This window comes from Triturus cristatus, chromosome 8 (assembly GCF_964204655.1).
Source record: "Triturus cristatus chromosome 8, aTriCri1.1, whole genome shotgun sequence".
NCBI classification, from domain to species: Eukaryota; Metazoa; Chordata; class Amphibia; order Caudata; family Salamandridae; genus Triturus; species Triturus cristatus.
In genome coordinates, this window is record NC_140591.1 from 957918262 (window position 1) to 957990350 (window position 72089).

The 72089-nt window shown below is 46.5% G+C and overlaps 1 non-coding gene and 1 pseudogene across 1 annotated transcript; both read left to right on the forward strand.

Moving 5' to 3' along the window:
* The first annotated feature begins 1898 nt into the window (after positions 1-1898).
* Positions 1899-2051, forward strand: LOC146805286 (5.8S ribosomal RNA). Its single transcript, XR_014968105.1, has one exon. It is a non-coding gene; the product is annotated as a 5.8S ribosomal RNA (ribosomal RNA).
* Positions 2052-18406: 16355 nt separating this feature from the next.
* LOC146805287 (28S ribosomal RNA) lies at positions 18407-19185 on the forward strand (annotated as a pseudogene; the record flags this gene model as incomplete).
* Positions 19186-72089: the final 52904 nt, after the last annotated feature.

The window sequence follows — 72089 nt, forward strand, 5'->3', positions numbered from 1 at the left end:
ATTTACTGGGGTTTCTGTAGTGCCCAAATATGGTCTGGATTCTTTTCATTCCAAAAAGTATTGTAGAGAGTACGAATTATTTGTTAGGGAATTGGCTTCTTGACTCTAGTTTTTTCCTAGTTTAGAAATGAAATTTATACCTCTTAAAAAGGTGTCTTGTTAAGCTTGAACTGGAACCTTTTTAGCCTCTGAGGTATTTCTTTATTTAGATAGAACTTGGCCTTCCTATCGTGACTACAGCATGTACTGCATGGCTTTACGCGATGAGGGAAGAAAACTCACTCGCGTATATTTCCTTTCGCGACTTGTCACGGAGAAAACTTCTCCCCGACCCAACGCGAAGGAATTTCCTGAACCCCTGTGAGAGCCTCCGAGAGCTCCCGATAATTCCCTCCAACAGACTTCGATTCGCGGCATGGAAGGAGCTTACTCAGACACCGCTCCTTCACCCTGTGCCCCAGGAAGAGAGTTTAAGTCTCAAATGGCAGACGCGATGCTTGAATGTATGCGTCAGCGTCGGCCTCAGAGACTCCGAGAATTGCCAACTCAGTTCTTTATAACACGGCGCACGAATGAACACGCTCGCGTTTGAATCTACCGGGAATACTATTTAGTTCTGGAAGATATTCCGGTAAATATTTCAGACGCGGCGTGTGAGTGAATGCGCCCGCGTCTGAACCTTCCTTAATACGGTGAAGCTGAAATGCTCCTCCTCTTCAGCTCGCTGCAAATGATAGACAATTCTGTCACAAACTTTGTTAATTCTTATTTACTGAGAGATAGGACTTTTATATTGATTCCTTGACTAACAATCTTTTTGCTCTATGGAAATTAAACATTGAAAGTCTTTAAACACATTAACCTGAATCTGAAGGGATATACTACGTACCGGCGAAACTAACCCCGCACATTCGCAAGCTACCCTAACTGACTAACTCGACGCAGGGAATTCAGATGCTCTTCTCTCAGCTTCTTCAGTGAAGTGCGCAGTAGAATGTTGGAGCACACTTCACCAGGTGTCCAGAATTCTAAAAGACTAGACTGCTAACAGCAGAGTGCTGTAGCATTATGTGCATGTTGGCAGCCATCTTGGAATTCCATCGATGCCAACATGCACCCCAGCTTAATGGATTAGATGACTTTTGATAATCTTGCGAAAGGGAAATAGTAGCCAGAAAAGCGTTACAGGGAGGAAACCTCTTGTGGGTCCTGACAAATTACTTATCACAAAACAACCTGGTTTTGCAAGGGGGTCACCTAGGTTTTTAGCCCCAGGCTCAGCGGCCATCTTGTGAAACTACCAAACCAACACATTTTTTAAAACTAGACACCGGGGGAGTCCAGCGAGGTATGACTTGCGTGGATCCCTCAACATTTTCCTACCCAGAACCCCCTGCTAACCTCAAATTTAGCTGAAAAAATGACATTTTCCACATATTTGTGCATGGAATCACCGTGCAGGCACAAATGTCCTACCCCAGAGCATTCACCTCAGTCTCCTGAGTAAAATGATACCTCACTTGTGTGGGTGTCCAATGGAGAATTGGCTAAACACAAAAAATTCTAAAAAATGTAGCACTTAATCCCTATATTTTTGGCTCTTCCTAGTCACAGGCCCTTGCCCTACGCACACAAGAGAGGTATCATTTTACTCAGGAGACTGAGGGTAACGCTGTGGGGTGGGACATTTGTGCTGTCACGGTGATTCCATATATAAATATGTGGAAAATTTCATTTTTACAGCCTAATTTGATTCTGGGTTATCTGACTCCCAGAGGGGAAGCCTTGAACGGGGCGCCCAAGCTGTCTTGCCATGCAGGCGGTGGAGGAACGGCGTCGCCTTCCTCCCGCCTCTCCTGCACCCGCAGGTGGGTGAACGTTTTTAAAAAGTTGCCTGTGACTCTTGACGGTGGATCACTCGGCGCGTGCGTCGATGAAGAATGCAGCTCGCTGCGAGAATTAGTGTGAATTGCAGGACACATTGATCATCGACACTTCGAACGCACCTTGCGGCCCCGGGTTCCTAACAGGGCTACATCTGTCAAGCGCCCTGGGGCTTTCCCGAGATGTGGCTGGGGCCATCGCAGGGTTAGCTCCGCTTCCCTTCATCCCCCCCCAAGGTCAGACCCCTCGATCGCCTGTGGCAGGGTCCCTCACTGGGTTTTGTTGCAGAGGTATGCCGGCGGCATGCCTAGCACCGCTTCCTCGCCTCGGCTGAGAGAAGGGGGGCCAGCGACTGGCCTGCCCCATGCCATGCGTGTCTGTCTGTGGTGTCCCGCCTGCTGCCTGCATGCACTTGCCTCGGGTACCCAACCCCGCGGCTGGCTTTCTTGGGAAGGCGAACCCCCTCCAGATCCAATCTGGGGAAAGAGAGCACGCGCTGCCGGGACTCTAGACCCAGCGTTTTCTGGTGGCTTCCCCTGACACTTCGTTGTTTTTCAAACTATGACCTCAGATCAGACGTGGTGACCCGCTGAATTTAAGCATATTACTAAGCGGAGGAAAATAAACAAACCAGGATTCCCCCAGTAATGGCGAGTGAAGACGAAAGAGCCAAGCGCCGAATCCCCACCTGGCGGCGAGGGCAGGAAATGTGGTATACCGAAGACCAACTCCCTGGTGTCGCTCAGGGGGCCCAAGTCATTCGAATCGAGGCTCACCCCACGGACGGTGTTAGGCTGGAAGCGGCCCCCGGCACACCGGGATTGGCTTTTCTCGGAGTCAGGTTGCTTGGAAATGCAGCCCAAAACGAGTGGTAAACTCCATCTAAGGCTAAATACGGGCGCGAGACAGATAGCTAACAAGTACTGTAAGGGAAAGTTGAAAAGAACTTTGAACAGAGAGTTCAAGAGGGTGTGAAACCATTGAGGGGTAAGCGGGTGGGGTCCATGCATTCCGCCCAGAGGACTCAACATGACGGGAAGGTCGGTGGCCGACGATGCCAGATCCCATTCATGGGACCGGTGCCCAGGCCCTACCCCGCCCCGCAGAGCGCATTTCCTCCCCTACAGTGTGCTGCGACAGGCTCGGGTCAGATGGGAAGGCTTCAGGGTGACAGGTGGCCCTCTGCTCCTGCAGAGGGTGTTACAGTCCCACTGGCAGCAGCTTTGCAGTGTTCGCAGGGCCAAGGGAGATTTGACTGCCTCCATGCCCTTCCCCGGACACCTGACCCCGGCCACCCCTCGGGGCATGTCGGGGCAGGGAAGGGGGGACGGGGCCGCCTGCTCCCGGCACGACTGTCGACTGGGGCGGACTGTGTTCAGTGCGCACCGACCGCATTGCACCACCGCGCAGGGAGGCCCAGGGGTCTGAGGTGATGTCCGTTACCCACCCGACCCACCTTGAAACATGGAACAAGGAGTCAAACACCTGCGCGAGTCAAAGGGCTGAGTGAAACTCTGTGGCGTAATGAAGGTGAGGGCCGGTGCACGACGCCTGGGGTGGGATCCTGCCGTGCTTCCAGTAGTGGGCACACCACCGGCTTGTCTCGCCCAGTCCGACAGGTAGATAGAACATGAGCATGTGTGACAGGACCCAAAAGATGATGAACTATGCCTGGGCAGGTCCATAGCGGTCCTGACGTGCAAATCGGTCATCTGACCTGGGTATAGGGGCAAAAGACTAATCGAACCATCTAGTAGCTGGTTCCTTCCGAAGTTTTCCTCAGGATGGCTGGCGCTCGGAGCCTCCAGTTTTATCTGGTAAAGCGAATTGGGGCCGAAACGATCTCAGCCTAGTCTCAAACTTTAAAATAGGTAAGAAGCCCTGCTCGCTGGCGTGGAGCAGGGCATGGAATGCAAGTGCCTAGTGGGCCACTTTGGTAAGCAGAACTGACGCCGGGAGTAGAACCGAGAAGCCAGGTTAAGGCGCCCGATTCCGACGCTCATCAGACCCCAGACAAGGTGTTGGTTGATATAGACAAACACAAGGAGATGATGGACGGAGTGCTGAAACTTTTCAAACACTCACCCCAAGTCACAGATCTGGGTTGGATCCGTCATCAATATTTAGCTCACTTTTCCACCCCACTTCAGACACAGCTACATGCAAATCAGTCTTGACCCTGTGCTTCATGGGAACAGTCCATTCTGAACTGACAAGCCATGTCTTCCCTGGACCGGAACCAAGCATCCTAGGACCGGTTTCGGGATAACAGCCCTCTTCAGCCAGGCTAGCTAGAATCCAGTGGCAAAGTGAGCAAGGGACCCACGTCTGGGCATACCCTGCCAACTTAAGCAGAACAAAGCAAACACAAGGAGATGATGGACGTAGTGCTGAAACCTTTCAAACACTCACCCCCAGTCACAGATCTGGGATGAATCCATCATCATTCTTTAGCTCATTTTGCCACCCCAGTTCAGACACAGCTATATGCAAATCAGTCTAGACCATGTACCTCATGGATTTAGGTGAATTTAGGCCCAGCTCTCTGTACTGGGGTGAATGTATTTTATTTATAAATCTGTTTATTGAAGTTTAATGAAGCTTACAGTACATTATGAAGCCAGAACAACTTACATTAGTGTTTGTACCATTGATATTTACCCAGGCAAGTGTACATTGATGGATGAGGAGTGGATACGCCTCCTTGTCTCATGCCAACATTAGAGGCCTCTCAACTGTGGCGGTAACTATAAAGTCGCTTTTGGTATCATACCACAGAGAGACGACCCCGATAGAAGAATGCTAGCACTCCACCCACTCTACCCCAGTGTGTCTCCATAAACAGTTAGCAAACCATGGAATAACAGGGGCAGAACTTCAAGTGCCCAACCAAAACAACAACAGCAGCAAAGTTCGACCTGTGTTCTAGTATCGTCCCTTAGTCCATCCCCCCATCCCGGTGCCCCTCATACAAACTGCTTTGCAGACAATATCACATTTGCTTTTGCGCCCCACCTAGTCAGCTATGCCCTCGCTACAGTACGCCATGCCTCTCATCTGGGTTGACTGGTGCCAGGCCCCCCTAGGGGAGCCCCCCGTTGCGCACCTGACAAATCACTACAGGATCCGCATCTAATCGCATCATGGTCTGCAAAAGTGCCTCCCACTGGGTTACTATGGGCGTCTTCCTGAGGCCTAGTGTTTCTTCCCTCAAGAGAGCCGTGCCCTCCACCTTAGCCCACACCAGGAGTGAACCCCGCCATGCCCGTGCGTGTGGTGAATCAGCCGCTTTCCAGCATTTAGTGAGCAGCCGCTTTGCCACCACTAACCCCAGGTCGATAAACCGAGAGGTGACTTTCATGGATGGAGTTCTGTGGAAGAGGTGTAACAGGTAGGCTGGCCATTCGAACGGGATATTGCGGCCTGTGCACACGTGGAGCACCTCTCTCACTGTCTGCCAGTACAAACACAATGCGGAACAGCTCCACAACATGTGGATTAGTCCGGCATCAAGCTCCGCACAGCGAGGGCAGCCTGCATCTGTACGATGGAAGTATCTATTGATGGATTCGAGTGTGAGGTACGCTCTATGTAAGATGAAGAATTGTATTTGGCGGAAACGCATGTTCCTAGGAATCTTCGTCGGGCCCTGTAGAAAACTGTCCCATTCCTTGTCAGCCATGGGCCGGGCCAAGTCCGCCTCCCACTTACGATGCAGCAGGGCCAGACTGATCGCCGCATGTGTGCGCAGGGAGGCCGCAAACCACCGAACCAGATGCCTCCCCGTCCCATTACATGGAGATATTGCATCGAAAGATGTTGTTCCGGTTCCTCCCTGAGATCTCCCCAATGGCTCCTGAGCGTCGCTATCAAAGACCGGTGACTAAGAAAGTGGCCGGGAGCCATTCCCGTCTCCTCCGCTAGGGAGGCGAACGAGAGGAGGGCACCCTCCCGGTAAAGATCCCCCAGCGTTTGTATGTCTACCGCGCTCCAGTCCACAAGTTCCGAAGCACTAAGCACCCCCTGCCCGCTAGGAGAACCCTCGAGCGGTATGGCCGGGGCGTAAGGAGACCGGGCCCGGGTGAGGTAGAGGCTACGGCGGTAGCATTTGTAGGCCACCACCACGAGGAGGGGCACAGGCATTGACACGTTTGCGGCCGGGTTGGGTAGCTTGATGATGTCAACTAAAGGGAGGGGGGGTGCAGCAGTTGCAGTATCATCACGCCCTCTGTCTGCCAACCACCGGGCTATCCATTGTAACTGCGCAGCCAGGTAATAATGCTCAAAGCACGGCATCACAAGTCCCCCCTGGTCGGTGGGGAGGTACAGCTTGGGCAACGCAACTCTGTGGCGTGCATTACCCCATATGAGTCCCGAAGTGACAGCGCAAGGGCTGCGAAGAAGGATGCCGGTATATAAATGGGTAGGTTGGCGAAGTAGTACAGGAGTCGGGGTAAGATCACCATTTTGATTAAGGCGACTCACCCCGTGACCGTGAGGGGGAGGGTACCCCAAAACCGCATCTGAGTCTTGAACGCTGCCACGGCCCTGCCCAGGTTGCCTTCCACGAGATCCGCCGGCTGACGATATATCTGGATACCCAGGTAATGGAAGGTATCCGGCCTCCATTGGACCTGCACGCCCTCAAGATGATAGTTTGGATCTTGAGTGTCGGCTCGAAACGCGTATAGGCAGGACTTAGCAGCATTCACCCGGAGGCCTGAGAGAGCAGCGAAGTCGAGTAGAATGCGCTCCAATTCGACCGGGATATGAGCCATATCTCTGACAAAGACCAGAAGGTCATCCGCATAAAGCGATACCTGATGCGTCGCGTCGCCCAGAGGGATGCCGTCAGTCAGCACCCTGCGGAGCATGGCGGCTAGGGGCTCTATTGCTAGCGCAAACAGGAGGGGTGAGAGCGGGCACCCCTGTCTGGTGCCTCGGCATATTGGGATGACGTCGGAGATGTACGGCCCGGTTCTCACCCTCACCGTGGGGTCCTTGTAAAGGAGGGCTGCCATCTGGAGGAACCCGAGGCCCAACCCGGAGTGCGACAATGCCGCCACCAGGTGTCCCCACTCCAGACAGTCAAAGGCCTTTTCAAGATCCAGAACCAGGCAGCCCGCCCTGGGCCATTGATGCACACTGTCAGTAGCCACCCGGAAAAACTGCGGCAAATTGAGGGAGGTGCTGCGCTTGGGCATGAAACCATTTTGGTCGCCGTGTACCAACACCGGCACCGTTGGCGCCAGACGCTTCGCCAGCACCTTCGCCAAGATTTTGTAGTCCGCATTGAGCAGAGCAAGGGGGCGGTATGACCCCAGATTGGTGAGATCCCGTCCGGGCTTGAGCAGAGATACCAGATAGGTCTCTCGCATGGAAGCGGGTAAGGTACGTTCTTCGAGGGCAGCAGAATAGAGAGCGTGTAGTTTGGGTACTAGTGACTCCCGATAGGTCTTGTAATACTCTGCTGGGAGCCCATCAGGTCCCGGCGCCCTCCCAGAGGCCAAGGAGGTGACCGCCTCTCCGATCTCTTCCACGGTGAGTGGGCGCTCGAGCGACTCCCGATGCTCACCTGGGACCGTGGGCAGACAGGCAGCTTCCAGGAACCGATCCAGGTCCTGCGACTGCCGGCATCCCGCCGAGCGGTAAAGGGCCGCGTAATGTTCCGTCAGCGCCTGGTGAATCTCCCACTGCGTGTACACGAGCGACCCATCGGGCCCGCGAATGGTATCTATCGGAGCATGAGCAGCCTCCTGTCTGAGCAGCCAGGCCAGCAATCGCCCCGCCCTGTCCGATGTGGCATGGATTTGGGCCGAGTGAGCCGCATAGTTGTGACAACGCAAGCACTCCAGTAGCTCAGCATGGCGCGCCCAAAGCCGTGCCAGCCGGGCCGAATCTCGACCTCCGCCCTCGCCATGTTGTTCGCACGAGAGTAGGCGAGATTCCAGGCTAGCGAGCGACAGTGCAAGCCGCTTGCGAATGTTCCACGTCGTGCCCAGACAATGCCCCCTGATAGTGGAATTATGGGCGTCCCACTCTATCAGTTCACTGCTCGTTATCCCCTCGTTCAGTTAAAAGAACTGCTCAATCATTTTGCCTAGGGATGCATGAAATTCTGCATCCTCCAGGGCAGCCGGTTAGAGGCACCACGTGGGGACTGGGGGGCAGCCGGTGTTCCATCTGAGACGCAGTCTGAGAGGGTTATGGTCAGAGTGGGTCCGACCCAGATATTCTGCCTGGTTTATCAGGGGGGTCAGAGAATGGATCCCACCACCCTGTCGAGACGCAGATGAAGGTCGTGCACCGCCGAGTAGTACGAGTAGATACGGTCATTGGGATGCAAGCTGCGCCACATATCGAATAATGCCCAGTGCGACATCCAGTCGATGAGGGTCCGCGCGTTCGAAACCGCCTGTGTGTTGCGGAGGTGCGGAAAGGACCTATTGAGGTGTGTGTCAAGGACTGAGTTGAAGTCCCCGCCCAGTAGCCAGGGAAGACCCGCATATGGTGCCAACACTATGGACAAGTGGGCAAGAAATGACAGCTGCTCGACGTTCGGGGCGTATAAGGAGCCTAATAATATGTGTTGGCCAATAAGCCTCCCGCGAGCTAAGGTGTATCGCCCTGCCGGGTCAACTACTGCATCAGTGCATGTAAACGGTGTGCCCGCCCTCACCCAGATCAATGTGCCTCGGGCGTGTGCGGAGTATGTGGTCCCGAAGAGTTGACCCCTCCAACGGGCACGCAGCCGGTCAGTTTCAGTCTGTGTCATGTGAGTCTCTTGGAGGAGGGCTATGGCTGCCTTATGTCTCTGCAGGTAAGAAAAAATGGAATAGCGACGCGCTGGAGTGTGCATACCCCGAATGTTCCATGTGATTATGTTGGTGGTGGCCATCTAAAGCAATTAAGGGCTGCATGGGCGATGGGGTCGGGGTCCAATCGGTCGGGGGGGGACAAAGGCTCTAGGTGTCATGCCGGTGTGGTGCAATAAAGAACAGAACAGAAGAACTTTTGTGTGCTGCCGAGCACACGTAGTGGAAATCAAGAACTGTGCAACTACTAGGCCAAATCCCCGAACGGGCATTTGTCCAAACTGCAAGCTAAACGCTTATTAAGTGACACTAAGCCAGGTAATGGCTAACGGGTGCGCGGTGTGGCTACAGCTGATGTAAACTGTGCCCCTGCTACATTACCCCTGCATTCGCTATAGGTGCCTTCTGTGATGCGGGTTTAACTGAGCATGTGCGTGTAGCCTGTGTCCATCTACACCGCCTGTCGCAGACCCCGCGTAGTGCATGACCCCCCCCCGATCAGGACTTCCCACCACCCCGCTCGCATGAGGTGACCTAGCAAACTTAACTGCGCCAACACACAGCACTGCACCACAGCATACATGGGAACCTGTAAGCAATCAGTCACCATGATACATTGTCCATCTCATGTTGACACACGTGCCAGCGGGTGCCGCCACCTCACTGCTCTTGGCTCACACGATCTGGTTGGCAGTCTGGGGTGTCACCAGCGGCATAAGTTTATCTTCTGAGAGCATGGTGGACGGGGAAGGCGATCTGCTGGTCTCGGGTTCGCTATGTCCGTGAACTTCCGCTTCGCCCTGGCTGCGAGTAGACCCAAGGGTTGCCACCGCCTCCAGGGCTCCCTGACGCTCCAACCGCATCCTCTCTGGACTGGGTGCCACAGTGGGGCCCGAGCCCGCATCCCTGTGGGACTCCCTCCATCGCCGCCGCCGCCGCCGTGGTCTCCTCTCCTATCAGCCATCAACTCCCGGGTCTGGGGGCCTCTGTCCTCCGCACTGCCCCGTCTCCTCCAGCCAGTCCCAGACATCCGACAGGGCATCGAAGAAACGAGTCCCCTCCTTAATGAGACGCGACGTGAACAGCAGGGAATATGGGATCTCCAGGTCACGCAGCTGGCTCTTCACCGCCAGATAGCTGCTCCTCCGCTTCTGCACTGTCGCAGTGTAGTCCGGAAAGAACATCACCTGCCCACTTCCCACTGTGATGGTGCCCAACTTCCTGGTCTCGCGAAGCACCACGTCCCTGTCTCGGTAATTGAGGAGTCTGAAAAGGAAGGGACGGGGCCAGGCCCCCGGCTTGGGCTTCCGCGCCGGGACCCAGTGTGCCCGCTCCACTACGAACTGCGGGGAGAGCACCCCCGGGGGGAGTAGGTCCCGGAGCCACCCCTCGACATACTGTTCCGGGTTCCGTCCCTCCTCGCCCTCTGATAGTCCCACCATTCGAACATTGTTGCGCTGGGAGCGACCTTCCGCATCCTCGGCACGATCCTCCAAGGCATGGACACGGTCAATCAGGTCTTGCAGGGCCATAGTATGATTGGTCACCACAGGCTGGACATCCTGGAGCGTCTGGCGTTGTTGGGCAACTGATTTCGCCAGCTTGCGGTGGTCCGCGTGGAGAAGGGTGAAGTCCACAGTAACTTTGTCAATCCGGGACTCCAAGGAGGCCCTTGTCTGCTCCAAGGTAGAGCCAATCCATTCCACTGCTGCTAGCACTGTGTCCATTTTTGCCGCAAGTGCCGCTGCCTGAGGCTCCACACCTCTATCGTGGCGTCCTGGCACGGGACCCAGGCCGTCCGCCTGTGACTGGCCATCATTCGACTTATTCCGCAGCCGGCCAATGACCAGCTGCTGTGCTGAAGGCATCTGCTGGCAGCCCCGGCACCAGACGGGCGACCCGAGCCCAGGCTCCTGTTCCACCGTAGTATGGGAGAGTTGACACCACGTTCCCTCCACTAGTGTGGGGAGGGGGGAGAGGGTGAGCATGGACCCTCCAGAGAGCGGCCTCGGCCACCGTCCAGGAGACACCTGCTTTCTGCTACTCCCAGGCTCCGGGGGCCACCAGGACCACCTTGCGCCGTCCCCACGATGCACCAGGATCCCCCGCCGGGCACCTCTCCCCTACCTTTATGTCTATGTCCCGCGCCGATCAGTTCTGGTGATTGTCCGCCGCCGCTGCCTACAGCCGCCGCTCCTGGGCCACCACCAACTGAGGGACACCCCCCCGCCGTTACAGGCTTGGTACAGACAGCAACATGGCCCAGGCGGCACTCCAGTCCCAACTATGTCAGGGCCCTCCACACAGTTTTCGCCAGTGGGGATGCTCCCTACGCAAAGAGCCCCCAATGGCCCGCCGCTGCCAGCACCCGCAGCCTGGTCCGCGTCTCTGCTGCCTTCTCAGCCCCACGCTGGATGCGAACGGCCTCAGGCACCACCGCTATGCGCCGGCACCTCCGGGGTACACTGCAGGCCCAGATGCTCTCCTCATCACAGCACCAGGATGGCCCCCCCTCCTCCGCAGCCGCTCACCCCACTGTTTGTGCCCTGTCCATCCGCTGTCCGCTGACCAGGCATCAGGCTGCAGGCCCCTCATGTCCCAGGACCCCGCTTCACTGCTGCGGGTATTAGGGCAGTCCACTGCACCACAGTCTTCCTCACTGACCTCCGCAGGGCCCGCCGCTCCACTGCAGCACACAGAGAGGCCCGTCTCACTCCCCGGGCCGCCCCGCTGCACCCCTCGGCCTCGCCAGTGAACTTAGATCGGGCCTTTGTAGCTCATCCAGGCGGCCCGTCAGGCAATCAGCCAGTTCCCATGCAGAGGCGCTCCTGGCGGGCCTACAGGAATATCAGACGGCACCCCAGGGATCTCTCAGCAGGTCCGCTCCACAATAGCGCCGCAAATGTACACGCTCTGCAACGCCGCCAGCAGGCTGCGACCGCTCCTGTGTCTTCCCCGCACTCACCGCTCTGCTGATCTCACCTCACGGACCATAGCGTCTCTGACAGGTCACAGACGGGCAATCCTGCCTTACACTGCTTCTGCTGGTACCGGCCACCATGCAGGAGAAGCCAGTTGCCGTCCCGCCTCTGCCACGGAGATCTTGACCAGCGCGGCCTAGTCACCTCATGGCAAGCCACGGGCTGGAGTGCCCACTGCAGCCAGTCGCGGCTCACCACCCGCTCCGCCTCCCTCACCGGCTCCAGCGCTGCATAACTGGGGCAGCAGGCGGTCGTTTTCTTCGAGCTTCGCTGTGGGGTGGCAGACAGCCTAGGTTTCACGGCTGGCGGTGTCTAACGTCGTTGGTTAACCCAGTTGGCAGGATAATTGTCAGGATAATGGCACTGGGCGGCAGGAGCTTCACCTATTTGCGACCATCTTGTAAGTGCGCCACCTAGCGCCCCCTACTGGGGTGAATGTATGACATTGTTCTGCATTCTGTCCATCAACTGTTGTCTTTGCATTTGTCACCCCGAGTGGGACGGGTATGCCCAGACGTGGGTCCCGTGCTCTTCATGCTGCTGAAATCAAGCTATCCTAGCTGAAGAGGGGTGAAACCCCGAAACCGGTCCTAGGATGCTTGTTTCCAGTCCAGGGAGGACCTGGCTTGGCAGTTCAGGCTGGACTGTTCCCATGAGGCACAGGCTCAAGACTGATTTGCATATGGCTGGGTTCAAACTGGAATGGCATGGTGAGCAAAAAAACGATGGATTTAGGCCCAGATCTCTGTACTGGGGTGAATGTATGACATTGTTCTGCATTCTGTCCGTCAACTGTTGTTTTTGCATTTGTCACCCCGTGTGGGGCGGGTATGCCCAGACGTGGGTCTCGTGCTCTCCATGCCACTGGAATCAAGTTATCCTGGCTGAAGAGGGGTGAAACCCTGACACCAGTTCTAGGATGCTTGTTTCTAGTCCAGCGAGGACCTTGCTTGTCAGTTTGGGCTGGACTGTTCGCATGTGTCACAGGGTCAAGACTGATTTGCATATGGCTGTGTTCAAACTGGAATGGCATGGTGAGCAAAAAAATCTGGATTTAGGCCCAGATCTCTGTACTGGGGTGAATGTATGACATTGTTTTGCATTCTGTCCATCAACTGTTGTTTTTGCATTTGTGGTTGATATAGACAGCAGGACGGTGGCCATGGAAGTCGGAATCCGCAAAGGAATGTGTAACAACTCCCCTACTGAATCAACTAACCCTGAAAATGTATGGCGCTGGAGCATCGGACCTATACCCGGCCATCGCTGGTGCTGAGAGCTGTGGGGGCTAAGCTGCGACGAGTAGAAGGGCCTCTGCGGTGTGCACGAAGCCCAGGGCGAGGGCCAGGGTAGAGCCGCCTCAGGTGCAGATCTTAGTGTTAGTAGCAAATATTCAAACGAGAACTTTGAAGGCCGAAGTGGAAAAGGGTTCCATGTGAACAGCAGTTGAATATGGGTCAATCGGTCCTAAGAGATGGGTGAGCACTGTTCTGAAGGGACAGGCAATGGCATCCGTTGCCCTCGGCTGATTGAAAGGGAGTTGGGTTCAGATCCCCGAACCCGGAGTGGTGGAGACAGGTTTTCTCGTGGTGTCCAGTACGGTAGCGCAAACAATCCTGGAGAAGCCAGCGGGAGCCCCGGGAAGAGTTCTCTTTTCTGGGTGAAAGGCAGAGCGCCCTTGAATGTGTTCGTCCCGAGAGAGGGACCCGAGCCTTGGAAAGTGTTGCAGTCCTGGCAGCGTCCAGTAAGCTCTTGCTGGTCCTTGAAAATCTGGGGGAGATGGTGTAAATCTCGCACCGGGCTGTAACCATATCTGCAACAGTTCTCCAAGGTGAACAGCCTCTGGCATGTTGAAACAATGCAGGTATGGGTAGTCGGCAAGTCAGATCCGCAACTTTGGAACAAGGATTGGCTCTAAGGACTGAGTTTGTCAGGCTGGGGCGCAAAGCTGGGCTGGGCACAAGCCGTGGCTGGACGAGGCGCCGCCCTCCGGGGTAGCGGCGATTCTGGACATGAGTCAGGTCCTTCCTATGGATCACCCCAGGTGCGGTGGTGGCCTCTCCCTGGACCCCCTCCTAGGGGGTGCAGGGCTGGCGTTCTGCCTCGGCCTGCACATAGCAGCTGACTTAGAACTGGTGCGGATCAGGGGAATCTGACTGTTAATTAAAAGAAAGCATTGCGAAGGCCCGAGGCGGGTGATTTCTGCCCAGTGCTCTGAATGTCAAAGTGAAGAAATTCAATGAAGCACGGGTTAATGGTGGGAGTAATATGACTCTCTTATTATGGAGGCGAGCGTGATAGTGAGAAATGGCAAAGCAAACTAACACAATTCCAGATGGGGTAGTTCCTGGAGATTAGAAACCCTGTTAAGATGGCGTAAGGAGGTGCTGTCTTTTCTGGAAATCATTAACCTCCTCACCGAATTTGACAACCCAGAACCCGCTTCAAACAATGCAACAAGCAACATCGATTCGGGTCATGATATAGCACCTAGTTCACCCTCCATAGCAGACAAAGACACAACAGTGGACCTCAGCAAAACCATCAAGTTTGTGGCCTCCTCAGCCAAGAATTACATTGTTTTAACCAACTTTGAAAATGTACCTGATGTGTATGAGGTCAGCAAAGAATTGAATACAAAGAGAAGTGATTACACAAAGAAAGTCACATATTGGAAATATCCAAAAGAAAAATTTAAATGTGACTTGTGTGGAGACATATTGGGAACTTTTACAGACCTAAGAAAACATGTCCCTAACAAGCATAAAGGCTTTTATCTCAAAACGCATTGCTCAAAATGTGACAAAGAAGCCGAATACCACAATATTGCATGCCAGTTTGCCAAATGTAAAGGAAGACCTCAAAAAGAAGAGCTGCAATTCCTGTGCAGCTTCTGTGACCTCAGATTTGGAACAAAGATTGGAGTTTCACAACATGCTTGGCATGCACATCCAAGAGCCCAAAATGAGGCTAGACTAGCAGCTCTAGCAAGCAGCAAACCTTCAAAATTATGGTCACAGGAAGAAATACTGCTATTAGCAGAATTGGAAAAAGTGTATGAGAACAAGAGAAATATTAATGCGCTGATGGTTCCGCATTTTGACAATAAAAACATAAAACAAATTGCAGAAAAAAGAAGAGATAGAAGAGATAAGAGTAAAAAATCGGCAAAAGATGTACTGCAAGCATCAATTGTCTCTGAGAATGACTTTTGCGATGAACCAGAGGTTACAGTGGAAGTAACAACAGAAAAACGCAGAGAGTTTATCAATCGAAAACGTGCGCAAAAGATCAAAAACTTTGATGAGCTGGAGGATAGACATAGAATCACAGAAGTGGAGAAGTACACCAAAAACATAGAGCAACGCGATGCTGCTATGGATCTCATGGATGAGATAGTGACTTATATCTCAGAAAACACCACTGATATAAGTCGTGTACCATCAAATCGTAGAGAACCAGCAAGCAAACTCAATACTGAGCCTCAATTATGAGCCTATGAATTCTGCTCCAGATGAGCACCAGAATGCCTCAGTAGAAAGAAAAAAAGATACCAAAGAAAGACAAGAAAAACGGAAGGCTCAATCAGACAGACAAGAACAATTATGTAAAAGCAAAGAGCAGTTACAAAGAATACCAGGCAATGTTTAAAAAAGACAGCAAGAAAATTGTCAGGATAATCACTGATGGGCAGAAGATACCACTTGTCAAATCAGTTCTGATGAAATTTTCCAATACTACAAAGGCATGATTGAAAAAGAAAACAAGAAAAACCCTAAATTCATACCAATTGACCGGATACCGGATGAATGAGAAATTAGAAATTTGTGTAGAGAATTACACTGCTTGAAATAACTAATGCCTTCGATGACTCAGATTTAAAGAAAGCAGTAGGGCCTGATCAGATAGGCCTGAATGACTTGAATAACGTGCATAACAAGCAACCAAGACTGCTGCCCAGAATCTTGTTGTCTTGGTTATTGATGAGAAGAGTACCAGAAATTATTAAAAAGATCCGGTCGATATTGATACCTAACAGTTTACCGATTAGCGAACTTAAAAAAATTACCATCGGTAGTGCATTCATGAAGTTATTCACAAAAATACTAACTAAACGACTCTCAGTTTTTGTTGAATTGAATATGAGACAAAAAGGCTTCATGAAGGTGAGAGGTTGTCTCGAAAATCTGACTCCTCGGCAAAAAATCATAAAAGGGGCACGAAAGAACAGTAACTCATTAGCAGTAGTGTTCATAGATATCTCCAAAGCCTTTGACTCTGTCAGCCATGGTGATATTTTACAGAGTCTTGAAAGGCACAGAGTTCCATCATACATCAGAGACATAATAAAAGACGTATACACTGACTCAACAACATTTTTCAAGGGAAAGAACAATGAAGCAACTCCTGAAATAACAATGAAATCTGGGGTTAAACAAGGTAACTCTTTATCCTCACTGCTATTTAACATCGCCATGGATCCTCTGTTCTGTGATCTTCAGAAAGTTGACAAGGGCTTCACATTAGGATCTGACGGTCTCATTGAGCAAATCACTGCTCTAGCTTTTGGTGATGACATCGCAGTATTCAGCAACACCTGGGAAGGAATGAGTATAAATCTGAAGATCATTGAAAAATTCAGTAAAACAACAGGATTAAAACTTAATGTGAAAAAGAAACATGGATTTTATATTAATCCCCATAAAGATAAAATCCTGATTTACAACTGTAAACCATGGCACTTTGAAAAATAAAACATTGAGAACATTCATCCAGGAGAAAGGGAGAGATATCTCAGATTGAACTTTGATCCACACACTGGCCATACAAGCAACAGCAAAATTAATGAGGTTCTTGTTAATTGGGCTCAAAAACATGATAATCTACCACTTAAGCCCACACAGAAAATAGAAACCTTGTGTCAGTACTTGATCCCTAAACTGCCATTTAAATTCGAAATGACAGGAACAGAAGCTAAAACTTTACACATGCATCAAACAGTAAAAAAGTATGTCAAACATTTCCTACACCTACCTGCGTACACATGTGATGCTCTCCTATATTCGAAAAGGTCCTTTGGGGGCATCCGTATACCAAAACTATGCACAACAATTCATCTAAACAAAGTCAATAGTTTATTGTATCTCAGGATAGCTCCAGATCTGTACATAGCTCATTCATTCATGTATGCAAGAGAAGTAATCAATGAAAAAATTGATAACATCATCAAAACACCGAAACTCAACATTTTAGACAGTAGGTTTCTGAGTAATGATTTGAATTTGTTAGCAACATATTATTGAAGAAAATAAGAATTTGAGAGATGGGCAAATGGGCAAATCTTCCTGTCCAAGGTGATGATATAAAATACTTAGCAAATTATCCAACCTCAAATTTCTGGATCAGCAAGAATAACAAAATTAAAGAAAATCAGTACATAGCTGCGCTGATGTAGAGAGCAAATGTCTTGTATACTAGAGAAACCATCACTAGGGGAAGAAATCGTACATTTGCTACATGTAGGTACTGCAAAGATGTTTGCGAAACAATTTCACATATTTCAGGTGCATGCCCCAAAACTAAGTACATAAGGATAAAAAGACATAACAAAATTTCGGAATTGATCATTTATAGAGCAAAAAGGTGTGGATGGATGGCATATAGGTAACCTCATGTTAAGAATAATGAAGGTGAACTGCGAAAACCAGATGTAGTGTTTACCATAGGTGGTACAGCTGCAGTGATTGATGTTTCAATTCCTTATGAAAACACAGAATTCCCTTGAATTAGCGTTTGAGAGGAAAGCTAAATACTATCAGAATCTGTCACAGCAAATCAAAGATCTCACCAAATGTAACACTGTAAAATATCATGGCTTTATTTTTGGATGTTGTGGTAATTGGCCTCAATGTAATGATCTAGGTCTGCAAATGTCATTTCCATTCAAGAAAAATGTTTGCCTGACTACTTTAATGGACACTCTTACAATGTGCCAAGTATTCATGGACAATTGAATGTCAGGCTAAACGCTGAGATGTACACTGTCTTACAGCACACATGTCATTCTTATAAAACATATTCTTTTAAAATGTTGATTCATTAATATTTAAATGTGTTTTAACAGTTACATAATAGTTTATAGTTGACACAAGAATGAGTATAGATGTGAATTTTATAGATGTGAATTTTCTCGAATTTTTATAGATTTGCATTTTCTAGTTAGATTTGCAATTTATAGATGTGTATTTTTATAGATGTGTGCTTATAACAATTTAGATACAGATGTGTGCATCATGATTATTGAAATGTTTTGAATGACGAATTGGTCTCAAATAATTACATACACATAATCGCTACATATCGCATATTGATTATTGATGTCCTGATAATCATACTTTAATTTCTCAGTACTGTTCATAGACAATTTTAAATTGTTGGAATAGTACTGCAGGGTGTACTATCTCTGGCCTATACCTGATCCCAGTTCCAGTGAGAACAGCGTTCAGTGTGGCTGTACTCCAGAGCGAACAAATGTTGTATTGTTGGAAGCAAAACCGATTTGACGCTGATAGGCAGCATAGTAACCCAGAATGAGGCACCACGTGGTGGTACAGAAATAGCCAAATGCCTCCTCATCTAATTAGTGACATGCATGAATGGATGAACGAGATTCACACTGTCCCTACCTACTATCTAGCGAGACCACAGCCAAGGGAACGGGCTTGGCAGAATCAGCAGGAAAAGAAGGCACTTTTGAGCTTGACTCTAGTCTGGCACTGTGAAGAGACATGAGAGGTGTAGGATAAGTGTGAGGCCCTTAGGCCCCCGGTGAAATACCACTACTCTTGTTGTTTTTTCACTTTTCCAGTGAGGCGGGGGGCAAGCCCCATGGGGCTCTCGCTTCTGACTTCAAGCACTCAGTGGGCGCAACACGCTCTGGGGACAGTGGCAGGTGGGGAGTTTGACTGGGGGGTACACCTGTCAAATGATACCGCAGGTGTCCTAAGGTGAGGTCAGGGAGGACAGAAACCTCCTGCGGAGCAGAAGGGCAAAAGCTTGCTTGATCTCAATTTTCCGTTTGAATACAGACCGTGAAAGTGGGGCCCGCCGATCCTTCGGACTTTTTCGGCTTCAAGCAGGAGGTGTCAGAAAAGTTACCACCGGGATAACTGGCTTTTGGCAGCCAAGCATTCATAGCGATGTCGCATTTTCATCCTTCGATGTCGGCCCTTCCTATCATTGCGAAACAGAATTCACCAATCGTTGGATTGTTCACCCACTAATAGGGAACGTGAGCTGGGATTGGACCGTCATGAGACAGGTTAGTTTTACCCTACTGATGATGTGTTGCTGCAATAGTAATCCTGCTCAGTACAAGAGGAACCGCAGATTTAGACTTTTGGTGTATGTGCTTGGCTGAGCAGCCAATTGGGTGGAGCTACTATCTAGGGATTAGCACTGAACGCATCTAAGTCAGAATCCCCCTTAAACAGTAATGATACCGCAGTGCCGTGGAGCCTCGGATGGCCCGGGATAGCCGGCCTCTTTCGGGGGGTCGGTGCATAGAGCCACTTGCTTAGGGACTGGAGCGCGGTCGGAAGGGGGCTGCCTCCATCGCCCTCATGTTTGGGGGGCACCCTGTGCTAATTCATAGATGACCAGATTCAGAGCAACTACCTCACTGCGATCAATTGAAAGACATCTTGTGAGCCAAGCTTTTGTCTCTCCATCTGTGGGGTCCCGCGGATGACCTCTTCCACCACACCTGGGGGTGGGTCCCACTTCCGCCGGGCCAGCGGGATGGACACAGAGGGGGTAACGCGTGCTCACGGGAGGCCACCTCTACCACGTGCTCTCCGGCACGGGGGCCTCCCCCTCCCGTCCCTGCCACACCGGGGTGCAGGCAACGGTCAATCATCCCTTGCGGATCAGCAGGGTGACCAGATGGCCTGGGCCGGCTGGGCCCCCCTTCCCACTGCTCCCACGCAAGTTGAGCGGGGAGGCGAGCAGCCCCGTTGAAGGAGCATCCCTGAACAGCAGCCTCAGAGGTCCTGACTTCCCTCGCCATCGTCAGACTGCAAGGGCGACTGGGTCCAGTCATCCCAGGCTATCTGGGCGCTGGGTTATCCCAGGCCATCTGGTCACCTGGCTGGGTGACCAGATGGCCCTTTGGGCCGGGTGACCAGATGGCCCTGCAGGCTGGGTGACTAGATGGCTGGCCCACTGGCCTGCCGGCCGTCCGGCCAGGCTAACTCCATATTGGATTAACCCTCCTTGGTTCCTGCCCCCAGGGGGTCCGGCAAGGTGGAAGGCGCACCCGCCGGAGTCAGCACCATGAGCCCAGGGTCCAGGGGTGAGGGAGCAGGAGGCCCTGGAGAGCTCAGAGAAGCCCTCAGCAGAGGACACCTGGGCCCGGTCTGAGATGGCAGCGACTTGTGGATGTCCCGTGCCGCCCAGGAGGTGTGGTCGGCAGGCAATGCACAGGGCTTCCCCTCCTCGTGTGGGCAAGCAAGGCCTGGCAGATGGGAAGCGGCAGGCCCATGAATCAGCCCTCTTCTCCGGCTGGGAGGGAGGCCCTTGGGTCAGAGCTCCGACAGGGCCCGGTCTCCAGTGCGGGCAGGGGGAATTGAGCTCCACGGGCAAGGCGAGATTGGGCTGCTTGGCTGGAAACACAACAGGCGTGGACCCCGGTGAGTGTTACCGAGCCTTGGAGGAGAGAGGACAAGGCGGGGTGGGGACAGGGAGTCAGCAGGCCTGGGTCTGCCAGACCACCGGGATAGGGGATGCTGCCCCAGTGTAGCCAGGTCCTGGGCCTGGGTCCCGGCAGGCACTGGGGTGAGCCCACCTGGCCCGTGCAGGTTCACCGTGCTTGGCTGGGGTCAGCAGCAGGAACAGGGCCCTAGGCCCTGCAGGCCCGCAGGAGCCCCCTGTCCTGCAAGCCAGCAGAGGGTCGGGGTGCTGGGGACGTGGATCCATCAGTCCAGGGAGGCTCTCCCATGCTTGGACTAGGGTTCAGAAGCTGGAACTGAGACCGGGTCCTGGGCTTGAACTCTGTCCGGTGGGTCTGAGGTGCTGGAGCCCCCCGTACTGCAAGCCAGCCGAGGGTCTGGTTGCTTGGGACAGGGGGGTCCATTGGGGCCTGGGGAGGCTCTCCACATGCCTGGCCTAGGGTTCGGAAGCTAGGACTGGGACTGGGCCAGGGGCTTGAGCTCCGTCCAGCGGGTCCTGGGGTGTGGGAGCCCCCTGTCCTGCAAGCCAGCCGAGGGTCCAGGAGCTGGGGACAGGGCGTCCATTGGGGCCCCAGGGAGGCTCTCCCCGGGCCTAGTCGAGGGTTCGGAAGCTGGAAATGTGGCTGGGACCAGGACCGGGCCGGGGGCTTGAGCTCCGTCCGGCGGGCCCTGAGTGGCTGGAGCCCCTGGGGTCTGTCTCTGATCTTGCTGCTCTGCTGAAGGCCCAGGATGGTGTTCCGTCGGGCCTGGGGAGCCTCCCCTAGCTTGGCTCGGCTCAGGAGCTCGGAATGGGGCCCCCCTGAAGGCCCTGGGGAAGGTACCCTCCACACCCCAGGCTCCGTCCTTGGGCCTGTCATGTGGCAGGGCATCTGGGATGGGTTCCCGTGGGGCCAGTGAGACCTCCTGGGTCTGGGACCTCTGACGGGGTCCAGGAGCCCGACCAGGACCCTTGCTCCCCCCATGGGATTGGTCTCCAGGCCTGCTGCTCCACCGAAGGCCTGGGATAGGGTTCCATCGGGCCCGTGGAGCCTTCCTGGCTTGGCTGGGCTCAGGAGCTCTGAACGGGGCCCCTGAGGAGGGCGCCCTCCCCGCCCTGGGCTCCGTCCTTGGACCTGCCTCATGACAGAGTGCCTGGGATAGGATCCAGCGGGGCCGGTGATTCCTCCTGGGCCCGGGAACTCCGACGCAGTTCAGGGGCCTCGCTGGGCCCCCTGCTCAGATGCTCCCACCCTGGCGTCCATCTCCAGGTCTCCCCCTCTGCTGAAGGCCCAGAACAGGGTTTTGTCAGGCCCAGGGAGCCTCCACCGCTATTTGGCTGGTCTCAGAAACTCTGATAGGGGCCCCTGAGGGCCCTGGGGAGGGTGCCTTCCCCGCCCTGGGCTCCATCCTCAGGCCTGCTGCATGGGATTCCAGGGGCCCCAGCAGGGCCACAGGGAGGTGACACCCACCTCCCTGGGATCCGTCCCCTGGCCTGCTGAGGGCCCGGGGTAGGGTTCTGTCGGTCCCAGGCAGGCCTCCCCCGCTGCGCCTGCTTGCCAACGTTTCCATGGACCCCGGAACGGAGGGCCATCGGAGGCCCCCTTGCAGCCCCATGACGGAGGCCCAGCTGGGGCTCCGGGCGCCCACGCAGCGGGCCCGCTTGCCCTTTCGTAAGAGCACAGAATGACCAGATGGCCGATCTTTCGAGTCTGGCCATCTGGTCATGCCTTTTCCCTCAGCCATCTGGTCATGCGCAATGCTTTCCAATGGGGCGACCAGATGGAGGTCGGGCGCGTTCATGGATTACAAGAAAGGAGGGTAGTTTTTCTTGCGGATTACTAGGGAGAGGGCACCTCGGACCTCCGTGAGGTCTGGCAATTCCGAGCCAGGGGAAGGCAGGGCCCAGGTCCACCCGCCCTGTCCCCCAGTGGCCTGGGTCCTTACCTGCCTCCCAACCCTTCTCGACGGGCCTTTCCTTTGAGCCTGCCTGCCCTGGGAGTGGGCAGGGACGGTAATCCGGCAACCCCTCGCGCAGGTCGGCCTGCCTGGGGAAGCCCCGGTTGTCTCGGTGCACTCCGATTGATTGGGCATGCTCGGTCCATTTAGGGATGGACTGCTTGGCCAGCCATGGCTGTTGTTTCAAACAAAGAGTTTAGGCCCTGCATGGACCATCCGACTCGAGGGCCTACTGCCTGGCAGGAGGCTCCTCCGCCCTACCCAGTAGAGCGAAGGCCGAGCAGCCCCGGTAGCTGACACCCCCCCCAAGTGGTCTGACCCGACCGGAAGGGGTCGGGTAGCACCAGGCCCCGTGCACCACGCCGTCACCCCTCTCCACCCAGCGCATCTGTAGCAGCTCAGAATGACCGTTTCGAGGGGTACCATCGCCACCAGGCTTTGGCACCCCTGCGTCTCGCTCTTGCTGTGCCTCAGCCTGCCTCCCCATTTCAGGGGAGACGTCTTGGCCCGCCAGTGCCCGTCCGACCGCACCTCTCCACCCTTCCAGGGAGCCCTCTCACCCGGCAAGCGGGCTCCTTCCCTTAGCAGGCTCCCGAAAGGGAGGGGTGTGAACGTTGGCGGTTGGGGAGACGTGCACGCGACTCCCAAACCCCACCCTGTCAGCAGGTGCGGCTACCTGGTTGATCTTGCCGGTAGCATATGCTTGTCTCAAAGATTAAGCCATGCACATGTAAGTACACACGGCAGGTACAGTGAAACTGCAAATGGCTCATTAAATCAGCTATTGTTCCTTTGATCGCTCCATCTGTTAATTGGATAACTGTGGTAATTCTAGAGCTAATGCAAGCCGATGAGCACTGACCTCCTGGTATACAAGCATTCATCAGGCCAAGACCAATCTGGGCTCACCCGGTCGCTTTGGTGACTCTAGATAACCTTGGGACGATACATTTGGATGTCTGCCCTATCAACTTTCGATGGTACTTTCTGTGCCTACCATGGTGACCACGGGTAACGGGGAATCTGAAATTTCAGGGAAAATCCACCAAGTGCTGTTACCAGGCATTAAACCCAAGTGAGTGTTGTTTACTTCTCTTCCAGGACATCTTCTCTGTCTAACCTGTAATAACACTGTAGAATATTTCCGATTGATAATGAAGCTTTGAAAATGTTTGCTAAAACCAATGCGTTGTCGAATAAAATAGTTAACACAAAAAATACAGTAAATGATTGTGATATATTGCCTCTTTTAAAATAATTTTCTCATTTTCCATCTTTATCCTGTATCTCCTTCACCAGAGTTGGAAGAGTTCTCCCTATAACAGTGCTATACTCTACACCACCTTTCTAATACTTCATATTGGTCAAAGCAAGCCAATCCAATTAGAATATCTACAGGTGCCAGTTGGGTGCATGCTCCGTCATCCAGGACATGAAAAAAGTGGAAGGGGTGAAAAGGCATGCTGTTTGATATGAAACATGACTTATTTTAGTGGCGCCATCATTAAGCTATCAATCTCGAGGTTGCCTGGTTGGCAGCTCATTTTTTCCTATAGACCACTAACACATATAGGGGTTTCCAATGAGTACCACCACTTTAAGAACACATAGGCTTACACTTACATGTCCACACCTTTAATATAATACACCCTGCCTCCTGGGGTGAGGAGGTCTTCCTTAAAAACATTAAAGGCAGTGTAGGTGACTGTACAACACATGGTGAGAGTACAGTCAAGTTCAAGCAGTTTGCAATGCTCCTGCAGTCTGCAATGGCAGGCCTATTGTCAGCAGGTTGCATGGGTCGCCCAGGGTGCCTTAAACCCTACTGCAGCCCTGGGGACCCCTTTATCACCAATGCCCTGAGTATCCCTGGAACCATATACTATGGATGTATAAGTGGTAAAGCATTTGCTGATTGGGATTATCAAGTCAAACATAACCTTTTTAGGGGAGAGCACAGGAACTGGGGTCTGGAAAGCAGATGCCAGTGCACTATTAGAGTCATAACCATCAGCATTTTGGAGCAAATAGTGGGTGGTGACCATACAAAAAGGGTTACTTTCCTACATGCATCCATTAGGAATGATGTCTAACTAATGGAAACAAAATGACATCTCATGTAAAGCCACTCATTTCAACTACCCAAGGTAGATTTCTATGTTTAATTTGCTGGAATATTTCAGACATAGCTTCCAAATTATCTATCAAATAGTGTTTAACAACATATGATATTATCATGTTTACAGGAAACCTGGACCACCAGGGATATCATATGGAATGGATAGTTCTGTTTCTGTGTGTCAGCAAATTCATCTGCAGCAGTAAGGAGGGGGGAATTGTAACTATTTTCTGTGTTGCCTTAGATATAAAGAGTGTGTAAATTTCAATTCTGCATCCTGGGACCCATATGCTTCGTATTTTTCATTCCATTCAGATACATTTCCATTTAGTTTACTTCTACAGTGCTGTAAACCCACAAGAAAAGACCTGCAATATTGACATCTTATTCTCTGTTATAGAGATATTGACGGTTAGGTCGTTTCAATTCTGAAAAGTTTTAACGTAATTATAGGAGGGCAACTTTATGCAAAGATAGGAGTTAGTCCCACTATCTATGATCCATACGAACCAGGGGTGGTTGTGCCACATCAGTCTTAAACAGATAAAAGGGTGTTTAATCTCCTTAAACATCTATTAATCTTTGACCTGTGTAACTATGTTGAAATTCTGGGGGAAGTTGATAAGTTGCTACTTTTACTGGTTGGGGGCAAGGAACTAATATAATTTATATATTAAACTCTATGTCTATGCTTATGTATGTTCAATCTGGGGGAACCAAGGCTAGCAGATATAGCAATCACAATACTAATGGTCTATTTATAAATATACCTCCAAACTGCACCGGAATGTCTGAGAAGGGTATGACCAGTCTTGAACAGAAAGATATTAGGCTGAGGCTTAAATGGCAAGAAGTTCATTTTAACTTTTTGCTTTGTACAGTTGTTAAAGCCACTTTAACACTGATTATGGAGTGCTTCTTTGTTGAAAAATCCACTTAGGGCCCGATTATGACTTTTTGTGCAGAGGGAGTGGGCGGTAAGGCACCACAGTGCTCCCGCTGTGCCAAAGCCATGGTCTTGCCGCCTGCCAGATTAGAAGTTTCCTCCTGTCTGGTGGACTTTTGTTGGTGCTCTCGTACGGTGCCTCAAAAAATGGGCACCCCAATGAAAACACCAAAAACAGTTCCTGCACAGCATGGACTGTAAAGTCCATGCCATACAGGAACTGGTTTGCCTGCACACAGGGCATCCACATGGCGTGAAGCACCAGGGTGCCCTGTATGACTCCCTTTATTTTCTTTGCGCCACGGTTTTCATAGCGGTGGAACCACCATGAAAAAACGTGATGGAGAGTAAATCCATGATATGCTTGGTGGAACCACGGAAGCCCTGCCAAGCATATTGCAGCCCCAGGACCGCAGCGCCACTGCCAGGGAACGGAGGTTCCCCAGCAGCGGTCCCATGGAAGTCCGACCGCCCAAGTCATAATAGGGCAGTCAGACCACCGGTGCAGTGGTGGCTAGACTGCCACCACCATGCCACAACAAGTCAAGGACATTCAGACTCGTAATTAGGCCCTCAATGTTTTAACTGTTTATGCCTTTGTTACTTTAGGACAGCGTATCAAAAAAACTATTTAGAGTCATTGGAATTACATCACATTTCCTCATCTTAGCTGGTTAAATCAGGAATGCAGGCAGGCAAATAGACAGTTAAGGCCAGCATTAAATAAAACGCCCAGAGTAAGGGATGTTATTGCTTACTGTAAGTCTAAATTCAAATTAGCATTAAAGAAAAGGAAAACAGATTTGCGGGAGAAAACCTGGGATAAGTTATCAGTGCCAGTGTGCTCAAACAACCTCACCACTGGCTTAATTGATGGTCTTGAGATATAACACGTTGTAAGGCCATTTACCACCTGGGTCAGGTAAGGAAGTATCTATCCCTGAAGCAACCTCCCTCTTTATTATTTGGGTATTAGGTTAGATATTAAAGAGGTTGTGATCACCATTAATCAAAGTCCCTCAAATAGAGTTCCTGGTCCGATATGGTCCCAGTGGATATTTATAGGCCAATATTGGTTGTTGGTCACCAGGGATAAACTAAGGACCTAAAATCTCCTGTAACTTTGCATTTACCATAACAGCCAACAGCAGTTACTGTGCCTACCAATCAATCAATCAATCAATCAATCAGGGGTTTCTATAGCGCACAACTTACCCATGAGGGTCTCAAGGCACTCGGGGGGCAGCTACGGATCAGTCGAAGAGCCAGGTCTTGAGGTCCTTCCTGAAGGTGTGCAGGGTAGGCAAGCGTCTGATGTTCACGGGGAGCTCATTCCATTTATTGGCTGCAATGTAGGAGAAATCTCTCCCACCCGTCCTGTTTCTGCAGATGAGGGGGACCTCTGTCAGTACGAGGTCAGCGGAGCGGAGGTTCCTTTTGGGTATGTGGAAGGATACTCTCTCGTTGAGGTATTTGGGTCCGATGTTGTAGAAGGATTTGTAGGCGTGGGTGAGAAGTTTGAAGGTGACCCTTTTCTCGACGGGGAGCCAGTGGAGGTCTTGGGTCATGTGTTCGTCACACGGTGTTCCAAGGACGAGTCTGGCGGCGGTGTTCTGGATGGTCTGGAGTCTGTGCAGTAGGGTCTTGTTGATTCCTGCATAAAGGGCGTTGCCGTAGCCCAGTCTGCTGGTTATGAGTGCATGTGTGATGGTCTTTCTGCAGTCGGGGGATCCACTTGAAGGTTTTGTGGAGGATGCGCAGGCAGTTGAAGCTGGTGGAGGAGACGGTGTTGATCTGGCAGTTCATGGAGAGGGAAGAGTCGAGGATGATGCCGAGGTTGCATGTGTGGTCAGTGGGAGTGGGTGGGTTTCCGAGGGCAGAGGGCCACCAGGTGTTGTTCCAGGTGGAGTTGCAGGATCTGAGGATGAGGACCTTGGTCTTCTCTGAGTTTAGCTTCAGGCAGCTGTTTTTCATCCAGGCTGCCACGTTCTTCATTCCTTCCTGGAAGCAAAGTCTGGTGTCTTTGGGATTCTTCGTGAGTGAGAGAATGAGCTGGGTGTCATTGGCGTAGGATACAATGCTGAGCCCATGCTGTCTGACGATGGCAGCGAGGGGGGCCGTGTAGATGTTGAAGAGCGTGGGGCTGAGTGAAGAGCCTTGGGGTACTCCGCAGTTGATATCGGTGGGTTTGGAGAGGAAGGGCGGGAGTCTGATCCTCTGGGTTCTGCCTGAGAGAAAGGATCGGATCCAGTTGAGGCCGGTTCCTTGTATCCCTACGTCTTGAAGCCTGGCTGCAAGGGTGCAAAGAGAGACAGTGTTGAAGGCTGCAGAGAGGTCCAGTAGGATGAGGGCCGCGGTGTGTCAATGGTCGAGTAGCATGCGGATGTCATCCGTGGCTGCGAGGAGGGTGGTCACGGTGCTGTGGTTGTAGCGGAATCCAGACTGGGAGGCGTCGAGGATGGAGTTCTCTTCGATGAAGATGGTCAGCTGGGCATTCATGAGTCGCTCTGTGACTTTCACCGTGAACGGGAGGAGAGAGATGGGCCGGTAGTTTTTCAGGTCCGTTGGGTCAGCCGTGGGTTTCTTAAGGGGGGGTTTAACCTCCGCCTGGTTCCAGTTGCCTGGGAAGATGCCGGACACGAGGGAGGCGTTGATGGTCCGTCCCAGTTCGGGTGCGATGGCGGCAGTGGCCGTGTGGAATATGTGTGATGGGCAGGGGTCTCTGGGGGATCCTGAGTGGGTTTTCTGCATGGTGGTTTTGGTGAGTTCGACGGTAGTGGGATTCCATGTCATTATGATTGGCCTATCGGTAGCGTTGGGGGAAGAGGTGTCGTCAGGCGTGGGTTCATTGAAGTTGTCGTAGAGGGCCTTGATCTTCAGGTGGAAACATGTTCAAAAAGGGAAAAGGATTGACCACTCCACTGCTATAGGACCATTTCCCTATTAAAGCTCTGTTGTGAAATATGTTAGGCGAATTGTATAGCATAGGATTTTGAGTAACATCAATGAATACAATGTGTTAATAGAAGTACAATATGGCTTTAGGTAGGGGTTGGGAATGCAAGAGCAGTGCCTCAATCTTCATTTGATTGTGAGCAAATATACTATTCCTAAGAAGGGTTCATTGTATCTCACATTTATGGACCTTAGTAGCGTAGCACCTTTAACAGGGTTATTAGGTCTAAGTTATGGGCCATATTTCTTGAGATAGGTTTGGATCAGACCACAGAATTTCAACGAGCTCTGCACTTTAGAGTCGAGGCTTCAGTAAGATATGGGATTGAGGGAGAGTGTACTAAATCCTCAAAGCTGGAATGGTGAGCAGGAACGGCCAGTATGCTGGAGGATAGGGGGCAGGCAGGAGAAGAGGGAAGGGGCTCTAGGGATCACGGCGAGGGAATAACAAATAAAAAAACGTATCTGCAGCCATCCTGTTGTGATCTTCTTCACCTTCTCAGGAAGGCACAGGCTCCCAGAATGTCCTGCGGCCAACCCCAAAGCTACTCTCACGCAGAGAGCGGCTACAGGATTAGCCTGAGTGCCCTCAATTCGCGCTTCAGGACAGTCTGTGAGTCTGTGCCTGCTCTGTCCAACCCAGCTGCTTTGCTGGGTTTTAGAGAGCTTTCACTGCACATGGTGGTTTGGCCCGCCTGAGAAAGCTGGCCAAACCATAATGCACAGTGATGGGAGTGCACTACCACTCCCATCAGTGCCTGTCACCACTAGGCCCTGCCCCCAAGATTCGGCAGGAACGGAAAAATAAAACAAGTACCATTTTATTTTTCCTTTCCAGCCATTTTTTGGGGTGGCAACGCTCCTCTGTCATAGCTGAGGAGCTGCCACTGATGGTGAGTTAGGAATGTGGTTTGGCCCATATTTTGTTTTTATTGTACATCAACTGCCTTTTTACGTCCCTGGTCTCCTTCAGAAAGGACATGTCCAAGTTTAACAATGCCCCTTTTCTGGCCTTACTTTATGCCGATGGCGCAGTGCTAATGTCCCAAACGCAGGCTGGCCTTAGGGGATTCATTGATAATTTCCTAGAGTTCATGGACAATCTTGATCTAGAGGCACAATTTTCAAAAACCTATTACATGACACAAAACCTGGTAAAGTTAGACCCTAGATTCTTACTATAGGTAAGCAGGTTGAAAAGATAACTTACTTCTCTTACTCAGGAGTTACATTTGATTCCTGAAACACATAGGCCCCCTGCCTTTCTAAGATGTTACATAATTTTATTAACATGTGTAAACATTTAAACACATTAATAAAATATAACCACTGAGAAACTGAAGCTTTATAAATGTGCACACTAATGGTAATTTAAAATGCTTACATGTATTCATTAGACCCGTTTTATATTTACACTTCAAGTTATATTTGCCTAAGTAAACATGCAACCCTTATTTCATATTCTGTATTTGTTTTGAAAGTTATATGTGTGCATGTGTATTTATATATTTGGATTACACATTAAGTGTTTAATTAAAGTTAGCCTGACCACAGACCTTAACTGATATGTATTTTACTTTATCAGTCTGTTCTTTTCCTTTGCAGGTGCATTTTCATGATTTAATTCGCTATAGAAAGGAGTATTGGTGTCTGTATTAGTTTCTTGATAGTAAATCCTGAGAAGAGACCTCTTGGCAAGACACGTGAAGACCTAATTAGCAGATAAAGTCTCCTAGTCATCATGCATCAGTAACGGAGAATGCTCAAGGTTGCAGCAACTGTCCAAGTTCTGTGGAATGGGAAATTGAAGTGATGTTGCACATGCATACCACAAAAAGTGCAATGATTGGTTACTGGTGGAGTGGATAGAAATATGATTGTTGTTGAAGTTGTATTGGTTTTAATTAGTGTTCACTCTGTTAGAAGTTAGAGTAGATACCCTTAGACTTTGAGGGGTATGGACCTCTCTGCTTCCTTCATTTGTGCAAATGTAAAGCTTCAGGCTAAATACTTATTCCAGTTCTGGGAGACTTCTACTGGAGTCTTGACTATGCTGACACCGTCTCACACTTTTGAATTTACTTGAGACCCCATTCCACACACCTTTATTCTAAACTTTGAGCCTTGATTAGGTGATTTAAGAATTTGTTAATGTTTAAGAGTGAGAATCAGGGTTTCTTTAAGGAACACACATTCCTATTTCTCAGTTTTTGTATTGCTGTGGCTGGGATTATTTTTTATCTTATCCTACTGAGACTGAAGCTATTGCGATATTTCAGTTTGCCAGCTGTAGTTCTGAACCTATTCAATATTCTCTCCATATGCATATAAACTGGTTTGATTAATAATTGGTAATAAAACTACTTAATTTCAATCACTCATTCCTGGTCCTTAGTGTGGGGCCAAATAGGCTTAGAAAGTTGAATTGTTTTATTACTGCTGACTCCCTCAGACTCTCAGTCAACCTAAAAAGTTCCACCAGATGAGAGAATGTAAATCACTCACCTGCATGCTCTCACTGTCAATCTGGTGTAACAAATAGGCCACTCTCAACAGAGAGAATAGAGAATTGCCTCAAATGTGACCAAGGGCATAAAATTCCTTGGCTGATGCATACTAAAGAGGTCATCGATACTCTTGGTGGATCTGACCTATATGCCTTGCCTCATCAAATCAATAAGAGGGAAATATTGAGGGTTTAAAAACCATTACAAGTTATTAAACATTGTCGATGGAGAGGTAGAAGAATTGAGGAAACCACTGTTCTGATAATAAACCACTATACAAACTACTCTTGAGGTTGTACCTCATCTAATTTGGATCAATAATCCTTGTGAAAGATTGTTACTAGCTGATTTGCACTAGGAAACAAAAAGAATCATCTCAGCTTCCCTTTAGGGCTAAATGATTTGTCAACGTTTTTTATTTGACCCTGCGATGAATCCTCATCAAGGACACTGATGCGCTTTGTCTTTTTCTGTAGGGTTTATAAACTTATTACATGGCGACATTTATCAACCATTGCTACAAAATATAGATTTTTTCAAATGTAAACCAGCACTTTTGTTTTTTAATAATGATATCCAACCCTATCATCTTTAATTCTTTGGATGTGTTTTAAAGCCTGCCATACGCTTTCGTAAATTGTTGATTTTTTAATCAGAGATCACACTCTTTTTGTTTTTTAGTACCAGTCTTATTTCAAGCAAGAAAGGAAGATGTATCTTATCTTGGGAAAAAAACGTTATTTTTTTGTATAACCCTCACCTACCAGGGTTACCCCTTGGTGGCATGCTTCATTATGGGGTCCTTCCTGTTCCGCTACGGAACGGGGTGTGCTGCGACCAGACGACTACGTGGGAGCACTGGTTATATAGACTATGAGAGGAAGATGTTGTGCTGTGGAGGAGTAATGTTAAAGGGAGTGTACTTAAAATTACCTGGCAAGCAGAAAAAGTGCTTTATTTTGACCCCTAGTCGGCAAGGTTAAAAAGCGGGTAAAAAGGATAGGGTGTTAAGGGAATTTAATGTTCACACAACCTATTGTTCGACATGTTTCTAGCCTATCCCTATCAGCTATTCTTCAGGACCTAGTTATTGAAAGTAATTTCTCCAGGAATAGTTCCACTCCTTAAGTTGTATACATATACACAACTATATGTATTGAAAACGTGCAACATTCGCACATTCACGCACAGGTGTGTAATGATTCATATCACCTGATCCTTTGTAACATTATAATACGTATTTACTGAAGCTTGTCCCTTATGGTTGCCCCGGCGGAGAGTCCAGCCTCTAGTGATTTCACTGAGTACACCAACTCGTTGTGTTCTGCTCGGGAACCCATATGCGGTTTCCGAGCGGAGAACAACGAGTAGGTGTATCAGAGGGGTCCGGCGGAGCTCAGTGAAATCACTAGAGGCTGGACTTCCCGCCGGGGCAACCGTGAAGCACAAGCTTCAGGAAATACGTACTATAATAATAAAACATAATAAATCACTTTTCCCACTAGCCAGGTAATTTTAAGCACACTCCCTTTAACATCATTCCTCCACAGCACAACATCTGCCATGTAGTCTATATAACCAGTGCTCCTGCGTAGTCGTCTGGTCGCAGCACGCCCCGTTCCGTAGCAGAACGGGAAGGACCCTATATTGAAGCATGCCACCAAGAGGTAACCCTGGTGGGTGAGGGTTTTACAAAAAACTAAAGGTTTTTCCCAAGATAAGGTACATCTACCTTTCTTGCTGGAAATAAGACTGGGTCTTTTATTTCTATATGTAAATCTAATTGGAGGGCGGCCCCAGCCTATATCCTCTTTCTCCCCCTTTTTTGTTCATATATTTGTTTGTTAGTCCCCTTTAACCTGTGTTTATTTATGTATGTTGTTCTATTATTGTACTATTATGATTGTCTATGATTAATTGAATAAAGCTTTGTTGATTGATTGACTGAAAGATATACTTAAAAGATTTAAAAACACTGTTTAACACAATTTTTTAAACTTACTAAAAAATTAATAACAGTAATTTTGATATTTAAATTAACATAATTATATAACAAAAACATATATCATATTTAATTAAAAATAACATGAATACAAAATTAATTATACAATTATATTTCTTGAAATCACTTAAAAATGAAAGGCATTTTTTTAAAAATACAACAATTATAACAGCACAAAAAAAACAAAAGCAGAGAAAGTGTTTGACTTTGAAGGAGCCAGACTCTGACTGCATCATAAGCAAAAGCAGGAAAAGGGTTGGACTTTGGAGGAGATTGATTTACTATTCCCACTCCAATCTAAGCAACAGAATGGAAAGTGTTGGAATGTGGGGGGTTAGATTAGCCATTCCCACTCCAACATAAGAAAAATAAGGGGTTAGATTCACAATTCTCACTCCCATCTGAGATACAGTAGGAAAAGTGTTGGGTTTTGGAAGAGTTAGATTTACTACTCTTGCTCCAACATAAGCAAAAGCAGGGGAAGTGTCAGACTTTGCAGTGGTTAGATACATAACTCCTACTCCAGTTTGAGCAACAACAGGGAAAATATTGCACCTTGATGGGGTTAGATTTACAATTTCCACACCAATCTTAGCAACAGTAGGGAAAGTGTTGTACTTTAGAGGGGTTAGCCATACCATTAGAATTACCAAACTTTAAAAAAAATCATTTAATACATGACAAAGTAAATGTATTTAAACATATTTTAAATGAAAATATCATTATAGATAAAAAATATTAAATGTAATTATAAAATAACAATTACATAAAAAACAACAAAAATAAAATAGCAACTAATCAATTAAATAATGTACTTATCTATCAATTAATAAATGAATTGACAAAACTTCATTTATAATAAAAAACAATGAATGATAATTAAAATAACTTTCCACCCTAATCCCCTGTAAACCCAATAACCTGCTACTAAATTAAAAATGACTAAATAAATTTAAAAAAAGTTTCACATTAACAATTGCAAACAATACTGAAATATTTAAAATAACAATCAATCTGTTTAACAATTGACAGCATTAATGACCAATTAATAATGTAATTAACATAAAAAACATTTAAATATAAGAAACAATAATACTTTGTATTGTATTGTAAACTTCCCAACCTAATGCCCTACAAACCCAACAATTCTAAATTAAAGCATATTTATTAAATTAAATTACAGATTAAAAACTTACAAACTATACTTAAAAATAATAAAATAAGTATCATTATAATACTAATATCGAATAATAATAAAATAATATATATTACATTAATTACATCAATATTTCATCCAACTATATTAAAGTAAACAGTATTATATGCAATATTATGTACTTAAAAAGCAATATTCTTAATTTCTACATTCTCTCCCATTATATTTTTGACACAAAATGTGTGTATCACAATACCGTTTTCGAGATTTTGGAAGAATACTCCTACAACAAATGCTGTGAAGCAGCCATCTACCATTGCTGACAATGTGTGGGTTTCATAGTGAAAACTGGACACGTTTCTGTATTTGGAATGCTGAATTTAATATTATCTAAATCAGCTGTCACTGTGCTTCGAACATCCAAGGATTAGCTGCATTGAGTTTAAAATAAAACCATAAATTCTAGCCCATATTAATATTTAAACTAATTTGACGGCCACTCGGGTCAATTCAGGGGGCATATTACCAAGACAGGCGATAAAATTATCGCCGCTTTAGCGGCAGAAAACTGCCGCTAAAACGGCGATAATGGGCTTGATAATATGCTCTATGGAATTCCAATCGAAGCCCATATTAGATGTGAAGGACATCTAACCTGAGCTTCAATTGGAATTCCATAGAGCATATTATCAAGCCCATTATCGCTGTTTTAGCAGCAGTTTTCTGCCGCTAAGGTGGCGATAATTTTATCGCCTGTCTTGATAATATGCCCCCAGGTACTGTGGCTAGTTGTATAATATTCCTTATAACAATAAAAAGCACCAGATGAAGACTCGTTAAGGCACACTTTGTTTCTCTTCCGACATTAGTCCAATCAATTTAATCGCACAGGTGCTTTTGTACTGAGAAGGGCAGCGCCGCCTGACAGGAGATTGCTTGTGTCCTAAGAAAAGTGTCTCATTTATTCTGGTGCTCTGTGCTTTTAACTTTGCAGGTTATTGGGCAGCCTTTATTGTAAGTTTGCATTTCTAGTTTCTTTCTGCAAAGTTGGTCTCCCAAGCTGGGAGATAGGTACAAACCCTCATCCACCTTCTGCTTTGCCCCATGGCCTTTACCTGTGGGTTTGAATAGAAATGGAGAAAAACGTTTCCCTATCTGAGCTCCTGACATGATGGAAAAGAAGCAGTCCTTAAAAGGCTGGGAACTTTAGAAGCCTTGGGAAAGGAATTGGGATGAATTCATGCATCTGAAAACCACAGATTGGTATTTGAAGAACCGGCCTGGAGGTTTGCACATTTATTCTTCTGCCACTCTGAACAAAACAATTTACTGAAAGTAAGTGAAAATGTGTTTTAAAGACAGAATTTACTCAAAAGCAATTCACTGTTAAAATGAGGTTGATTGCTTTGTTTAGGGTCAAAATCAAGGCGCTGGATCCCTCTAGTTGCTATTTATATTTTATTTTCAGATCTCTACATCAGGTTTACTACATCTGTGTCATTTTGTGATAGCACTACTTTCTTTTTAACTAAATTGATTCAGATATTGTATTCTCTTTATTTCTTAAGTGTAGCATTGTTTTTTTATTACTATTTATGTATCACAAGCACTTTTCTCTGAGGAAAAACTTGTTGCATGAGCCAAACAATTAATGGTAAACTTGAGATGTCTTACAGGTGCCTGTTTATTTAGGTGCTAGAATGTTTTTTACTTTATAGATGCTCATTTACAGCTCATGTCAACACCAAGAACTCTCTCTCCCTAGTTAAGCAATCCAGTTCCCGACACAGTTGAACGGTAATTGCACAGCATCAAAAATAACATTAAATTATAACTATCAATTGTTTGACCATTTGTAAACAATGATTTACCAGGGTTTTCCATTATCATTAAACCATATGAGGCACCAGTCACCAGAACATGCTAGTGCACCACCCACATCATGTTGGCAACTGATTCGTCCTAAAGAGGATGCCATTACAACTAGCACAGGGCCTGGTGTAACAGCATAAGTATGTTTTGGTTATCCTTCAAGTTAATCCCCAAACCACAAGTCCAAATGCTAAGGCCAAAACACATACTCTGATGCCTTTAGTGCTAAATACCAGGCTGCTTAAAATTGTCAAGACTTATCACTTGCTGCACAACTTGTCTGACCAAGGTCAAGCTACTATTGTTCTATTTCTATTTTTTTTACCTACAAACAAGAAGGCAAGCAGTAAATGACCAAACACGGTGAAATAATGAGAGTCCAAACAGTATATTATGAGTTGGAGGGCATACATTAGCAAATGTGCAACTCAAGATAAGCCTACAAACACGTGGCCAGATATAATACAGCAGCTAGAAGCAGGTATTTTTCTCTGGCTGATTCTCAGAAACTCTGACGCTGAGTAACTCAAATGTGTATCTGTTAGAAGGTGGTTCTGACACTATGGGCCGCCCAGATTTTTCGCTTTTTGAGCACCTAATTGTTGAGCTTTTACTGTGGGGGAGCCTCATAAGTGGGACTCAACCACAGTGAACTCAGGATGTAAGAGACTGCATGGAGATTTTACTGGTGTCCCCCTGGCTTGACTAGGCCGCTGCGCAGCAGCTGGAGTATGGGTCACCGGACTGGTTACATGCAGACACATGTGTACATGCGTGTGCACACGTGTATGGGCTGCGCAGGGGAGATTCCTAGCTTGCGCAGTCCGGGTGCAGCTACAAATTGAATGGCTTGGCACTACTTATGCCTAATTGGGTGGTGACATGGAATAGGCTTTATACACTGGAAAGAAACATGCCAGGGAAAGTCAGTGTGTTCTACTGTGTTTTCACTTCATTATTCCCCTATGGGGATGTGGAGCCCATGGCTAGAGTGACTTCCACAAGGCCTACAGATTCCAGACACGCTCTAAAGTCCATTGAAGCGGATGTGAAAAGAAGAATTCTGCAGAGTCCATAGTCATATTTGTACTGCTTTTGGGTCATCCAGAAATGTCATATTTCTCTGAGTCCCTGGCTGGGGACTGGCCCTGGCAGGTTAGATTAATGACATTTCTTCCCAGAGCGAAGATCTTCCCTCCAAGGGAAAGGAGATAGGTGGAGCTACAGGCCAATCCATCAACCGCTGTCGCTGGGTGCCAGGCACCAGGCTGCACCAAGGATGGAAGGCAGCGTGGGGGGATGGGGTTTCTGAGACATGTGGCCAGAGACCCTGGACGATGCCATTTTGAACAAGCTCAGAGGCTGGACAAGAAGGAGGGAGCAGGGGCATGGAAGTTATGTGTCGCTGTTTGATAGGACCAACAGAGACTTCCTGCCAGCCCCCTACTCAACTTTTAAAAAGTGCTTCCACAGGAAGAGAAGCTCTCTCTGGGGTGTGGTCTGCTGAGGCTAAAGGTGCTGGAGCCTGGCACAATGGGCAGCTGGAAAGAGAGACCCCCTGACTGCCCCCAGGACCCTATCAGCACCAGAAGAAGAGCCCAGGACTGGTGCGCAGAAGCAGGGGCCTCTGCGCAGGGAGAAGAGAGGCCCAGGAGGAGAGCCAGGCGAAAGGCTGGCGCAGGGAGCCAATGAAGACCACTCCCTGCAGAATGCACCCTCTTGGAGACCCAGAGGGCGAAGGAGCAAGAGGACGTGAAAATGGAGAAGATCGGACCCCTAGGGGCTGAGAAATGCCTCCGAGAAGGTACACGACCTTTGACCTTTGATGGGACCTACGACGAAGCATGTGGGGCTCTGCCACCGGTCTTGAAACTGCCCCCGGGGTGGGTCAGGTCTCGGTGGCTGCCCCCAAGGAAAAGTAAAAACGGGGAGCGCCGTCGCGCTCCCCGTGAAGGTTCCCTGCAGGGGGGGCCAGAAGCCCACCCTGGCCCCCATCGAAGATGGAGGCGGGGGAGCGCCGTCACGACCCCCGCGAGGAAAGAAGCCGGGGAGCGCCGTCACGCTCCCCGTGAAGATGCCCCAAGCAGGGTGCCAGGAGCCCACCCTGGCGCCCGCCGAAACCGCCAGGACAGGGAGCGCCGGCGTGCCCCCCGCGGGGAGGAGGAGGGGGTCTGGGATCCCATCCCCGGGCCTGAAGTGATGTGGTGAAGGTGGGTGCCGTCGCACCCCCCCTGAAGGAGTCCGGGGGCCCCCATCCCCGGGCCCTGAAGAATGGGAGGAAGTCGGGGGAGTGCCACCGCACTCCCCCGCAGTTCAGCAGGACTGACAGCGGAGGACGCGTCTGCCCGCGGGCAGACCAGAAGTGCACCGCTGGCTCCTGCGGCAGCACATGAGGGAGCTGGCTGCGCAGGGAGCCGGCGGGGGCAGCCAGGGGTGGGCTCCCCAGGCTGCCCTCCAACACAAAGGCATGTGGGGGTCCCGGGTAGGGCCGGGACCCCAACCCGGACATGAGGAGCGGCACGGGGCTCGGGTAGGACCGGGCACCCGAAAATGGGCAGAGCGGCCGGGGGTGGGCTCCCCAAGCCGCATTTCCTTACCTAGGGGTCCGGGTTGGACTGGGTCCCCCACCGAGGCCCGAGAAGCAGCCGGAGGCCCACATCGTGGCTCTCCCCGGAGCAGCGGGAGAGCCGCTCATCAATTATTTAATAACGCCCATAATGCCTTGCAGGCCAGGACCAGCCTGCCAGGGCAAACATCGTGTTCTTTGCTTGTGGTGGCCCCAGGAGGACGGGGTCACCACCACATGAATGCAAAGGTGCCGGGGGAGCTGTAGGAGCAACGCAGTCTCCCCCAGCACGGAGATGAAACGTCCCACTCTCAGTCCCTGAGGGACTTAAAAGAAACAACCCCTCTAGGGCTCAGCTAAGATTGCATTACCTCCTAGGCTGGAACTTTTGTTCTACAGCTGGGGGTGCATTAAGAAGTGCATCATGGAGTGAAAGGCTGAGTTGGGGATGTCTGGAGAAGGGCATCCCCTGGAGGTGAAGAGGTGTAATTGCACTGAAATGCATTTACTGATGGTTATTTCTTTTAGAGGGAGTGAACTTTAGGTGTGTAATGTGAAGTACCTGTAAGGTGATGGTATAAGCAAAGTGGTGTTATGTTGCCAGACATTCCTGCTCTAGTGTCTGGCTGTATAAGCGTAATCCTGTGATTTCATCTGTGATTCCTTTATGGGCTGTAATTGCAATGCATTCTAATGATCCACAAATGTGCTGAGTTCTGTCATTCCAAAATGTGCTTAAACATGTATTCTTGCTACTGCACTTAGGTGAAAACCCCAGACTGCTAGCCCTTAACATATAGAGGTGCATACCTTATGGTCAGTAGGAGATGCTCAGTCAGGGTCATGTGTCACCAAGGCAGGTTTACCCCTTTTTAATGCTTGTTGAGGTAATGGGGTGGGTTGCCACTGGGATGGTGCCAGTGCGCAGGGCCCTCGCTCCAGGTTATGTTCAACTACCTGCATTGGGGACAAGATGATGTGCATACATGGGAGTGGAGGTACTAGACCCCACCCCCCGCGGGAGGGGTGGAGATGTTATGCAATGTCACAAAGTAATTCCAACAGCTTATGTATATTTGTAAATTGGTACATAGCATTGAGTAGTGTGTGTGTTTAATGAATGTACTCTTACTTTTATAAAGCAAAGTACAGACTGGACAATCAATTATTGCGTTTTATTTTTGCGCACCTGCAAATGGCGATTACTAGCCCACACCACCTCCCTTGAGTAAACCTCAGACTGCTCTACAGCACTACCCTCTGAGAGTCAGGCGCTACAATTGGGTGTTTGGTTCCCAGTGAAGGACAAATGTAGTCATGTTATTTGTGCAGGGCTCACAGATGCTGCCTCGTTTTCCAACAGTATCTAACCACAAATACAGGGGAATCATTATGCGTTATTGCTGCAAGGTTAGAAGGTGGTACTTTAGTTCAATGTTGAATTCCCTCTTAGGCCCTCATTAAGATATGGGGCTGGTAATAGCAGTTATTGGCTCCATTGCAATTATGAAATCGGCGAAAACACCACTGATCTCTTGGTTGTCAGTCGGATATTTTGGGAGCCGAAATCTACTGTGAAACTTCTGAGCAAAACTAGGAACTAGCAAGGGATTTCTTCTTAGGGTCCAACTATATATGGGTCGTATTAGAGTTACTGGTACCTCTGCTAGTGAGGAAAACCCAGCCCATTTACCGTGACACTCATAAATGAGGGCCTCAGTGTCAGCAAATCAAATAATAATTGGTAGAGAGTTCCAGATGCTAGTGGAATTTCTAGAGCAAGAGAGCTTCAGGGTGTGATTCTTCCAAAACTTCATGATTTCTAAGCAAAGGAATGCTTTGCTTCTAGATATTCTGTTTCTTCCATGTATTCTGATTTTGTTTTTAAGGTATTTAGGAGTTTCAAGGTTTAGTACTTTACATGATACATACAGTCTGTCTTATAAGTGCTGCCAGCATGCCTGGGAGGCCATTTTAGGTTTTCCAGGTTGGGCGAAATATGATAAAATAAATTGTGGGTTAAATGTGCATATCAGCACACTCCTAAAGGGAATCACATCATGATTCTATTTCAAACGTTAATGGTGTGCTCGTGGGGTGTCAACTTCTCATATTTAGAGATGAAAACAATTTTGTGGTATTAGAGATTAACTGGTCAGCAGAATATAGGATATCCTTAAAGGGGTCGAGTAGCTGTTGCTTGAGAAATGGCCTTCAGGTGCGCTTTTGATAGGAAGCATCTGATGTTATTAACTATTTTCAATAAATAGTTTGCAGTTTTATATATGGTTTTATCAATGTGCTTCCAAATCAAGTTTGTAAAAATTTTATGAGAGATGGTTATGAAGGTTAAATCTGAGAAAGGGGACTGGGAATTCTGTTATCAATGGTTAATTTCAGTTGCATATGTCTCATCCATAATAGAATATGTCCTGTGCATGTGGATAGGATATTGATGTTATGTGTGGAGTCCAATTATAACTGTATACCATCTGCGTATTGGTGGAAGGATAGTCCAAATTCACGTAGTGATGCACCAGAAACTCAACATAAATATTTATCAAAAAGGAGCCAGAACCGAGCCATCACCTTTCCTAGGATGCACTGCCATCCTTGACCAGTCTGCTTCTCCAGAGCCTGCAATGTGCAGTTCTTAATGCAACTGCTAAGTTAATTGTTTTTAAAACCGATAACTGCACCTAGTAGAAGCGGGTGGAGGGGGTGGTATCAGTACTTAGGGGCAGATTCATCAAAGTGTTGTGTTTCCCTTGCTTCACGTCAGATTTACCAAGCCACACAAGGTCACCTTGCATGGCCCTGCAGTGCTCAGTAAATCTGGAGTAACGGAAAGCAGCACAAGTCACTGCCTTGTGTTACTCTGCCCCAGCGAGCGTTCCATGAGTGAAGGGTGGGTGTTCCCATGAATGAATTTTGGCACATTCCCAGATTTACGAGCTGTAAATACTTCACAATGCTACTCCTTCCTAGGGAAGGTGTAATGAGGAGAAATATGATATTTCTACCCATTTGTTCCTCTTTCTACGTGTGCTGCAAAGAGGAAAAAGTGTCAGAGGATTGTTTTTGTGCAGGAAGTGTCCCTTCCTACAGAAGAACAATCCTGCCGGTGAAACATGCACCCTTTCACCATGCATAATGCCATGGTGCCTATGTTGGTGCTAGGCAGCCAAAAATGCGCCAGTGCAATGAGAGGACAGAAAAGAGCCATATAACGTTAATTATGGTGCATTCCTGCCCTCTCAAATTTCACGCAGTGCAGCAAGGTGTCTTGCTTCACTGTGTTGCATGAAATATTGATAAATCTGCCCTTAAGTGATGACAAGAGATCTCCGAGGACCATCATAGGAATGTTGCTGTGTCTGGCTAGAGAGGAAACGGAGATGGCGTTATGCCTTTAAAGATTGTCGTAGCAATTCACTACATTACTGATAACTAGCTTGCTAGCTGTATCTATCTGTTGGAGTCTGTGGGCTCTATTGTGCATTTAGTATTTGTTTCATCCTCATTTGCTGCTTCTAGTCCTTCTATTTTCAATGGCTTATTTTCATCTACATGGTCGAAGCATACAGATCTGTCCACAGTTTAAAAATTATGCCTGAACAAAAACGCTGTTTTATATATTTGCATTGTTGTACCAATGTAAAACTTTTATCACGTTTGCGACACTGCAAACATTTTATATAGGTGTTTTTCTACTTATTTGCAACTGCATATCTCTTATGCTATATAGTGTAAAACTTTTACAAGCACTTCTTCTGTAGTCTGACATCTATTTTCTTTGCACCATGAGAGGACTTTGAAAAAGTTGATCTAATTTACATTAACAGCCTGATTACGAGTGGCCCCTCTTGGATGCGATAACTATTGCAACAACAAGATTCTTATTCTGACTTTTTGAAGAATAACATGCTGATGCTGAGGCGGTGCTTTTAAATTCCGGCAGGTTTGACATGCTGAAATTTGATGAAAGGTGAGAACTTATCACACGTAGAATTATTAGTGTGATAAACATCGTAACACCTATAACCGCTTATAATTGGCATGTAAGTCCAAACAGGTGTTTGATAACTAACATTACAGAATTGCAATTTCCAGAGACTCACCTGGACACTGAATTTGTGCATATTTTCGTGTCTGATTCATGCAGATGGCAGCTATCATAAAAAAATATTATCAGAAGACCTCAGTTGTGACATCAGTCACAGGTATTTTGCATACACAGTGATGTGTGCTCATTGACTATACAGCTAATGCCCTGAACTTTTGTGTTGACTATAATACAGTTCCCTTAGAGATTAGCTGCAAAGCAGTCAGTTTCACTGGGAAATGTCTCTCGGAATCAAAGTGACTGGCAGGTTGTTTGCACAGTTGAAGAAAGGCAAGGGATTTTGACAGGGAAAGATGTTTATCTTGCAGGAGGAAAATGCTGGATGGGATTGTGACTGGCTTAGTAAATATTATGGAAGCATCAAAGAACCTGTAGAATGCCATAGGAGAATATGATCACAGACTTAACTTGCCATTAAAGGTCTTTATTCATACACAATGTAGTTTTGGCCACTTAAAAGTACACCTAAATGAAAACATTAGGACATATTTAGAAGATATCACTGGAGCCTCCGGAAGGACTTGATTTGCCAAAAGTGCCTGATTACCAAGGCTATTTTTGGACATGAATGTATGCTCAAAGATGAAAATGACACCATTTAATGTATGGTCAAGCACGAAAATGGCATCATTTACATCTGTCAAGAAATCAGATGTAAATGATGTTTACTTGGACACAATGCTCTGCCCCAAGAGCAGAGAAATCTGCACTGGGAACTTGGGGGAGGGGGACTGGGGGGCGTTCAAGGGGTACTTGCTATGAGAAGAACTGACTCTTAGAATGGATCCCCTCCTTCCTCCCCGACCAAACACAGAGTCAGACTTCCACTGTTCTACTCAGAGCTCAAAAAGATCAGTTGTGGAGTGCCTCAGGACTCATCCCTGAGCCACACCCTCTTCAACATCTACATTGCCTCGTTTGCAGCCATCGTCAGAATCCATGGAATCAACATTGTCTCCTATGCTGATGACATCAAGCTGATTTTCTACATCACTAACAAATCCACAGATAAGAGCAACTTCTGCAACAGGATGAAGGCAGTCGCCACCTGGATGAAGGACAGCTGCCTCAAGCTCAACTGAGACAAGACCGAAGTATTCATCCTGGGCTCCACCCCCTCTGCCTGGGATAACTCCTTCTGGCTTGCAGCACACAGGACCCCCTCCCCACCCACAGACCACGCACAAAACCTGCTTCAGAATATTTTCAAGTGGATCCCTACTCCAGGAACATGGTCACCCATGCGCTCGTCAGCAGCAGACTTGACTATGACAATGCACTCTATGACAGCACCACCTAAAAATGCCTAAAGAAACTGCAGACCATGAAGAACACCTCCTCCAGACTCATCCTTAACATCCCCCACCACAGCCACATCACCAGTTACTTGAGAGTCGGCCACTGGCTCCCAGTCACAAAAGTATCTTCTTAAAACCCCTCATGCACACCTATAAAGCCCTTCACAATGCTGGGCCTGCGCACCTCAACCACCGCCTCTCCTTCTACACACCCACCAGACATCTCCGCTCCGCCCAACTGGCCCTGGCTACCATCGCACGGATCCTCAAGACCTCAGCCGGAGGAAAATCCTTCTCTCTACGTCTCAGGCAATCACCATCACTGCCTCAATTCAGGAAGGACCTCAAGACCTGGAACTTCAACTGAATTGCACATCCCCCTGACTGCGCCTTGAGACCCCAACGGGTGAGTAGCTGAGCTTTACAAGAATCTGAATGATTGACTCTTGTGGTACTCCAGGTTCACTGCTGATTTATCCATGGAATTCAGGACTAAGGCTGGAATACAATATGTATATACCACAGGTCTCCACATTATGAATGTAACCAGGCCATAAAAGTGTTGGTAAAATTATTTTAGTCTTATTTACCATGAGGTACACTGGGTATAGGAGCCCCATTAATACCAGAACCTTTGTGAATGGTCCATCGGTGAGTAGTTCATTTCTTCATCATGTAGTTTGTGGCTCTCCCATGAAAATTCAAAAACCAACTACACTAATGCATCCTTACCCATAAAATATTGCTCGGAGAATTTTGAAGGGGTGCCCTTCTTTTGAAACAAGGCAATGTCCTGATAGGGCAAAATCAGATCACTATGAAATAGTTTATGAACCCCTGGCAGCTGTGACCGAAGCAGCAAATTTTCCTCAATGAAATGTGATGTAGGTTGAAGAACTTCTGTAGTTCTATACTTCCTTTAGATAAACTATTATTTCTTTCTAAAAGAGCATTCTACAAGCTAATTGTGTTGTGAAAACAATGCATGCAATTATTTTTTACAGACAATAGGGCAATTATAAGAAATGGTGTTTTGCATGTACTGTAAAGTTCGAAAAAATGCAAAGTTCAGAACTGAGGGTAAGGTGCTGGGAAACTTCGCCTGTAGGTCAGCCAGTGCCAGAAGGCTTAATTTATTTATTGACAGCCTAGGCAAAGAGATATGGAGCAAAGACAAATGAAAACTTTTATGACCGCATTTATTCATTTCGAAAGTAAATATTCAGACACATTTTTTGTATGACAGCTACTGCATTGTTTTGTTTTTTACTGTGAACAACATATAAAGTAAGTATATCAGAGGCAGAAAGTCGGGGCTGTGACAAGGGTGAAATGACTCAACATAAAATATAGAACTGTAAAAAGGATTACATTGCAGAGGAGGAGATATCGGTGCAATGCCATTGGGTTTCTCATTGATGCAGGCTGATGTTGCTGCTTTATCCAGAAATTTCCATTAGTTTGTCCACCCATCATTTTCCGTACCAATTGGAAGAACCGGTGGGGATTATCTTGCTAAGTTAGTTTTTCTATTTTTATCCCTCTGGCATTTTATCCTGGCAGTTTCGAAGTTTATTGCTGCAGAGCCCTAGTTTTATATGTTACCTTTATGACTGTAAAGACTAATGGGGCCTGATGTGCAAAGCCTTGTTGTGGTCCCAAAGCCTGCGATTCGCAAGTCCGAATGCGAACACTCAAACAAACAAAACAACCGTTTATTTTAAAATGCAGCCTGTTCCCTTTAAAAACAAATGACTACTTTTCCCAAAAATATTTTTAATAAGACATGGTGGTCTGCTAACACCAGCAGGCCACCATTACTGTGATAGCATCCAATCATAGTGAGTCTCAATGTGCAACTTACCTCATGAAAATTGATGAGGTAGGTCAGATTGAAACTCATTATGACTCAGAATTTTGTGAACCAACCTTGTAATGCATCGGACGGTATTCAAAATTCCTTTCCATTCAGGGGAGAGGTGTGGTGCAGCGGCCAGAGCAGCAGACTCTGGAGTGTGGGACTCATGGTTTGATCGCTGGTGGTAGCTCAGCTCACCATCATGTGACTCTGGGAAGTAGCTCACTTAAGCTCCCAGATGGCCCTCCAGCACCTGGCTCCCCTTAGGTATGAAAAGTTTGCGCTTTACAAAACAAATTGTATGGAATTCACAAAAAGATGGTAAGCAATTTGCAACCACTTATTGCAAATGGAAATATCATACACCAGGCCCTTACTTTTAAAATACATTCAGACAGATTCTAATATCCTTTTATTCTCATCAGTAAGCATACTTTACACCTCCAAAATCAGGTTTAAGCCACAAACAAAATCGTGAGTAGGACACAGATGATTACTGAAAAACATGGGTATTGGTGACACAGAGGATTGTAAAGTATAAACATCCAAGTTAGAAGGTAGTCTGATAGGTTATTACATCATAAGCATAGGCATGCGGTCTCTCTGAAAAGTCGTCAAAACCTCCTTTGCTCTTATCCCTCAGTTCACCTGATCCTCTGATACTCGTAGGTGTAACATATGCTCCAGCTTACTCACTACAAAAAAATCTGAGCCCATTTACTTTCTGCTACCTATGGCTACATGAGAGGCAAAAGGGAGAACAATTTTCAGTTTCAAAGTTTTACAGTGTAACCCATTAGGTCACACAATATTTCAGTCCACAACTGGAAAAAGGTTTAGTAGGGCTTATTACAAGTTCAAAAATAAGCTCACATAAACCACTCTTAGCACAAACATATAATGATAAAACATTAGTTAAACTTGTCCAAATCTCCCAAAGATCTGTGCTCGATACAAAAAGGAAAGTATGATTAGTTCAAATATTACTAATTAAACAATCACAGAAAAGAAAGATCAATCAAGTTGCATTAATCGAGTTTCAAAAATTAACACTAATCCTACCCTTTCCTATACTATCCTAGCAAGGATCCCCAACTCTATTAAATGAGTGTAAGGTTCAGGACCAATATCGGAAAAAGAATGATATGGTATCAGCAGTTGAAGTTTTCAGTAGAAGTACTCCAAGCACGGGTCAAGTTGCGCGAAGCCACACTAGCATAGGTCTGCACCCAACAAAATCTCAAAAGATGTTTCCCTCTACTAAGTAACAACAGACAATAACAACTGCATTTGAAAGGAACATGTCCAAAGTGACCTTCCCTCAGGCACTTTTCCATCGGCCAGGCTTGATTCTTCCAACTCCCTTCTCACACAGATAAGCGATCCTCTTCATCCTTGGCCATTCTTCTTCTCCTCCATGGGAACTCATCCCGAGCTTGTTACCACATTCCGCTTGTGCTACATTGTCCTTTCACATCTCACTATCAAACAAAACAATAACCCTTCTATGCTAACTAATAAGGCTTTAGCCACACCTGCGGTGGAGACAAAATACAGTGAAACTATTCCACATTGAAGGTTAAGCACAAGGCAAATCCTAACTGCACCTTATACTTGCACTGAAATACAGTGTTAGACTAGAATAAATCACATATGAAGTTAAATGAACGCACGTTAGTCCTTAAAATAATAGACAACTTAACAAATGCACTAAGTTTCATATACGTGCAGATTTCTCAGTAATTAATAAATGTAGATAACTCTCCATCATATTATTTCCACTAAGTTATTAATAATAAATGCTAACATCACATTCGAATGATTAGACTTCAACCTACCCACATACTTTAATTGCCAGCATCACAATATCACATGTTAACCCCTTATTTTCTCGTAAACTCTAACACGTCCCTTACGATACTTTCCATTAGTCATATTTAGGAACAGAGTATATTCATGTTTACCTCCATATTGAATATTCTAAATTTAAGATACCCCTACTTTTGTAAAGTAAGTCACACATAATATTTGAAGGCCAACTATAGGTGAGTATGATGCACTCCTACGTTATCTCATATTGAAACCAGAATTGTGCTTTCTCAATCCCCCCCTCTGATGGCGTATCAAGCCATAACATAATCTCTTAATCTTATTTCTTGATCTTATCAGATGAACAAAGTTAAACTCTTTTGTTGGCAATTACTCTTCTCTTGAACTACTCCAAATGTTTAATTTCATGATACTGTTCATTTAGCTTCTTTTCTAATTGAAGAGCATCTCTTTTTCAGATGTTTCTTTTCCTTGCTTTATATCTCCTGTACACCTTCACTCCCACAATCAATATTATCACGCAAAGGGCGATAATCAGCAGAGGTCTCAATATAGAACCAACTATACCACTTCTGACTCAGAAAACCACCTTCCTACAGTACTCATTCCATGTCCAACTGAGTCCCACACACCTTCTGTTATCAATCCACCTAATTCATTATGCAGACCAGTAATATTCTTTTTTTTTTTTTAAATGATTTTATTTACAGTTTGTGCACCTCATAAATAAAAAACCACATCAGCATAAATACATATCAGGCGAGTGCAATATGCAGTACATGAAATACAGTAAGAGATTTATAAAAGCAGATTTAGAATTTTTAAACCTAACTCCACTGATTACTGGTCATCACCCTCCAAATTGAGACCGGCGCCCAAAATTTTGGACCAAAATCGCGCATTTTTTTACCCTTCTGTTCATACAAACCGGACTCAATATTATGAATACTCAACAGCCTAGAGAGCCACATTTGAAAAGAGGGGGCCATAGTATCTTTCCAGCCTGAGGAGATTAAAATCCTCAATACCGCAACCGACATAAAAACCAACGCTTCTTCGGTTTGAGACAGTTTTTGCTTATTATCACAACCCAGCAGCATCAGGGTAGGAGATAGATCGATCTTATGACCTAGCAGCCCCTCCCAAAACTTACACACTTCCCTCTGTACTGAGGCTAGTGAGCTGCAATGAACAAACATATGCAAGAGATCAGCTTGCCCGGCATTGCATCTAGGGCATCTATCATCCCCCCTGACCCCCCAAGCATATCATTTGGCTGGAGAATGATATAGATTAAATAACGTTTTATAATGCTGGGCCCTCAGGTTGGTGGATCTAAAAACTTTTTTATTCAAGGAAATGGCCAGATCCAAGTCAGCATCAGGGTCAGCTAATTTCCGAGCCAAAGAAATTTCTGTTTTTTCCATATTGTCTGGTATTTCCATGATAAGCTGCTTATATACCAATTTAATCTTTTTAGGCCCAACCATTAACAGTTCGATAACAGAAACAAACTCCATTGACAGGGGTTTTGGTCTCGCTGCCTTTAGTGCCCGGGCAACTTGACCATACAGGAACCACTGATTGGTCGGAATACCATACTGATGTTGGATAGTATCAAAACCAAGCGGGACGTGATCTCCCCAAATGTCGCCGAAAGACCTAATACCAAAATTTCTCCAAATCTGTAAATTCCTATGGGACCCGACATAGGGGAGTAAACTAGAGTTCCAGAGCTGGAGATAACGATTTATCTTTGGAATTTTGCATAGCTTCGAGATAGACCTCCAAACCTCCCAAACCCCTTCCAAGATCTTCAATCGAGGCCTCTTATAATACCTACGGTCCAACCCAACAGCCTGTTCCCCGATTAACAACTCAAAGATAGAAGGTAGATCCAAGGCTAACAAATTAACACCGTCAGAGTTGACCTCTTGTTGGAACAGGATGGACATTTGTGTCAAAAGGCATGACCAATGATAAAACCTTAGATTTGGTAGGGCCAGACCACCCCTTTCCCTAGGGAGGGACATATATTTGTTGATCGCCTAATCCTGCCATACTGCCAAACAAATTTAATAAAGATAGACTCCAACCTTTTGATAATTTTTTCATCCAAAAATAAGGGTATGGCCCTAAACAAATAGAGAACTCTAGGGAAGATAGACATTTTTAAAACATTTACCCGCCCAATCAAAGAAAGATGTAACACATCTATCCTCTTTAGCTCTTTTTCAATGGATTTTATGATTGGGGGATAGTTCTCAGCAATTATTTCCCCAACTGAGGCGTTGATCTTAATCCCTAAATAGGTTGCTGAGTCCACATACCTCGAATCATTTTTAACTATATTCGGAGAATAAATTATTTGGGTTTTGGTCTCATTAAGAAGATAACCCGACCTCTTACCAAATTCCTCTACTATTTCAACCAAGGCCGTGAGCGCCTGCTGAGGGTTATCTGTAATTATTGCCAGGTCGTCGGCATAGGCCAGAATTTTACTAGTATGGCCATTACATACCACCGGGCTAATCCTAGAAGACCCAAAGATTTTCTGAATAAGAGGGTCCATATAAAGCGCGAAGAGGATTGGGGAACAGGGGTAGCCTTGGCGGGTGCCCCTCTTAATATCTAATTTCTCAGAGCTCTCACCCATAACCACCACCCTAGCAACCGGATCTACATACATTGCTTTGAGGGCTCTGATAACCTTTTCACCGAATCCTCTCCCCACCAGAACACCCCAAAGGAAATCCCAGACAACCCTGTCGAAGGCTTTTTCTGCGTCGAGCAGAATCATGGCGATATCCCCTCCCCCTGCCCCCCGGGCGTCAAACAACGCTATAGCTCTTCTAACATGGTCCGTTGTACCACGGCACGGGATAAAACCATGTTGCCAGGGGGAGACAAGACCGCCAATGATCCTGCCCAACCTCTTAGCCCATACCTTAGAGTATAACTTTGTGTCTGCATTTATAAGCGAGATTGGGCGATAAGAGCCGAGTTTCTCCGAAGGTTTCCCCTTCTTGTGAAAAACCACAATGTTAGTTTCTCGCCAGGAGGCTGGGACCACTCCCGTATACATTATTCCGTTGAACAAATCCACTAATAATGGAATGACTACCGATTCAAGACTTTTATATACTTCCAAGGGGATCCCGTCCGGACTGGCGGCCTTACCAGAGGCTAGTTCATGCAGAGCTTCTAAAATCTCTCCCTCACTAATATCCCTATCCAGTTCCTCCTTCTCCGAGGAGTTACGATGGGGGCCGTTATCGAGCAGATCGAGGCCTTGGTTATCGTCCTGAATTTCTTCGTCATATAGGCGCTGATAGAAATCTTTAAAAGCCTGTAGAATCTCATTTGGCTGTGTGAATATCTTGCCGTTTTCCTCGATCGAGGAGATAATATTCCTGGCTCTCCCCTGTCTTATTTGCAGGGCCAGCACTCTACCTGCCTGCTCCCCCGTTTCATAACGTTTAGCCCTGGATGTCTGATACTCAGCCGAAGCTTTATGAGTCATAGATTACTGAAGTTCGGCTCTGATTTTTAACAATTCACTCTGGCTCTTCCTACTGTCCCTACCCCTGATTATATCCCTCATATGCTGTTCTTCAGCTGTAGTCAGAATACCTACTAATTTCTCACATTCCCTCTTGTCCTCCTTTCTTAATCTAGCCCCAAAACTTATAGATTCCCCCCTTAAAGCCGCTTTAAAAGAGTCCCAGACAGTGATCCGGGAGGCACTATAACGATTTGCAGCGAAAAACGCATCTGCCCATTTCAAAATATGCCCAGTGAATCTAGCATCTCCCAGTAGTTGCCTCTCAAAAGTCCACCTAGACCTGACCCTGACAGGACCAGATATTTCATACGACAATATAAGCGGATTAAGGTCAGACAATATCATTGGGGGGTTCGTTATTCCAACCTTATTTAATTCATTGGCAGAGATGAAAAAATAGTCCAATTTGGAAAATTTTTGATAAGGGTTTGAGAAATAGGTATAGCCCTGATTTAATGGCTCTTTTGCGTCCCAAACGTCCTTAAGCCCATGTGAATTAATAAGGGCCTTTATTGCCCTAAACACTCTTGGTTTTCTACCCTGATACGACCCAGTGTCGCTCCAATCAGCAGAGATATTGAAATCGCCGCACATGATGATAGGGGCTGGCCAGGACGCGAGTTCTAATTCTAGAAAATCAAATAGCTCCGGATCGTCTTCGTTTGAGCCATACACCACACAGAGTGTCTGGCCGTTTTCAAGTTCGACCAGGACCCATCTACCGTTGCTATCTGATTTAGTCCTTCCTTTTCCTTTTAGACCATGGGAGGTGGGTCTCCTGGAGGCAGAGTATATCAATTCTGTTATTCTTGGTAAAATGCCCCAACCTTAAACGTTTCCTCCAGTCATTCAGCCCGCCAATATTCAACGAGCAAACCCTAATGCAGACCATCTTGACATGAGAAAACAACAGCACTATGAACCTGCTTCTTAAACTGCTTCTGAAGCACTAATGCTAATATCTGACAAAAAAGAAAAAACAAAGAAAAAAGAATAAACAAGGTGAGACAAACTGCATTTTTTACCCCAATTTTTCCCCCGTCGAACCCCAGACCACCACCCCCCCCCCGCCCACCCTTATCGCCCTCCCTACCAGTGTGAACCCCACCCCTGATGCTATCCCTCGTCGGGACCCCCCTAAGTGGAGCGCTCAGAATGAGTGTGTGCATGGGATGTTGATGCAGTACGTGAGTGAGGGCAAAGCCAGAAAGACCAAATAGCTAAAAAAAAAAACCTTAAATGCCCCTTAACTTAACAATCTCTACTTTTATCGATTTTTACTCGACAAAGCGAGCAACAAACCGATCACCCCGATGTAAAAAAGCTTAACACCCAAAGCCCGATCTACCGGCTAGTCAGCCTTCCTATCCAAAGAGGCCAGGCACTCCTTTGCTTTCATTTCTGACGAAAAAAAGAAGGTCCTCCCTTCATTAATCACTTTTAACTGAGCTGGGTTAACAAGAAAGGCCTGGATTCTCTTCTCCTGGAACGGTTTGATCATTTCCCTCAAGCGCCATCTTCTTTCCACAGTCGTATGACAGTAGTCTGGGCGGACAAAGAAGGAAAACCCATCACCTTTCCTCCTAGCATCTGGTCTAGCCTTTTCCGCAATAGACTGTCTCAAAATAAAGTTACCAAAAAATATTAATACTGCACGGGGTTTATCGCCTTCCTTAGCGTTGGGCCGGATCCTAAAGGGAGTACGATGAACTCGTTGAATCTCATTGGCCCAATTCCAACTTGAAAGCTCGGGGAATGCTTGATCAAAAAGCTTGATTATACATGCCTTTATGTCCGGCCCTTCCATCCCCTCCGGGATCCCCAAGACCCTCAGGTTATTTCTCCGGAGCCTGTTCTCCATCTCTTCCATTTTCCAGTGTAAGTCCGTAACCTGAGAGCAGTGGGCGTTGACTTTGCTAGTGGCCTCGGCTACCTCGGCCTCCGTGGACACCACCCTCTCCTCCAAATTCGAGACTCTATCGACCGTGTTCGTACAGACTTTCGAAAGCTTCCTGACCACTCCCTGCATCTTTCTCATGGCGGCCTGTGCTTTGCGATTATCCTGGCGCGTTTCTTCTCTATGAGCCAGGATCTCCTGATGTATGACTTCCAGGAGGGGACGATCGGGACTATCCGTTACAGGTCCTCCCTGCAGTGCCAAGTCGGGAGTGTGGTCCCACCTCAGTTCTCGGGAAGAGTGACCTATTTTCAGAGTCTGGCTTTTAGCCACCGGGGGCCGCACAGTAGTTGATGGAGGACCCTCCTCTGATTCTGAATCGGAGCCTAAATAGGAGCTATGTTCTTCTTCTTCAGACCACTCCGCACCATCGGAAACTGAAAAATAATATTCGCTTGGCACTTTTTCCTTATCAGCAATTATGCCGGTTGGCAACAGGTTAATTTTCTGTAATTCCGTGTTTGTTTCTGCTCCTAACCCTGGCTGGTTTTCCAATGTATTACTACTCCCCTTCCCCGTATCTAGGGAAGCTCCGATAATACCCCCGGGGGCCGGCTCATCGGGGGCGGCTATAGAAACTGTAGGAATGGGAGACTGACTTGAGACAGGTACTATAGGTATACCAGGAGGGATGATGGGGGGAGTGCATTCCTCCGAGATCGCGCAAGAGTCACTAGACATAATATCCACCGAGGGATTTGCGCCAGCCCCCAGTAACTCAGAACCCTTCTCCTTTTCCTTTTCCCTCCCCGCCTTGGGGAAAATGTCTGCGATTGATGCTGCGGCCAGCCGGGTCCTACCTGCCACCTGTTGCTTCTTCTTAGATTGTGCGGGTAAAAGTTGGGGTCCTTGTGAGTCCTCCACTCCTTCTGGCTCAATCACTTCCCTATTAGATTTTTTTCTGTAAGGCATCGATTTACCCCCAGCAGCCACCTTAGGAGCCATGACAGCCCTCTGCGCTCTCTGCTCTCTACTCTCCGCTCTCTGCACTCTCAGCCCCAGTGATTGACTTCCTCAATTGCCTCTGTAAGGCTTCCCAAGCTGTGGGCAGCACGTCGTCGCTCTCCGAAGCCTCGGGACCAGGCTCCGCCTCTCCTCACTTCCGTGGAGTTCGCGTATTCCGTAGGCAGAGAGAACAGCTGCGAACACGGCCAAGGCGAGACGAAGAGCCTGCTTCAACTGCTGACACCCGGTGAGTGCCGTCGGCATAGCCAGTTTCAATAATCCGTAATCTGTTATCCCAATGGCACTGATGGCACTGACGGGACCGTGACCGTGACCCTGGCTACGGGGGAACACTCCTCGGGGGCTTAGCTCATTGCCCTCACTGCACTGCTGCGTCGGCCTCCGTTACGGGACCGCCATCTTGCTCCCAGCCCCACCAGCCGACCAGTAATATTCTTTATGTACTTCTGCAAATCCTTACTTTTGTCTGGGATGTAAGCACAACATTGTTGAACTTTTAAAATCCTGCAGACTCTGCCTCCTTTTGCGATCGAAATGTCTAATGCAAGGCGTTTTTGCATAGGCATAGCTCTAATAGGAACCATGTCAGTATTTACAACCAATAATGCTCCAGCAGTGTTAGTAGATAACTTATCAACTACAGTAGACAGCTTTCTAATCTTAATGTCATTCAATATCACCCCTATATTTGGTATGATTGATCCAAAAATATCTCCAACATTTTCTCCAGCACTCGCACCACACTTGGATCTTGACTTCTCTTCCCACACATGATGTTCCAAATCCTTCATGTGATACATCTTTGGAAACACTGCCACTAAATAACATGTACTTACCATTTATTCAGCAACTTAAAGTAAGCATTCTTTCCACAAACAAAAACTCCAAGCATTATAAGATCCCTTCCATCCAAACATAACTTCTGACTTTCTTGAACTGCAAAGGTATGATCACACTTACTCTCATCCACAAAAACAGTATAGTTCTTATTCTTGTCATTGTGTATGCATGATTCCTCTTGATGTTGTCAATCCAATATCAATGCTCCCACGGTTCCTGCCATTTCATGTGCCACTTCTTCTTGTGACCAACGTATAATCTTAATTTCCAAAGCTTCCTTTTCCTTGACTGCTCTAGACCTGCTCCAAAAATATATTTTCAATACAAGTGAGGACGCATGTTAAGTTAATTCTATTTGCGCAAGCTGTGTCCAATGGACTAACTGATGTGAAATATATATTTACAGTTTCAGCAACTCTAACATCAGAATTCCTATTCAGATGTTTAACTAGCAAAATCTATGAAAAAACTAAATCATAGTTTGAATAATAATACTGGAAATGACCTTGTCAATAAAAAAGACTCAACAATTAACTACATGTAATGCCAATTGTTAGTGGAATAGGATGATATGCAATTCCCTCAGCTACTGAATCAGGAAGCTGCATACAAACATAGCAATACTGCGCTTCCATTGTATCGACATTCTCATACAGCAAATTAGTGTAAGCAGTTAATGTATAATTTCCCCTGGATAAACTTTCATGTAAATTCTGTTCTCCCAATGAATATAAACCTTTATCCACCTTGCGTGTTGGTTCCTGTTCAGGTACATGCTTCTCTTCTTTAGCATTACTGGAACCTAAGCTTAGCCCTACAACTAATACTATTAAGCCTAACACCAAAAGTGTTATAACTACACTTATCATGTATCACCGTTTATAACTGGAGTTATTCATTTCCATACTGTTTAGATTCAGACCAAGCGGGAGAAGAAATAGCAGCAACAGATTTTCCTCTGTTGGTGTGCATCTGTCCAACACCAAAACAACAGTCTCTGTCTGCTTCAACTTTATTTACCAAAATCTGTACAATATTTGTGAGGCTTCCCTAACCCTACTACTTCTTCTAAATTGTCAATCCAAAAATGTTTGCTTCTTCCACTACAGTCTAGGTTTTCTTCTACAAGAACTTTGACACAAGTTCATAAAGTTAATTCAACATCTCTTCTAAGTTCTGAACCCAGTTCACGTGTGAACAACAGTAACAAATCTTCTCTCAGCTCTGCAATTTCTGCAGGAGATTCTTATGGATTTAAATGAGGAAAACAGTTTCATTTAATATTAGATTTCTCAAGCCACTCAACTTTGGTGGGTAAGGAATGGCAAATGCAAGGAGAACATTCAAATTAGTCCCCGGAATCTTCAGCAAAACATCTATTATTAGCGCAGAGGTTCCAAAGCTCCCCTTCATCGGCATTTGTGGCTAGATAGGTCCACTCAGGAGAAGAGTACCTTCAACAAGGCACCCTCGATCCTTTAGCCCTTCTGATATCTGTTCCTTCACTTTCCCTTCGACTCAATTCAGATTCACCAGAGATCTCAGTTAGGCGCGCAAGAGCTCTTTCAGATGATAACTTCAGTCTTCAATTTTCCGTATTCTTTCGCCAGCTTTCCTCCATCACCACTTGTGCTCCCACAACACTAGCTTCCATGTGAGGGTCAGAATCTGATTCGCTCACCACCACAACATCAGCTCCTTTCGCTTCAGATATAACTTCAGTTTCATTGAGACCCCCCTCTGATTGTGTTGTCTCGGTCTACTACCCCACAGCTTGGCTGGCCTCCTCTCATGGCCTTTCGACCACAACTGGCATTTCTTCTGGGAGAAGAGCTGGTACTCATTCATGGGGACATGGAACTCTACGAGTGTGGGCTGCTTGCACCCAGTTCGGTAGACCATCCTACTTCACAGCAGTTGTGGTAACCAAGATCACCTGGTACGGACCACACCAACGAGGCTCGAGACAGTTCTTGCTCACATGTTTTTTCACCAGGAGCCAGTCTCCTGGATGAAGGTTGTGGCACTGCTCCTGATGTGGCTGTCCTGTTGCAGCTATAACCTGCTGAGACACGGAATGGACCACGTCAGACAATTCTTTCAAGTAATCAAGCACCAAATCATCTGGAATGTTAACAAGTATGTTTGTAGGCACAGCAGGGAGTCTCATCCCATTATTATTTCCTGGGGTGGTAATCCAGTCTTTCAACTGGGAACATTGGAGAGTCTCATCAGTATAAGGGGCAAAGCATCAGGCCATTTTAAAGATGTGGAAGCACACACTTTAGCCAATCTGGTTTTCAAAGTACTGCTGACCCATTCTACTGTACCTGAAGCGTCTGGATGGTAACTGCAATGTAATCTCTGTTTCACTTGAAGGGCTGCACATAGCATCCTGAGAACCTTATTATCTAAATTGTTTCCTCATTCTGACTCCAAAGAGGTTGGACATCCGAATCGCTGAATCATCTCCCTCAGCAGCATTTTTAGCTACAATGAGACTATCACATCTTCTAGTCGGGTACGCTTCCACCCAACATGAAAAGATGCACACCACTACTAGAATGTACCTCAATCCATTGCACACTGGCATTTCAAAGTAATCCAGTTGAATCCTGTTAAAAGGACCTCCAGACCTTCCCATGTGACTCAGTGTAACAGCAGTTTGCTTTCCCACATTCATTTGCTGACAGATCACACATCTATAACACAAATCCTCTGCCGTCATTCGAAACTTCGGATTGAATCAAGTCTGTAAAAACAATCACACCATCACATCTGATCATGGAGGCAACAGACTATTAGGCAACACTGGTCTCCTGACACCCAAATATCATCCTCACATTTCACATATCCTGCTCTAATCCAGCCGTGCTGTTCCTCCTCACAAGCCTCCTCTCGCAACCCCTTAACCTCTTCCCAAGTATAAGCTTAGATCATCAAAAGGTTGAAATCAGATCCCTCATTTACATATTCAGCATTGAAAGTGCAAACATTCCGTGCACAGTAGCATGCAACTTCATCTGCATATCTGTTTCCAATGGTAACAAAATAATTTCCTTTACAACCGGCAGAACATTTCACCACTGCAACCTGTGATGGCATTTGAAGTGCTCTTACAGTTTTCTCACATTATCTCCATTACAGATGGGGGACCCTGACAAGGTCATGTATCACCTCTGGGATCATAATTGTCCAAAGTCACGAACAACACCAAAGCCATATTGGCTATCAGTGAATATTGTCACATTCAGCTGGTCTAAAACACAGCAGGCTCTGGTAAGAGCTATCAATTCTGCCACCTGCGTAGAGCATACTCCTTTAAGCCAGGCAGCTTCCATCACTTCTGTAACGGTGCAAACAGCATAAGCAGCCCTTACATTTACTTCATTGTCTATAAGACAAGAGCCATCTACAAATAGATTATAACCAGATTCAAATAGGGGTTTGTCCATAACATCAGGCCGTGGCTTGGTGCACAGTTCAGTGACATTGAGACAGTCATGTTTCACCTCAGTTATTTGTATCACAATCAGGCAAAGGTAACAGCATTGCAGGGTAAAAAAGAGAAAACAAATTCAGACTCATGTTCTCCACAGCCAGAATAATTTGTTCATACCTAGTGAGCCGACTATTCGTTAGGTGCTGAGTAGGAATTCTTATCAACAGTATTTTCACCAAATGAGGAACATGCACAATGAGTGAGTGATCCATCACAATACTCTCACACCTCTCTATGTTGACACCTGTTGAAGCAACGGATTTGAGACATTTGGGCAAGGCTGAAGCTACTGGATCTAAAGTAGCTGAGAAGTATGCAACTGATCTACGGGCACCTCCATGATTCTGAGTCAATACCGAGAGCCCACATCCTTCTTTCTCAGTGAAAACGAGCAATAATGCTTCTTTGTAATCAGACATTCCTAAGACAGGAGCACCACAAAGGCTTTCTATCAGCTCCAGCAAGGCATTCAAGCAATCATTGTCCCAGGGCACCAGATCAGACACATCCTTGTGTGTCTGCCTTTGTAAAGGCTTGGTCATTAAGGAAAAGCTGGGTATCCACTAGAGACAGTAGCCCACCATTCCCAAAAATATTCTGACTTTCTTCTGGGCACATGGTGGATTCATTTGCATGATTGCCAAGATTCTCTCTTGCACACCTTTCTTGCTCCTTTCAATATGTGACGTCCTAGGAAAAGAACCTCTGTCATACAGTACTGCCATTTACTTGGGACACTTTATGTCTATTCTCAGCCAAATGATTCAACAGGGCAATGGTATTGTTTTTACATGCTTTTCAAGTATTTGATGCCACTAAAACGCCATCAATATATTGAACCAGGACAGAATTACATGGTATGATCAAAGACTCCAAGTTCTTTTGCAATATCTGATTGAATGTGGAGGGTCTCTCCGTATACCCTGTGGGACACGGCACCTCGTAAGGACATATTTCCTATCCTGAAAGCAAATAAAAATTGGTTTTCTACCTGGAGGGGTATCGAAACAAATGCCTGACAAAGATCGATAACAGTGAAACATTCAGCATCACATGCAAACTGAAACAATATCACAGATGGATTCAGTACCATGGGAAAACAAGCAACCACTATATTGTTTATTTTATTGACACCCGGCACAATGCGGTACTTACTGTGTGGCTTTTGCAAGCCCATAATAGGAGAAATACATGGACTCCCCAGGATCTCTTTCAAAATGCCTAGCTCGATCATCGTCTCAATCACAGGTGTGATTCCCAGCACAGTTTCAGCCATCAAGTTGTATTGTAGAATTCCCTAATTTTGAACATTTTGCTTTTTATTGATACAGACAGGCTCAACTTCTTGAATAAGTCCAATATCCTTTCCAGAAAAATCCCATAATATATCCTTTATCGTATCTCTAATATCCTAAGTAAATATTCCACAGTTAACAGAGGAAACAGTGAAACTTTTAAGTTCTGGTTGGCTAATTTTAAGGCAATGTCTTCATGATTTGTTTAAAGTTTAATCCCTTTTGTCGTGCAATATATAGTGTATTTCATTTGTACAACAGATCACGTCCTAAGAGACACACAGGACTAGAATCACACACACTACAAATTGATGATTACCTTTGAATGACACTATCTTTGCAGGCACTTCTTCAGTAAAGGGTTTGACAATCTCGAATTTGCAACTCCTACAACTTGGATTGTTTTTCCCAAAAGGGGTAGGTTTTGAATTTCCACTGTTCTCACAGTAGAGCGGGTAGCTCCACTGTCAATCTAGAATGTGACATTTCAATTCCAGTGTTAGAATCTATGGGAACACCTTTCCCTGTCCCTGAAAACCTTCATTTTGCAGCATTGGAGTTCAAGACTTCTGAACTTTCTGCATTTAATTAATATTACCTACATAAGGCTGTCCCAGACTCCTTTGAGCTGCTTACATCTGTGCTACCATCAACTTCTCTTTCAGCTTCTTGTGCTTTATCTTAGTTTTGTCACAGCAGTATTTTGCACGAAGCAGAATCTTGTTGACAAACTTGTTCTGCAACAGGTCAGATGCTGCTGCATCATACTAATCTCAGGTCTCAATCCAGTCACAAATCGAGACACAAATTGTCCCATGCCCTTTGGCTCTAGAGTATCTGTACCGCTTAAAACCTGGTAACAACCTTTCATAATACGCATGAATGAAAGTCTCTTTATGTTCCTGGGTCATCCTGTCAATACTGACCCAACCAATGTCCTGTGGAGGCACTTTAGCCTTAAACCAAGTAATCATCTGATTATATGTTTTCATCACTATGGGTGACAGATCATGTGTCACTGGGTCTCTCTCAGGCTCACAATGCAATAAACAAAAGAAAAATCCCCCTGTCACTAATATCTGAAAGCAGAAAATCTCGCTCTTCAATGGGACAAAAAATTCCTGTGTACTGACCAAACCATCATAAAGTATGAAAATTAGGCTAATATGCGTGGATTATAAAATGATGTATATTTAATACAAAATATAATCAATGTATATAATATAGTTTCAATAAATACAACATAGTCCAAAGCAAAAATTGAATCAATAATATAAGAAACAGAAAACAGAAACTTTAATGATTCCAGTCCCCCATTCAAACAACAGTCATACCACATCGATAACTCCTACTCATGCAACAGTTCTCTCAACCTATACGTTCCCAATTCTCATCACTCACACTCTTCATACTATTCTTTTGAGTGTCTACAATGTAGATACAAAAGCCAAGTAGTGTGCAACTGTAGCAGCAAGAGGAAAAAAACGTTCCAAATGTTATAATATAATAAGAACTCTGTATATATTCTCTAATACATCCAGTATGTTGATACTTAATGCAAGTGCCTTAATAAATCACTATAATGTCCGTAGTTGTAATCATTTGGCATAGGCTTCTTAATATATCGTTGGTATTCTGGTGCTCCTGTTGTACCTGTGCCGATGTGCATTTCGGTGACTCCCCAGATTGGGGTTACACTTTCATCAGGGCTCTCAAATGGGATGATCCAATAGTACACAGTGGAGCGAAGAGGGGGGCAAAACAACAAAGTATATTGTGGTTCAAGGAGGAACCGCAAAAATATCAAATTGGCAAGGGGAACACACCCTTCAGTTGAGTCTGAAAGCAGGCATCAGTCCTCTCAGAACCAACAGGAGTCTTCCTGGTCCTAATAGCGCGGAGAGCACTCTCAAATGGTGTCAAGTCTCTAATAAAGACAATAATAGATTGCAGAGAGTCCAAGTATGAATCGGCTGAGTCTAGGAAGCCTTAGGTCCATCGCTGTGCATAGTGCAACCTCGAAGAAAGTTGCATCTGGAATGAATCGTCTCTCTCAGCCTCTGGCCAATCCAGAACTATTTTACAAGCTGACCATAAATAGCTTGGGACCACAATTTCAAACAATGTGTTTAAATCAATCCACAGCACCTTCAAAACTTTCACAAATCGATCAACCTGTTTGTACAACTCCCTAGTTTTTTCTGCCAGCCTGAGGAAATCGTTAGTAAATGCCACAAGATCACCTCTACTCCAAGGTACATGTACATAACATCCACTTGGAACCTCTCGTAAAGGGAAATCTTGGACTCACCCTCCCCCTTGTCCTGGAGGAGGTTCTCCAACTATTCTTTTAGAAGCTTTCCTTGTAACCCATCTCTCTTCCATCTATCTAATATACTCCAAACTTGAATGCTTAATATGAGGTCATTAATTTGTGTTTTCAGCCCTGGTGTTTTCAGATTTCTATATCCTGATCACTAAATGCAAGTATGTGATTTGTCTGCCAAATGTTTGTTCATTCCATGTCAACATCGTACGCTTTGGTCTGTCAGATAATTTCTCTTGTGCCTGTCTTGCTCTCCTGGTGAAATCTTTATTCATGAACAGTAATTCAGCAGATTGGTATGAGTCTATCCAATAGAGTTCTAATTTTCCACTTATCATTGCAACCAATTCAGTTTTCAATTTGAGCACATTAACCCCTTTGCTGTTGGGCCTCCCCCCCTCGTACTGAGCCTTTTTTCGACTATTTGGAGTCGTTCACGCTTAAGCCCCTGTAACATTTTGACCACATAAGGTATCCACACCAAATTTGCACCCTTTTATTCCAACATTTTGGGGATCATAACGGTACCCAGGGTTTGTGGATTCCCCTGGAGGGGACCCAGAAATTAGCCAAAATACAGCATTTTATGGGAGGGGGAAACATGGGGAAAAAAGTGCTGCAAATGAAAGAATCTGTTTTTTTCCTGCAAATGATAACAACAAAGGGTTTGTGGAGCTAGAATCACCATTTTACCAGCTTTTAGGGACTGGCAGACATTTGTTAGAAAACCAACATGTTTTACACAGTTTTGGCATTTTACTGGGACATAGCCTATTTTTGCTATTTTTTGTGCTTTCAACCTACTTCCAGTTAATGGTATAAATGGGTATGAAAGCAATAATGGATCCTGGAAAGCTATACATTTTGGAAAAGTAGACACAATTCTGAATTCAGCAAGGGGTCATTTGTGTAGATTCTTCAAGATTTCTTTATGGCAACTAACAGTTGAATATAGGAAAAATTGAAATACGTATTCACCTGCAACTTCCACTAATTATAGCAGCTGTTTGACAGCAATATACCATTACAACCTCTGGATGTTTCTGGTTGTGGGGAAGTATAGGACTTGTAGGTTCACCAAGAACCTGACGAACTCAGAACCAATAACGGAGCAGCGTCTTGCAATGGTTTTTTATTATGTACCGGGTATATAGCAATTAATTTGGGAAAATATATACATGGAAAAATCGGTATGAAAGACACCTATGTAATTCTGCAATTGGAACAAAAAATAGAGTTTAGAAACAGTAGATATTTGCACATTTCCAAAATTGTGAGTACCATATTAGCATGCGAATTATAGGAAATTTTTCAAAGTTGCTCTACAATTCTGTGTTACCCTAAGTACCTCACTTGTGTTGGTAGGCCTACTGCCCGCGACAGGAAATGGCTCAAAAAGCAACGTGGACACACTTTATTTTTACAGTGAAAATTGACCCTTTTTTTGCAAAGTGCCTAGCTGTAGATTTTGAACACTAGCTATGCCGGCACCTAAGGAAACTGAGCAAAACTACACATTTTTGAAAACTAGACACCCTAGGGAATCTAGGATGGGGTGACTTGTCTGGCACTCACCAGGTTCTGTTACCCAGAATCCCTTGCAAACCTCAAAATTTGTAAAAAAAATAAAACATTTTCCTCACATTTCTGTGGTGGAAAGTTCTGGAATCTGGGTGGATACACAAAATTCCATGCACCCGGCATTCCCCAAAGTCTTCTGAGAAAAATAGTACCTCAATTTTGTGGGTAGGCCTAGTGCCCAAGACAGGAAATTGCCAAAAACGCAACATGGACACACCACATTTTCACAGTGAAAACTGACACTTTTTTTGCAAAGTGCTTAGCAGTAGATTTTGAACCCTAGCTCTGCAGGCACCTAGGGAAACCTAGCAGACCTATACATTTGTGAAAACTAGACCCCCAGGAGAATCCAGGATGGGGTGACTTGTCTGGCTCTCATCAGGTTCTGTTACCAAGAATCCCATCTAAAATCCAAATTTATAGCGATACGCTTTGGTAAATTGCCATCAAATGCAGACCAGCCAAGTTGGCAATATCAGGGCCCAAAATCTTGTTGTCTCTGTGGAGCACCAACGCAGGATTTTATTCACTTAGTCGGTATCTGCCCAGCGTTAGGCGAAGATCGCCGGAAATTGAGGCGTACGCTCTTACAGAACTGCAATATTAAAATGCCTAGATCCGGAAGATCCACAGCTTAACTGTCGTTTAATCAAACTCCTAATTAAACATGAGGAAATATCATATAAAGACTAGTGGCAAGTTTAAACGGTTATAAGATGTGACATTGGAGATTATGCTAAGTGAACCACTTACCTTTGAGGAACTGATTTATTAAAATGCTCCTATGCAGCCTAGTCGAACCTTGATTAGCCTCAGAATTTAGTAAAAGGATCATTCAAAATAAGGCCAGTGGCCTGGTAAAATGGTTGTTTGATGTAATACTTGAGATATTGTTTTAATTAGGCAAATGTTCTGTTTACATTGTACAGGAAGAAGTGTAAATATTAGGATAAGAAATGGTTTTGTCTTTAGAGAACACAAAAAGGGATATACCCCGTTTTTATTGTTATTTTCTAAATTTGTTTTAATATTGCTATTGTTGTGGTTTTAATTAACTGAACAATAAATGTATTTCTACCTTTTCTGTTACCAAGAATCCCTTGCAAACCTCAATAAATGTAAAAAAACCCACATTTTCCTCGTATTTCTGTGGTGAAAAGTTCTGAATCTGCGTGGATCCACAAAATTCCATGCAACCCGCATTTCCCAAAGTCTTCTGAGAAAAATGGTACCTCACTTGTGTGGTTAGGTCTAGTGCCCGCGACAGGAAACGGCCCACAACACAACATGGACACACCACATTTTCACAGTGGAAACTGACCCTTTTTGTGCAAAGTGCCTAGCTGTAGGTTTTGAACCCTAGCTCTGCCGGCACCTTGGGAAACCTAGCAAATCTATACATTTTTGCAAATTAGACACCCGGGGGAATCCAGGATGGGGTGACTTGTCTGGCTCTCACCAGTTTCTGTTACCCAGAATCCCTTGCAAACCTCAAAATTTGTAAAACAAAAAAACCTTTTCCTCACATTTCTGTGGTGGAAAGTTCTGGAATCTGCGTGGATCCTCAAATTTCCACACACCCCACATTCCCCAAAGTCTTCTGAGAAAAATGGTACCTCACTTGTGTGGGTAGGCTTAGTGCCCAAGACAGGAAACGGCCCAAAACGCAACATGGACACACCACATTTTCACAGTGAAAACTGACACTTTTTTTGCAAAGTGCCTAGCTGTGGATTTTGAACCCTTGCTCTGCTGGCACCTAGGGAAACCTAGCAAACCTATACATTTTTAAAAACTAGACACCCAGGGGAATCCAGAATGAGGTAACATGTCTGGCTCTCACGAGGTTATGTTACCCAGAATCCCTTGCAAACCTCAAAATGTGTTCAAAATAACACATTTTCCACACATTTCTGTGGTGGAAATTTCTGGAATCTGTGTGGATCCACAAAATTCCACCCACCCCGCATTCCCCAAAGTCTTTTGCAAAGTGCCTAGCTGTAGATTTTGAACCCTAGCTCTGCCGGCACCTAGGGAAACCTAGCAAACCTGTACATTAGTGAAAACTAGACACCCAGGGGAATCTAAGATGGGGTGACATGTCTTCAGTACCTGTAATCGGGACGGAGAGACTTGTACACGAGGAGACGTTATTACTGAAGTTATCGGTCAGGACCGGGGGAAAGTATAATTTTCCATCTTTGATCTCACATACGCGGCGAGAGTGGAATAAACGGGAGTACCCGGAGTGGTGATTGTACCACTGGGTAACTCTAAGGGAAGTCTAGACCTTTCAATTCTAAATACTTACCTGCACGAATCAGCGGATTGGAACCCTCCAAAATCATACTCAGTTTTAGGAGGATCCTTTGGGAATTTGATTGGAAGTTAGCAGCCCTGAGGCAGTCGTAAGGGGAGCATTCCCGCTGCGACGAAACACGTTGGTGTATGGCTAAAAGAGAATTAAAGAACACAACACAAAGAGGAACAGGAATTCCAGCACCTTTCTTTTCCCTAAAATAATTACTAACTATATTTTTGATTGTTTTGCCGTGTGCCTTGAATTTGGTAAAACTGGTGACTTGTCTAGTTCTCACCAGGTTCTGTTACCCAGAATCACTTGCAAACCTCAAAATTTGCCCCAAAAAAACAAATTTTCCTCATATTTCGCTGGTGGAAAGTTCTGGAAACTGCATGGATCCACAAAATTCCACCCACCCTTCATTCCCCAAAGTCTTCCGAGAAAAATGGTACCTCACTTGTGTCAGTGGGTCAAGTACCCGTGACAGGCAAGGGCCCAAAACATATTGATGAGACATCAAAATGACTTATCACAAAACAACCTGGTGTTGCAAGGGGGTCACCTGGGTTTTTGACCCTGGGTTCAGCGGCCATCTAGGGAAACCTACCAAACCCACACATTTATGTAAACTAGACACCCAGGGGAGTCCAGCGATGTATGGCTTGCATGGATCCACCAACATTTTCCTATGCAGAATCCCGGCACAAATGTCCTAACCCACAGCGTTCCCCTCAGTCTCCTGAGTAAAATGATACCTCACTTGTGTGGGTGGGGCAAGGGCCTGTGACTGGGAAGAGCCAAAAACATAGGGATTAAGGGTATAGCACCGAGAATTCTAAGTGCTACATTTTTTTTAAAATACGTTTTAGCCAATTCTGCATTGGACACCCACACAAGTGAGGTATCATTTTACTCAGGACACTAAGGAGAATGCTTTGGGAAGTACATTTGTGCCGGCACAGTGATTCCATGCAAAAATATGTGGCAAATGTGGGTTTTTGTCAGCTAAATTTGAGGTTTGCAGGGGATTCTGGGTAGGGAAACGTTGGGCAATCCACACCTTATTGGACTTCCCAGGGTGTTTAGTTTTCAGAAATGTGTGGGTTTGGTAGGTTTCCCAAGATGGCGGCAAGCCCGGGGCCAAAAAAACAGGTGCCCCCCCCCAAAAACAGGTACTTTTGTTATAGCTAATTTTGAAGTCTGCACAGTGCGATTTAGGCCATTTCTTTTTGCAGCCACACAAGTGAGGTACCATTTTTATTGAGAGACCCGGGGGAACGCTGGTTGGTAGGAAATTTGTATCAGCCCGGTGATCTTACAACTTTCCCACACAGAAATGTGAGAAAAAATTTGATTTTTTTAACACAATTTGAGGTTTGCAGGGGATTCTGGGTAGGGAAATGGTGGGGGACCCAAGCAAGCCATACTTTCCTGGACTCCCCCGGGTGTCTAGTTTTCAGAAATGTGTGGGTTTGGTAGGTTTCCGGTTAGAAATGGGGGTCTATAGTTGGCAAGGGCTTGTACCTTTGTCTAAATAGGGACCCTTCTTCCTAGTCAGGATAAGGGAGTTACACTCCTAAAATAACCCCTGCTCACCCCATTGGTAGCTTGGCATGAGCAGTTAGGCTTATCTTAGAGGCAGTGTGTAAAGCATTTGCACGTAACCAACAGTAATACAGTGTAAGCACTACAAAAGGACACCACACCAGTTTAGAAAAATATCCAATTTTTTTATATACAAGACCAAAAAGGATAAAAATCCACAATACAGTTATCAAAATATGCTTTAAAAATAGTTCCTTGATGTTGATAGCTCCGTCTGGGGCTATCACGGGGTCATGAGCAAACAAATCCAAACAGTTCTGGCTGACCGCAGCGTCGCGGGCCAGCTACAGTGTCGGGAAGACCAGCAAACAGTACCTTTTACAAATGCAGGGCGTCGGCGGCCTCTTGTTGAGTTTCCGAAAAAAATGTCGTCTGCAGGCATCAGTTCCGGAGGTCAGTGCAGGAGTCGTCAGGGCCCTCGAAGTCACACGCGTTGCAGGTCGATTTCCTCTCTGTTGGAGTCAGGAGCGCTGGCATTGGCAGGCGTTGTGTGCTGCGTTGCGAAGTGCAGCGGTGCAGCGTGCGCTGCCCTCAGGTTGCGGTACAAACAGCGGTTCGGTGGAGGCATCAGATGGCGTCGTCGGTGAGACCAGGGTCGCTGTGCGAGATGAAGGCGGTGCTTGTCATGGTGCTGGCAGGTCACGTGCAAGAAGTGGCGTCGTCGTTGCTGAAGCGCTGTCGTTGGCTGACAAACTGGAGTCGATGGCACCAGCGTCGGTAGGCCACGGCTGCGGTGCGGGATGAGGGCGGTGCGTCGTGTAGCTTTACGAGAGGTGCCCTCGAACCACAGTGCAAGCAGTGGCATTGATTTCGGCGTCGAGCATTGCCCTCGGGAATACCAAGGCGTCGTCATGAAGTGAGGCGGTGCGGTGCCCACAGGTCGTGGTGCGAGCAACGGCTCGGTGGCCTCATCAGTGAGACCAAGGTTGCGGTGTGTCATTGTGGCGGTGCCCTCTGCAGTGCTGTCAGGCCACTGAGTCGACAGTAGCATCGTAGACGTCCTGGAGTTGCTTTTCTTCTGTTGCAGCACAAAACACACAGTCCCCAGTGCTGCGGGCAGAAGAGGTTGAAGTTTTTGCTGTTCCTGAGACTTCTTGAACAGGGGGCAATCTCTACCTCAAGCCCTTGGAGAAACTCACAAAGCAGATTGCAGAAAGTTCAGTCCAGTCCTTTCACTGCCCAAGACAGAAGCAGCTACTGCAGGCCAACTCAGCAAAGCACACAGCAAAGTGGTAGGTCCTCCTCAAAGATTCTCTAGCTCTTCTTTTTGGCAGTCTTCTTGATCCAAAAGAATTCTAAAGTTCAGGGGTCTAGGCCCCAATATTTATATCCCAAAAATCCTTTGAACTCTTAGGCAGAGAGTGTCTGTGCCCAGCCAGAACCAGTTCTGCCTTCTCTGGAGTGATTTCCTGGCAGGAGGTGGAGACGGCACTGTCAGAAGCAGACCAGGCCCTTTGAGGTGCAAGGAAATCTCCTCCCCCTTCCCCCATTGCATCCCAGGTCTATTCTGCTCTTTCCTGACCCTACCTAGACTATCTGGAGCCACTCCTGCTCCCCAGCCTTCTGTCATCCAAAACCCAGACAGGCAATCCACATTCCAGCAGAGGCACACGGGATGACTGAGCAAGAAAATACCTACTTTCTAAAAGTGGTATTTTCAAACACAGAATGTAAAAATCACCTTCACTAAAAGATGCATCTTTAGATTCAGAGTTCAGGCATACTAAACTTTATTTTCCCACCTAGTTCCCAGGGCCAGGTATGTTCATAAGATGTTATAAACAAACTTCCCATTCTGTCCTATGGGGAACAGATAGCCTTTCAATAGTGAAACATGAAATGGGCTGTAATTCACTATGAGGACATGCCACACACACCAGGGCATGTCCTACCTTTCACATACAATGCGCCCTGCCCACAGAGGTACCTTGGGCCTACCTTAGGGGTGACTGACATGTAGAAAAGAGTAGGTTTAGGGCCTGGCAAGTGGGTGCACTTGCCAAGTCGACATGGCAGTTAAAAACTGTGCGCAGACTCTGCACTGGCAGGTCTCAGTTACCCTTTAAGGGCTACTCACGTGGGTGGCACAATCAGTGCAGCAGACCCACTAGTAGCATTTGATTTACAGGCCCTGGCACACTCAGTGCACTTTACTAGGGACTAACAAGTAAATCAAATAACCAATTCTGGAAACACCAATCCATAACACCATTTACCACAGGAGCACTTGCACCTTACCACTGATCAGCAGTGAGAAAAGTGCGCAGAAACACTACGCCAGCAAAAACAGAGTAAAAACCGGGAGGGCAGAAAGGAAAAACTCAGGGGAAACACGCCAAAAGATGACAAGTCTAACATTTCCCTAGATGGCCGCCGAGCCCGGGGCCAAAAACTCATGGGACCCCCCTTGCAAAACCAGGTTGTTTTGTGATAGGTCATTTTCATGTCGCCTCAATAGGTTTTTGGCCCTTGCTTGTCGCGGGTACTTGACCCACCCATGCGAATGAGGTACCATTTTTATCAGGAGACCTGGGGAAAAACTGAGTGGTGGGAAATTTGTGGATCCACGCAGATTCCAGAACTTTCCTACACAGAAATTTGAGAAAAAAGAGCTTTTTTTAGCTAAATTTGAGATTTGCAGGGAATTCTGGGAAGGAAAACGTTGGGGGACCAACGCAAGCCATACGTTGATGGATACCCCAGGTGTCTAGTTTTCAGAAATGTGTGGGTTTGGTAGATTTTCAAAGATGGCCGCCGAGCCTGGGGCCAAAAACCCAGGTGACTCCCCTTGCAAAACCAGGTTGTTTTGTGATAGGTCATTTTGATGTCTCCTCGATACGTTTTGGGCCCTTGCCTATCGCGGGTACTTGGGGAACCCACATGAGTGAGGTACCATTTTTATCAGGAGACCTGGGGGAACGCTGGGTGGTAGGAAATCTGTGGATCTACGCAGATTCCAGAACTTTCCACCACAGAAATGTAAAACTTATAGATCCATCTTTCGGTTACCTAACTATGTATCTCCTGCCCAAATTCGATTGGAGTTCGGGGTTCAAAAACAGGCAGTGGAAAGAAGGGGCAGCCTCATAAAATGCTGGCATAAGATTAGAAATGCTGAGCAAGGCACCTTAAATGCCCATCTCTGGATTGAGCTGCAACGGCGAGAACGGTCACACGCAAGGAAGTATCTGATGGAATCATTAGAAGTACTTGAACTATCTGACCTCTGGAACACCTCAGTAGATCATAGAAGTTTTAAAAAACTAGTAACAAAGGTCACAAAAATAACATCGCTATTAGAGGATAAGGAAACTCTAGCAAAAAGGGCACACGGATGGACAGTCCTAAGTGACTATAAAACATTAAAGACTCAAGCATATATGGACCATGGATTCAAACAGAAGATCAAAGAGAAATTTTTAAAACTGCGACTCGGTATACTACCAATTCTCCCCCACCTGGCCCCATGGAAACGGAATCAGGAAGAGAAAACTTGCCGTCTCTGCAGTGCAGGACCTGAAGATCTAGTCCACATAGTATGTATTCGCCCAATTTTAATGGACAAAAGGAGATCTCTACTACGCGCAATATGGAACCAGAAGGGTATCAGAACCTGTAGGCATGCAGTTAAATTATGTTTTAATCCGCAGGAGACTCAATTAAACTGCAGATTTACAAAATACTTTGACGTAGTGGCGGAGAGAATTAAGCAGAAACAAAACGATGAAATTGAGTAAAGGACAAACAGCGCCTCTGAGCACAACTTATGGGCCATCGCCCTAACGAACAATAACAAAAATGCAAACTATTAACATGAATCTCATAATTTTAACTCCTGATAACAAAATTTATTAACCCTCGATATGTATCTCCTTTAAAAGCGGTATATCTTAAATTGTAAGTTTTAATTAACTGTGCAATAAAATTATCTTATCACCACAGAAATGTGAGAAAAATCTGTTTATTTTTACAAAGTTTGAGGTTTACAAGGGATTCTGGGTAACAGAACCTGGTAAGAGCCAGACAAGTAACCCCATCCTGGAATCCCCTGAGTGTCTAGTTTTCAAAAATGTATAGGTTTGCTAGGTTTCCCTGGGTGCCAGCAGAGCTAGGGTTCAAAATCTACAGATAGGCACTTTGCAAAAAAAGGGTCAGTTTTCACTGTGAAAATGTGGTGTGTCCACGGTGCGTTTCGGGCTGTTTCCTGTCGCGTGCACTAGGCCTACCCACACAAGTGAGGTACCATTTTTCTCTGTAGACTTTGGGGAAAGCAGGGTGTATGGAATTGTGTGGATCCAAGCAGATTCCAGAATCTTTTACCACAGAAATGTATGGAAAATTTGTTTTATTTTTACAAAGTTTGAGGTTTGCAAGGGATTCTGGGTAACAGAACCTGGTGAGAGCCAGACAAGCTACCCCATCCTGGATTCCCCTGGGTGTCTAGTTTTCAAACATTTATAGGTTTTTCTAGGTTTCCCTAGGTGGTGGCAGAGCTACTGTTCAAAATCTACAGGTAGGCACTTTGCAAAAAAAGGGTCAGTTTTCACTGTGAAAATTTGGTGTATCCATGT